Below are 60,948 nucleotides of genomic sequence, written 5' to 3'. Positions count from 1 at the left end.
CTGGGCCCACTCGAGCAAAAATTAAATAGATGAATAAATAAATCAGAAATGTCGGGGCTGGTGCGATAGCACAGCGGGTAGGGCGTTTGCCTTGCACGCGGCCGACCTGGGTTCGATTCCCAGCATCCCATAGGGTCCCCTGAGCCCCGCCAGGAGTGACTCCTGAGTGCATGAGTCAGGAATAACCCCGGTGCATCGCCGGGTGTGATGCAAAAAAAAAGAAAAATGTACCGTCCCCTGTCTTGTGCTTCTGCCAACCTGGCGGCGCACCGGGGGACCAACGCACAGTCAGCCCCGGGGGCGCGGACTTTCGGATTCCAGCGGCCGCCTTGGCTGGGAGCACCCGCTGCTGAGTCACCCCCAGTGCCAGAGCTCGGGGCCAACGTGCGCCCGCGCCTTCCCGGCCGGGCCCGCTTTCCCGACAGCGCAGAGAGGAGTCACCGGAGAAGGGGGTTGGGGACGGGGACGGGAGCGGGAGCCCTGGCGGGAATGAGGAAGGTTGAGCGTTGGGTGCGCGGGCGGGAAGGAAACCAGCCCGCTCCCCTTGGGGTGCATTCTTTGACGCAAACCTTGTGGGGACTCCAGCCTGGGGATGGGGAGGGGGTCCCCGCCAGGCTCGGGGCGCCCCTGAGCAGTGCGCATTGGAATTCATTCATTCCTGCGTGCGTGCATTCATTCATTCGGGAACGCGTCGTCTTTCCCCTTTCGGACCCAGATGCCCGTTTTTACAGACTCTGGGTCTTAAAGATCGGAGTTGGGGGGGGGGGGCTGGAGCGACAGCACGGCGGGTAGGGCGGTTCCCTGGCACGCGGTCGACCCGGGTTCGATTCCCAGCATCCCATAGGGTCCCCTGAGCACCGCCAGGAGTCATTCCTGAGTGCAGAGCCAGGAGGAACCCCTGAGCATCGCTGGGCATGACCCCGCTGCCCCCCCCAAAAAAAAAATCCGGAGGGAGAGAGAGAAGAGGAGGAGCCAGGGTGGGGAGAGTCCTCCCCTCCGTGGAGTTGGAGAGGGAAGAAGCAGAGATCTCAATGTAGGGGTGGGGGGAGCAGAGCCGGGCAGAGCTCAGGAAACATCGACCAGGACGAATGCCGGAGGGGGGGGGCTGGGAACCTGGGACCCCCGGGGACCCCAGACGCGTCTGGCAAGGGCTGTAGGAGAGAAAAAAAGAAAACAAAACACGAGCGCTTTGGAGACCAGCGCACGGGGTGTCTCCCTCCCTCGCCCCCCCGCTTGGGGACCTGGGGATGTGGGGGGCTGTCAGGAATGCTGACCGCTTGCCCGGTGGCCGCATTCGCCAGCACCCTTTACCCTACCGAGTGGGGGGGTGGGGTGGGGAGGCCAGACTTGGGGGCGCGGGGGGTCGGAATTCCGGCGCGCGCTCGGGAGGAAGGAAAGCGGGAGGAGACGGCGCGTCACGTCTCCAAGGTCCGCTCGGAAGGCACGTCTAGGGAGGGACCCTAGGGAGCCCCCCTCCAGCCCCAGAACTTCCCAGCCCGAGGCCCTCGGAGCCCCACCTCCGGGCCGCCGCTCGCCCCACCCCCGACCCTCCCCGCGCCCCGCCTCCGGGGCGCCCCAACTGACTTATAAAACGGGGCGTCGCGGAGGCGCGCGGGGCGCAGAGGCGGCGGCTCGTGGCGCGCACCCGGGAGCGGCTGGTCCTTGCGATTCCGGCGGCCCCGCGAGGCTCCCCCAGCGCGGACACCCTCTTTCTCTGCCCGGCGACCCCCGCCCGCCGGCAGCCCCCCACCCAGCCACCCACGCTCCTCGGCCCACTCCCGCCGCGAAGGATGCGGTGCGCCCCGACGGCGGGGGCCGCGCTGGTGCTGTGCGCCGCCACCGCGGGTCTGCTGAGCGCGCAGGGCCGCCCCGCGCCCCCCGAGCCGCCGCGCTTCGCGTCCTGGGACGAGGTCAACGTGCTGGCCCACGGGCTCCTGCAGCTCGGCCACGGGCTCCGCGAACACGTGGAGCGGACCCGGGGGCAGCTGGACGAGCTGGAGCGACGGCTGGGAGCGTGCGGCGGCCGCGCCGCCTGCGCGGAACCCGGGGACGCGGCCGCGTCCTCGGCGCGGCCACCCCAGACGGTGCCGGAGGCGGCCCCCGACGCCCTCCAGAGCTTGCAGGTGAGCGCGCACCCCCGGTTCCACCACCCACCCACCCCCCCATCCTGACTTTGCATCCTCGCCGGGAGACGGGGCTCCGCGGGCGCTCCTGAGCCCCGGGCCGGGTTTCCAGGCTGCAGAGTGGCACGGACTGACCTTTAGGGGGAGGAAAAATTGCGAGGTCACCCCAGCAGACCGCCGCTTCTCCCCGTAGACGCAGATCAGGGCCCAGAACAGCAGGATCGAGCAACTCTTCCAGAAGGTGTCCCAACAGCAGCGGCATCTGGAGAAGCAGCAGCTGAGAATCCAGAAACTTCAGAGTCAGGTAAACTCGAACCCAGTCCGGCTCAAGGAGGGAGGGCGCTGGTCTGGCAGCCTGATTCAGCCAGACCTGACATCCTCCCTCTCTGCTCATCCTCTCCCAGGTGGGCCTCCTGGCCCCCGTGCCCCTGAAACATGGGGTTGCCAAGCCCGCCAGGAAGAAGAGGCTCCCCAAGATGGACCAGTTGGGTGGTCCGGCCCACAACATCAGCCTCCTGCACCGTGAGTGCCGGATCCCTTCCTCTCCCGGGTTCTGCCCAAAGGGAAGGGCTGAGGGTGCTGCTGGCTGTGTGAGCCAGGGGGGTGCTCTGGATTCAAGGGACGGGCACCCTGACTCTTCTCTCAGCCTTGACTTTGTAAGCAGGCCACCTCTCGCTGGAGGGAAGAGAGGATCTGAAAAGAAATTGAGCTGTAAGGAGGTAGTGAAGTGGGGTGTGTGTGTGTGTGTGTGTGTGTGTACCCAAATCTCCCTAAAAGATTGAAGGTTTTTGTTTCTGGGTCACACCCAGCGATGCTCAGGGCTTACTCCTTACTCGGGAATGACTCCTCTTTGTGGTGCTCTGGGGGGGGGGGGGACCCTATGGGATGCCAGGGATCGAACCCAGGTCGGCTGTGTGCGAGGCAAACGCCCTCCCCGCTGTACTATCTCTCTGTCACAAGATTGAAAGTTTTGGGGGTCAGGAGTGCTAGTACAGCAGCTAAGGTGCTTTTGTTTTTTTTATATCCAGCCAAATTACCCCACCCCTACGTTCCTTGGCACAGGTAGGCTAATCACCTGAGCACCCGCAGGGCGTGGTCCCCAAACAAAAACGGGCAAGAATTGACAGTTTCAAATAAGAAAAGAGAAATAAGCAGGGAGTCCTGGCCAGACGGTGAAGAGAAAGAATCCCCCGAGGCGACCCTTTCCTCTTAAGTTTTAAGTATGGATCCGAGAAAGTGGGTGCAGCTGAGGCCCACCCCCATCTCAGGAGCAAGGGACATTCTTGCTTTTTTTTTCTTTTTTTTTTTTCTTTTTGGGTCACACCCGGCAATGCACAGGCGTTATTCCTGGCTCTGCGCTCAGGAACGACTCCTGGCGGTGCTTGGGGGACCCTATGGGATGCTGGGAATCGAACCCGGGTCGCCTGCGTGCAAGGCAAACACCCTACCCGCTGTGCTATCACTCCAGCCCCAATTCTTGCATTTCTTGAAAGTTCCGGGGGGGTTCTGACCCTCTCCCCTGAATCCTCCACCTCTGAGTTTGTTTGTTTTTTGCCCCCAAAGTCCCTGGTGACCCCCTCTCCCAACCCCTCCCTCTGCATCCTGATTTTGGGGTCCCTCTGGGGTCCATCCCGAATGCCCCAGCACAGCCGCCTCCTGCTTCAGCCCCTGGAGTTCAGGACAAGCCTGTTTCTTTCTCCCTGTGGTTCACGAACTCATCAGCTAAGTTCTGCGGCTCTGGTGGCGGCCAACTGGGTGAAAGTTTGGGTCGCCCCTCTGTACCCCGCCTTCACACCCCGGGGCAGCTGGGGCTGGTGGCTGCCATCCAGGCCCCCAAGTCTAGTCCCCCCTCGGTCATCCGGGTCCAATACCCCCCTTCCACCCTGACCTCCCCCGCATCACCCCCACCCCTGGCGCAGTGAGTCCTGCATCTGGCGCGCAGGTCCGACCTCCCAGAGGATGCAGGGGAAGGGGGGGGGGAGGGGGAGGGGAGGGGAGGGAAGGGGTTCCGACTTGGGGACTCCCAGCCTGCAGCCAGCCCAGTAGGGGAAAGTTCACGGCCTGAGCAGCAGACAGCTGGTGCTAATTGAAACTGCCCCCGGGCTGCTTGGCTTGGCCAACCGCCCGCTCCTATTGGCCAGGAGGAAAAGTAGGGGAAAGGGGAGCTGCCTGGGGGGCCGGAAAGTATTTCCAGCCTCTCTGGGCCCGCCCCCGCCCCAGCCCCCCTCCTCTTCTGCTCCCTTCTCTGGATTTCCCCTTCGGGCCCCCCCACGACCTTTTCCCCACTTTCCCGGCAGGGCGTGGGCGGGGCGTGGGCGGGGCCTCGGGAAGCCACGCCCACCCATTCCTCCCCATCCTTCCCCTCCCCCCACCTGGGGTGCCCAGGCCAGGCGTCCGCACCTCTCCAGTGCCAGTGCCTGGTCCCATGCAGCATCTTCCACTCACATAAAGCCCAGGCAGAGAGACCCCTCTCCTTTCACTTTTGTGTGAGTGTGTGTGCTTTTTATTTTTATTATTATTATTATTTTTTGCTTTTTGGGTCACACCCGGCAATGCGCAGGGGTTCCTCCTGGCTCTGCACTCAGGAGTCACTCCTGGCGGTGCTCAGGGGACCCTATGGGATGCTGGGAATCGAACCCGGGTCGGCCGCGTGCAAGGCAAATGCCCCACCCGCTGCGCTCTCCAGACCCGAGGTGGGGGTATTTTGAGCTCACCTCCTTGTGCCCTTCTCTCGTGCCAGTCTTTTTATTTTATTTTATTTTTTTTTGCTTTTTGGGTCACACCCGGCAATGCACAGGGGTTCCTCCTGGCTCTGCGCTCAGGAATTACCCCTGGTGGTGCTCAGGGGACCATATGGGATGCTGGGAATTGAACCCTTGGCCGCATGCAAGGCAAACGCCCTCCCCGCTGTGCTATTGTTCCAGCCCCCTCTCATTCCAGTCTTGCTTGTCTGCTACATCCCTGGGACTGATCTCCCGGCTCAGCCTGTCCCCTTCTTCCCCGCAGGGCTGCCCAGAGACTGCCAGGAGCTGTTTGAAAACGGGGAGCGGCAAAGTGGCCTCTTCCAGATCCAGCCCCAGGGGTCCCCTCCGTTCCTGGTAAACTGCAAGATGACCTCAGGTAGGGGCTGCTGGCCCACCGGGGAGCCCCACATCCCACTGTCTTTTGGGGAGATACAGGGAGCCTGGGATCCTGCAAGGCTTTACCACTAAGCCACAAACCTCCATCCTACTGACGTTCCGCCCAGTTTCCAGCCTCCTCCTCTGCCCATGCCCCTCACCTTGGCCTGGCCCCTTCTCAGACGTACCCCCCCCCAACCTCCAGAGCCCCCTCCTTTCACCAGGGTCCCTGACACCACCATTTTGGGCCTTTCCTGCGCCCCGTAGTCCTTTCTGTCATCATTCCCCTTTTTTTTCTTTTTTTTTTTTTTGCTTTTTTTGGGGTCACACCCAGCGGTGCACAGGGGTTACTCCTGGCTCTGCACTCAGAAATCACTTTTGGTGGTGCTCGGGGGACCATATGGGATGCTGGGAATCGAACCCGGGTCGGCCGCGTGCAAGGCAAACGCCCTACCCGCTGTGCTATCGCTCCAGCCCCATCATTTGCCTGGAGGCGACTTCCAGTGACCTTTCCTCTCTCCCTGGGCAGATGGAGGCTGGACGGTGATTCAGAGGCGCCAGGATGGCTCTGTGGATTTTAACCAGTCCTGGGAAGCCTACAAGAATGGCTTTGGTGATCCTAGAGGTACGTGGGCCTAATTGGTACCCATAGGAATAGGAGAGGGGCGGAGCAAAAGAAGAGTGGGTGGGGCCACGGGGAGGGGCGGGGCAAAGAAATGGGCGGGGCCTGCGATGAGGGGTGAAGCCAATAGCAATCAGGTAGGGGGTGGAGCGAAAGAAGAGTGGGTGGGGGCATAGGGAGAGGGGCGGGGTGAAAGACATGGGCGGGGCCTGCGATGAGGGGTGAAGCCAATAGCAATCAGGTAGGGGGTGGAGCAAAAGAAGAGTGGGTGGGGCCATGGGGAGAGGGGCGGGGCGAAAAACATGGGCGGGGCTTGTGATGAGGGGTGAGGCCAATAGCAATCAGGTAGGGGGTGGAGCAAAAGGAGAGTGGGTGGGGGCATAGGGAGAGGGGCGGGGCGAAAGACATGGGCGGGGCCTGTGATGAGGGGTGAAGCCAATAGCAATGAGGTAGGGGGTGGGGCAAAAGAGAAGTGGGAGGGGCTGTGGCGAGAGGCGGGGCAGTGGGAAAGGGGGAGGAGCAAAAGAAGTGGAAGGTGTCTGGTGGGGAGTGGGAGGGGCTTAGGTGAGGGGCGGGGTAAGTGGGCGGGGCTGTGAGGATAGGGGCGGAGCAAGTGAGCTCACAGCTTTGTGTCATCCTGCTTTAGGGGAGTTCTGGCTTGGCTTGGAGAAGATTCACCGAATCCTGGGGGACCAGGGCGGCAAGCTGGCCGTGCAGCTGCAGGACTGGGAGGGAAACACGGAGTCCCTGCAGTTCCCGGTGCACCTGGGGGGCGAGGACACAGCCTATAGCTTGCAGCTCCCAGCACCCCTGGCCAGTGAATTAGGCGCCACCAGCATTGATCACTCCCTGCCCTTCGCCACGTGGGATCAGGACCATGACCTCCTCGGGAACAAGAATTGTGCCAAGAGCCTTTCTGGTGAGCCTGCTCTGTCCTCCCGCCTTCCTGACTGTGTCACAACCCCTTCCTGCCTTTCACGGGCCCTCCCCACCTTGTCCATCTCTCCTCTCCTCTGTCCAATGGGGACAGCCCCGTGAGCAATCACAGAGGAGGAGCACGCATGCTCTGCATGTGGGCAGCCAGATTTGAGTCCCAGCACTGCATGCACCCAGGGCATCATTGCATAGTACCCCTGAGCACCACTGGGAGTTGCCCCTAGTGCCCTGGGAGGTGGCCCCAAAATTAAAAGGTAAAGGTAAAGGTAAAGGCCCTCCCGTTGATCATCGATTTGCTCGAGCGGGCCCAGTAACGTCTCCACTGGAGACTTTGTTGTTACTGTGTCTGGCACATCGAATACGTCACGGGGAGCTTGCCAGGCTCTGCCGTGCGGGCGAGATACTCTCGGTAGCTTGCCGGGCTCTCCGAGAGGGGCGGAGGAATCGAACTCGGGTCGGCCATGTTGGCTGCGTGCAAGGCAAACGCCCTACCGCTGTGCTATCGCTCCAGCCCCCAAAATTAATTCACAGTTTTTCAGGGGCGCAGGGACTGGTGCGATAGTATAGTGAATAGGGTGCCTGCCTAGTCAGGTGTAGCCCTAAAACCAAAAATAAAATAAAAGCCTTTGATTGGCTCTTTTTTTTGGCTTTTTTTTGGGGGGGGTCACACCCGGTGATGCTCAGGGGTTATTTCTGGCTCATGCACTCAGGAATTACTCCTTTTTTTTTTTTTTTTGAATTTTGGGTCACACTTGGTGATGCACAGGGCTTACTCCTGGCTCATGCACTCAGGAATTACTCCTGCCAGTGCTTAGGGGACCATATGGGATGCTGGGAATCGAACCCAGGTCGGCCGCGTGCAAGGCAAATGCCCTACCCGCTGTGCTATCGCTCCAGCCCCCTTTGATTGGCTTTGGAAGGTGCCCCACACAGAGATGGAGCTTGCTGTGGGTATTAATTTATCATTCAGGAGGCTGAGACCTGCCCCCACAGACCCTGAATATGGCCCAGGTTCTTTTTGCCAACCCCTGCGGGACCCTTTCCCTTCCCTGATGTTTGAGGTTTGGGCCAGGCTGGATGATCTCACGTCCCTTCTTTTCCCATTCCCCATCCCGGCAGGTGGCTGGTGGTTTGGCACCTGTGGTCATTCCAACCTCAACGGCCAGTACTTCCACACCATTCCCAGACAGCGGCCGCAGCGGAAGAAGGGAATCTTCTGGAAGACCTGGCGGGGCCGCTACTACCCGCTGCAGGCCACCACTATGTTGATCCAGCCCAGAGTGGCCGCTGCCTCCTAGCCTTGGGGCAGGGCGGGGCCTGGATGCAGGTTCCTAAGGAAAAAGTGACTTGAAGGGGCACTTTGCCCCGGTAGGGGCTCTGGGCAGCCCGCCATTGGAGAGGCATCCCCACCCAGTTCCAGAATGGGGGTGCTACCAGGTAGTGGTGCCCCCCCCCCCCCGCCAGCAGACAAGGACTGAGCTGGAAGATGGGGGGCAGGGCACAGGCCCTGGAGATACAGGACCAAGTGGGCACCAGGGCCCGGTTCTTGGCCACCAGAGGAATGGAGAGATGGCAGAGGGACCCCCGGGGTAGGGTGGGTGGGCTGAGCAGTCAGAGCGGTGTACCCTCCAGCGAATACCAGTCTGGATTCTTGGGTCACATTGACTAGCTGGGGCAAAAACAACCCCCCCCCTTTGCTGTTGGGTGTGGGTGCCCCCGGGCAATGACATGTTGGCGCTGGCATTTGGGTGGAGCTCACGAATTCTTGGAATAAAAGCGGATCTCAGAACATTGCGTGCTCTGTCCTCCGGGAGGTGGTGGTGGTGGTGGTTGTTTGCTAGTGGGCGGTTTGAAAGGCCTAGTCAAGCTGAGTGCCCAGGGACAAGGTCTCCCGGGGGTCACTCCCATGCTGACCGAGGTTGCCACAGACCACTGGCCACCGGAGATGGACTTCTAGTTGTTTATTCAGACTGGCAAAATCAGGGCAAGGGAGATAGTACAATGGGAAGGGCGCTAACTTCGCACATGGCCGAACCAAGTTTTTTCTTTTTTCTTTTTTTTTTGCTTTTTGGGTCACACCCAGCGATGCTCAGGGGTTACTCCTGGCTCATGCACTCAGGAAAATTGCTCCTGGCGGTGCTCGGGGGACCATATGGGATGCTGGGAACTGAACCTGGGTTGACCATGTTGGCTGCGTGCAAGGCAAACGCCCTACCCGCTATGCTATCACTCCAGCCCCTTTTTCTTTTTCTGCTTTATGGGTCTCACCCGGCAATGCACAGGGGTTACTCCTGGCTCTGCACTCTCAGGAATTACTCCTGGCGGTGCTCAGGGGGACCATATGGGATGCTGGGACTCGAACCCGGGCCGTCCACCTGCAAGGCAAGAGCCCTACCCCCTGTGTTACAGCTACAGCCCCTGACCTAGGTTCAATTCCCAATATCCTATAGGGTCCCCCGAGCCCTGCAAGGAATGATTCATGGGTACAGAACCAGGAGTAAGCCCTGAGTTTGCTGGGTATGGCTCCAGAGAAAAAATAAGAAAGACCCAAATAGTTAAATGAACCCTCCGATTATTCAATTGTTACACAACCAGATAACAGAAAACCAAAGTGTCCTTTTCTTTTTGGGTGACATACCTGGGGTGCTCAGAAATCGCGCCTGGCGGAGCTCATGAAGCCATACAGAGGATTTGAACCTGGGCCCCTGCGTGCATGGCAAGCTTTTTTTTTTTTCTTTTTGGGTCACACCTGGCAATGCACAGGGGTTACTCCTGGCTCTGCACTCAGGAATTATCCCTGGCGCTGCTCAGGGGACCATATGGGATGCTGGAAATTGAACTTGGGTCGGCTGCTTGCAAGGCAAATGCCCTACCCGCTGTGCTATCGCTCCAGCCCCCATGGCAAGCATTTTAACCTTTGAACTATCTCAGTGCCCATGAGAGCCTGGTTCCTGATCAGTCTTGGAAGTAACTAGAGTCAGGATGAGTGAACTTAGATGGGTCCCAACTGCAGAACGGGAGGATTTTTGTTTGTTTGGGGGTGTTGGTGCTCAGGGATCACTCCTGGCAGGGCTCCAAGGACCCTATGGGGTGCCAGGGATTGAACCCAGGTCTGTCACATGCAAGATAAACACCCTATTTGCTGTATTATCACTCCAGCCCTGAATTGGATTTTTTTTCCATGCACTTTTGATAGGACTTAGGTGTCCTGGTTTTGTGGTTTTTTGTTTTGTTTTGTTTTAGGACCTCATCCAGCTGTGCTCAGGGCTTTCTCCTGGCTCTGCCTCTCAGGGATCACTCCTGATGGGCCTTGGAGACCATATGGGGTGCTAGGGATGGAATCCAGTCAGCCACATGCAAGACAAGCGCCCTCCCCACTGGACTGACTCTCAAGCCCGGACTTTGGAGTTTGCATGGCTGCAGGGTGGAGCCCAGAACTTTCTACAAAGCCAGATAGTTGCTGTTGGTTGGCCTTGAAGCTTCTTGCCGGGCCCACAGAACTGGAGATCTGAGTCCAGACCTTTCTCCGGGGAAGTGATTTTCAAAACTCTCCAGGTTCAGTTTCTGCGTCTGCAAAATGCGGAACGTTTTTGTTACGCTTCTCATCACCCTCGGGACTGGATCTGAATACAGTCACTGCCCTTAAGAATTCCTTGGAACCAGACACCATGTGTGCACGGCGAAACATTAGCCGTCATCGCTGATACTATTATTGCTACTATGACCTATGCTGGGTGGGGGTGGTGGAGGTGGGTATAGCCCAGACAGTAGAAGAGGCTTAAAGGTGCAAACGGCTCTGGGGTCAGTTTTCAAGGAAGGGCGACAATTGTACAGTAGGAAGGATGGCATTCCAGCAGCACTGTGTCCTGGGCGAGTCAACCCTGGTGGCGGCGGCGGGAACTGCATTTCGGCACTGATAACCAGGTCGCTGTCCCACCTGGCCACCGCCCGGGACAGAAAAGGAGCCAGTTGCATGGGCTTGCGCGGGACAAGGTTTAGGTCAGAAAATGCAGTGGGGCGGGGAGAGTGATAGCACAGCGGTAGGGCGTTTGCCTTGCATGCAGCCAACGTGGCCCACACAGGTTCGATTCCCATGGTCCCCCGAGCACCGCCAGGTGTAATTCCTGAGTGCATGAGCCAGGGGTAACCCCTGAGCATCCGGGTGTGACGCAAAAAAGCAAAAAAAAAAAAAAAAAGAAAGAAAATGCATTGGGGATGGCGCTTATTTTGCATGCGGCTGACCCGGGTTCGATCACGGGGCATCAAAACGTCCCCCGAGCCCAGATCCAGGAGTCAAGCCCAGAGGACCGCCCGGCGTGGCCCGAAAAGCCATTTAAATAAAAGTTCCCATGAGGTGAGCTTCTTTCCCGATCTACAGAGGAAGAAACTGAGGCAGCATCCTTGAATCACCGGAGCAGGGCTAAGATTACAACGTAGGAAAAGAGGGAACATTTGAGACCACCGTGGAAAAGGAGCGGTCCTATTTTTTCTAAGAAGCGGGACGGCAACCGCGCATTGACCTATGACGTCATCAGGTCGGTGCCCCGCGTAACATCACCTGGACGTGCTCCGATTCTCCTTCCAGGACAAGCCCGCGGGCGGGGGAGGCGGGGATCGCGCCTCCGATTGGCTGGCTGCCCTGTCAATCTCTTCCCTCTCTCGGCTCTTCCGCCCCCTCCTCCCGGGCCCGCTTCTGATAGGCTGGCGCGCCCGTCACTTCAGAAAGGTCCGCATTCCTTCCGCCTTTCTCCAGGAGACCGAGGGCGAGGTGGGCGGACCCCAGGCGGCTCCCACCTCCGAGGCGCCGAGGTGCCCTCCGATTGGCTGCCCTGAGTGCCGGTCGCCACGCCGCCCGCCGCTGATTGGCTAGCTGGCCGCCGCTCGGCGCGGCGCCGGCTCCGCCCCCGTCGGGTGTTTGTGGTGGGGCTGCGGAGTCGCCGATCCCGCCGGAAGCGCCAGGACAATGGGGACCCGGGACGACGAGTACGACTACCTATTCAAAGGTGCGGACAGTGGGGCTCCGACGGGCGAGGGGGTGGTGGCCAGGCGGCCGGCCGGGGCTACGCTCCACGGACCCTGGGCCCAAGTCAGAGAGTGGGGCGCGGGGCGCGGAGGGTGAGGCAGCCGCCGGCAGGGATGGGACAGGCCGGGCTCCATCAATTTGGGCCCGTGTGCGCGGCTGTCCGGTGCTGGAAGCCCAGGGAGGCCCCAGGACCCTGGGTGGAGCCGGGGCCCGGAGGGGGCGGAGCCTGGGGCGGTGGGCGAGGCCTCGGGGGGCGGGGCTGTGAGCAGGGGGCGGGGCCTCCGCAGCCTTTGGCGGGTCGGGCCGGGTGGCCAGCGCCGTTAGCGTGGGGGCGGGGCCAGCGAGCGGTGGGCGTGTCCTCGGATGGGGCGGGGCTCGCTGGGCGGGGCTCCTGAGTCGGTGGGGGAGCCGGGTCCTGATTGGCTGAAGTGCGGCTGGGGGCGGAGCCCGCGGAAGGGCGGAGGGGACCAGGCGGCCGGTTGCAGAGGTTTGTGCTAGTTTTGGGGGGATCCCTCTGGACTCGGAGCGCGCTTCGGGGCGCCTCTAGGGGCGACTGAATCCTGGCCAGGTGGTGACCTATAGCAAGGATCAGCAAAGCTCTCCGTTGAGGGGCTGGAGCGATAGCACAGCGGGGAGGGCGTTTGCCTTGCACGCGGCTGACCCGGGTTCGATTCCCAGCCTCCCGTAGGGTCCCCCTGAGCACCGCCAGGAGCCCACTCCTGGCGGGACTTGGAGGACCCTACGGGATGCTGAAAATTGAATCTAGGTCAGCCTGGCAGACTTCCTACCTCTCTGTACTATTTCCCCACCCTTATCTGAAACTTTTTTTTTTTTTTTGCTTTTTTGGGTCACACCCGGCGATGCACAGGGGCTTCTCCTGGCTCTGCATTCAGGAATTACCCCTGGCGGTGCTCAGGGGACCCTATGGGATGCTGGGAATTGAACCTGGGACAGCGGCGTGCAAGGCAAATGCCCTACCCGCTGTGCTATCTCTCCAACCCCAAGAATTTATTTATTTTATTTATATATTTTTTGGCTTTTTGGGTCACACCCGGCGATGCACAGGGGCTACTCCTGGCTCTGCACTCAGGAGTTACTCCTGGCAGCGCTCAGGGGACCCTATGGGATGCTGGGAATCGAACCCGGGTCGGCCGCGTGCAAGGCAAACACCCTACCCGCTGTACTATCCAGCCCGGATACGCAACATCTTGAGACTGGCAGGGGGAGGCACCCTGGGGTTCCTGGAGATGTGGCCTGAGGGTGGCAAGGCGCTTCCAACCTGGAGTATCCACGTGGCCTCAAGCTTCCCCGCAGAGGGCGAGGCCAGGTGGTCTCTCAGCATCTGCCCTGAGGTCTTGTTGTTGGGGCTGGAGCCCATAGGGGAGGGCGTTTGCCTTGCATGCGCCGACCCGGGTTCGATCCCCAGCATCCCACAGGGCCCCCCCCAGAGCCTACTAGGGAATGATTCCTGGGCACAGAGCCAGGAGTCAGCCCCAAGCAGTGCTGCGCTGTGGCCCCCCCAAACAAGCACAAAGGCGGTGCTCCTGTTGTTGGGCGGCGGTGTGGGTAGTGGGGGTGGGTGGGTGGTCCGGTCTCACCATAAAGGTGGGGGAGCTTTGGGAAGTCACTGGGATCAGGTGGACCCCAGCCTTGGGTTGTGCTGGTCGCCTGGGCCTGCCTGCAGAGACGTGTCCTCCGGGTCCTTCCAGGGCAGCGTGTGTGTGTGTGTGTGTGTGTGTGTGTGTGTGTGTGTGTATGTGTCTGGCCTCCTCCCCTCCCCCTGCTTTTGTGGTCATCCCCACTGGATGTCCTCGAACGTGGCCTGTTATAAATAACCCCGCACCTCCCGGGCGTTCGTACATCTTGCTGCCCTTTGGGCTATTTCCTTGAAGTCTGTTCCCAGAGCTCCGGTTAGTGGGTCAGGGGCAACGGAGCAGCTGCACGCAGGTCCCCAGGCCGCGGGCTGCAAAATACCCCGCGTCCACCCTGCGTGACGCGGGCACATGCGTGAGGGGCGCGCGTGCACAGGAGGGGCTCCCGCCTGCCCCACTGGCCTCCCGCGGGCAGGCTAGTAAGTCCACCTGGGGCAGTCACCGGTGCCCAAAAACCGTCATCCGGGATTTTATCCCTGATGCTTGCTGGACCTGATGGAATTGTTACAGGCTCCCCCTGTACCTCTCTGTGATGATGATAGACCTTTTTTTTTTTTTAATTTTTTTTTTTTGGCTTTTTTGGGTCACACCCGGCGATGCACAGGGGTTCCTCCTGGCTCTGCACTCAGGAATTACCCCTGGTGGTGCTCGGGGGACCATATGGGATGCTGGGAATCGAACCCGGGTCAGCCGTGTGCAAAGCAAACGCCCTACCCGCCGTGCTATCTCTCCAGCCCCTATGATAGGGTTTTATTTTGTTTTTTTGCTTTTCTTTGGGTCACACCCAGCGATGCACAGGGGTTCCTCCTGGCTCTGCACTCAGGAATTACCCCTGGCGGTGCTCGGGGGACCATATGGGATGCTGGGAATCGAACCTGGGTCGGCCGCGTGCAAGGCCAACGCCCTACCCGCTGTGCTATCGCTCCAGCCCCTATGATAGGGTTTTTATGTTTGTTTTTTTGTTGTTTGTTTGCATGGGGGCCACACCCTGCAGTGCTCAGGGGTTAGTCCTGGCTCTGCGCTCAGGAATCACTCCTCCTGTCGGGTGCTCGGGGCACCCTATAGGATGCTGGGGACTCAAACCTGGGTTTGCCTCGTGCAAGGCCAGCACCCTCCCTGCTGTCCTCTCCTTTCTCCCCCCCCCGCTCCCCACTCCCCATTTTTGAACTTCAGTTTCCTCCGTTTCACTCTCTGAAACAGGAACATCCGTGTGGACTTTGGCAAAACTTAAGAGTCCGGCAGCAGGCGGGCATTTGCCGCCAGCAGGGTGGGCAGAACTGTGGGGTGGATTCGGGGGGCTCCCCGAGACCTGTGACCCCCCCATCGCCTACAGAATGAGGTCAGGCTGAGGTACTAGCAGGTGTCCAAGAGCCCACCCTGCTGGAAGATTCCAGAGGATTCACTTTCCCCTCCCCGTTGGGGGAGGGGGTGCCCGGAGGGGTTGCTGGTTCTCTCTCTCTCTCTCTCTTTTTTTTTTTGGGTCACACCCGGCGATGCTCAGGGGTCACTCCTGGCTCTGCGCTCAGGAATTACCCCTGGCGGTGCTCAGGGGACCCTATGGGATGCTGGGAATCGAACCCGGGTCGGCCGCGTGCAGGGCAAACGCCCTACCCGCTGTGCTATCGCTCCAGCCTCTCTCTCTCTCTCTCTCTCTCTCCCCCCTCTCTTTCTCTTTCTGATTTTGGTACCACAGGCAGTGCTCAGGGCTGACCTCTGTCCTATGCTCAGGGGTCCTGGCGGGGCTTGGGGGACCCTGCGGGGTTACAGGAGTGTCAGTCCGTCCTCAGCCAGGTGCCGTTTCACACCCCCGTCCACCATCCTAGCCGGGCTCCCCCCAGGCCTGGTCACCTTCCCGGCCCTGCCCTTGACCCAGAGGCCTCCGCCTCCCCCCCAGCACTGCCCCCGCCCCCAAGCCTGTCCCTCCCGCCCCTGCCAATGCTTTCTTCCTGGTGGCCACGCTGGCCCCTGGCTCCCTGCTGACCCCAGGTCCCCTGGGTTCCTCCCGCCTTTCCCCAGGAGGACCCGGGCGTGTTTATTGGGGCCTAATTATAGCAGCTCACATTTCTCCTGTGGACTCTGCCTGCTGCCCGATCGGGTTGGGGGGGGGCACCCCTGCCTTCTCTGAGGTGACCAGGCCCCCGGCCCCCCGGGGACCTGGCTGGAGGGCGGACGTGGGGCGCGTGCAGGGCCGCTGTCCCGGGAGAGGCCCTTCTCGGAAACGGGGTGCGGCTGGCTGGCTCCTGAGGAACTGACCTGCCCCCCCGCCCCCGGGGTGGGGGCTAGCCCCTTTCTGCCTTGCAAGTAACTCCCCAGCCCTCTCAGGGGTCCAGGGGTCCCCGCCCTGCCCCTCCCCCAGTGCCCACTGCTCCAGACCTGTCGGCTCCCCTTTCCAAGCAGTTTTTTTTTTTTTTTTTTTTTGCTTTTTTGGGTCACACCCAGCAATGCTCAGGGGTTACTCCTGGCTCTTCACTCAGGAATTACTCCTGGCCGTGCTTGGGGGACCATATGGGATGCTGGGAATCGAACCCAGGTCGGCTGCATTCAAGGCAAATGCCCTACCCGCTGTGCTATTGGTCTAGCCCCCTTAAGGGTTTTTTTTTGTTTCTGTTTTTGTTTAGCTTTTTGGGTCACACCCGGCAAGGCACAGGGGTTACTCCTGGCTCTGCACTCGGGAATTTCTCCTGGCAATGCTCAGGGGACGATAATGGATGCTGGGAATCGAACCCAGGTCGGCCGTGTGCAAGGCAAACGCCCTCCCAGCTGTGCTATCGCTCCAGCCCCCTTAAGGTTTTTTTTTTGAGATGTCCCCACACTGTTTTCCAAAAGGGCTGGACCCAGCATTGCCCAGGGCTGACTTCTGGCTCTGTGCTCAGGGATCACGCCTGGTGGCATTTTATCACTGTGGGGTGTTGGGGATCAAATCCAGTTCAGCCACGTGCAAGGCCAGTGTTGAAACCCCCTGCACCGTCTCTCCAGCTCTGCCTCAGGGCCTTTGCACTGACTGTTCCCTGTGATCCAGCGGTTCTCCATGATATTCTCACTCTGGAGGATGGCGGATTCCTGGTTGGGACAGTGGCGTGGCCCTTTGCTCTGTAGAAGGGGGGACCAGAACATAACTTGGGGCCACGAGACAACATTGTGGGTGCTGCCTCTTTCCCTTTTTTTAGCAGTAAGTCGGGGGAGGAGGGTCTTGAGGGGGCAGTGGGGAGCACCACTGGGAAGGGGCCCACCAGACCCAGGAGCTGGGAGGAGTCAGGGACGCATGTAGTCGAGGTTTATTTTTCAGTTTTTTTTTTTTCTTTTTGGGTCACACCCGGCAATGCACAAGGCAAACGCCCTCCCCGCTGTGCTATCGCTCCGGCCCCATCCAAGCAGCTTTGTACCTGTGTCCCAGCTTTGGCCTCCTTTCTCCTTGGCCCTCTGATTTTTTTCTGGGGGATCCCACTCAGGCCCGATCCAGCCCCTGCCCCCGCCACCCCCCCCCTCCCCATACCCTCACCCTAGCCGATCAGATCATGGAGGGCGTCCTGGAGGAGGCAGCAGGCCTGGACAACTGCCCTCCCACCCCACCCCCTGCAGGGATGCTCCAGCCCTGTGGGTCCTCCCTCTCCCAGAGGGGGCCCCGAGCTATTTGGTGTTGCCAGTCTGGCGTGCTTGGCTCGGGCAGTGCTGGCCGGGAGGGGTTATGTGGTTGCAGGCACTTCCAAGCGGTGCCGCCAACTTTTGTGCAGTGCCAGGGGCCTGTCCTCAGGGGCCCTTTCGGGCTCCCAGACCGCAGCGGGCCAGTGTCGCTTCTCCTGTGGCCACCTTTGCCCCTGGCCTCGGCACGTGCCTGTGAGCCATAAACCAAGGAATCTGGGCCCCGCTGGAGGGGCCGAGGACGTCGGTAGGGGTGGGGGTGGCTGAGGTGTGTGTCCCCTCCCCATGGGGCTGGAGCCGTCATCCAGAGGGTTGCACTGTAGACAGCTGAACCCTACTTCCATCCCGGGCACCCCAGAGGGTCTCCCGAACCCCACCACGAGTGCTCCCTGAGCACCGAGCCAGGAGCTACCTCTGAGCACAGTCCGATGTGGCTCAAAAAAAAAAAAAAAAAAAGTAAAACCAGGGGCTGGAGCGATAGCACAGCGGGGAGGGCGTTTGCCTTGCACGTGGTCGACCCGGGTTCGATTCCCAGCATCCCATGGGTCCCCCGAGCACCGCCAGGAGTCATTCCTGAGTGCATGAACCAGGAGTAACTCCTGTGCATTGCTGGGTGTGACCCCCCCTCAAAACAAACACAGTATCTTAGGCTGCTCTGTCTGACCAAGGTGGAGAGGGGGGACAGTTAGTGACTTCAGGGGACCCTCCTTTCCCCCCACGGGCAGCTTCTGGGGGGAAGCAGGTAAGGGGTGGGGTGGGCCCCCCCTCCCCAATCTTCAGTCTTGCCCACCTGGCTGGCCTCAGTCTCCCCCTGCCTATCTTCTCAGCTGCTCCCTCTTTGGCAGATTCGGTGACCTGGTGTTGCTTGAGGTTGTGGCTGCATCCCGGGCCTCATGGGCCAGCCCAGGCGTGTGGTTCTGGGAAGAGGCAGGTCTCACCCCCTGGGGTTTTGTTTTTGTTCCTTTTTTTCTTTTTCCTTTTTGGGTCACACCCAGCCGATGCTCAGGGCTTCCTCCTGGCTCTGCACTCAGGAATGACTCCTGGCGGTGCCCCGGGGACCCTATGGGATGCTGGGAATTGAACCCGGGTCGGCTGCGTGCAAGGCAAATGCCCTCCCCGCTGTGCGGTCGCTCCAGCCCCTCGTTTTTTTCTTTTTTAATTATTATTATTACTTTTTTTTGTTTCGGCGGAGCGATAGCACAGCAGGTAGGGCGTTTGCCTTGCACACGGCCAACCCGGGTTCGATTCCTTCGATTCTTCCATCCCTCTCCCTCTCGGAGAGCCCGGCAAGCTACCGAAAGGATCCCGCCCACACGGCAGAGCCTGGCAAGCTCCCCGTGGCATATTCAATATGCCAAAAATGGTAACAACAATGGAGAAGTTACTGGTGCCCGCTCGAGCAAATCGATGAATAATGGGAGGACAGTACTACAGTGCTACTTTTTTGTTTTGTTTTGTTTTGTTTTTTTGCTTTTTGGGTCACACCTGGCGATGCTCAAGGGTTACTCCTGGTTTTTCACTCAGGAATCACTCCTGGCGGTGCTCGGAGGACCCTATGGGATGCTGGGAATCGAACCCGGGTCGGCCGCGTGCAAGGCAAACGCCCTCCCCGCTGTGCTATTGCTCCAGCCCTTACAGTGCTACTTTTTTGTTTTGTTCTGTTTTTGCTTTTTGGGTCACACCCGGTGATGCTCAGGGCTGACTCCTGGCTCTGCACTCAGGAATCACTCCCAGAAGTACTTGAGGGACCCTATGGGATGCTGGGGACCAAACCCGGGGTAGGCTGTATGCAAGCCCTACCCGCTGTGCTATCGTTCCGGCCCCTATTATTATTATTATTACTTTTTAATTAATTAATTTATTTATCGGCTCACTCTGGGAAAAGTTACAAAGCTTTCAGGTTTAAGTCTCGGCCATGCGATCATCAAACACCTTTCCCTTTACCAATACTTATTTTTCACCACGAAGAACCCCAATAAACCCTCCCCCCCAGCCCTCCCAATGCCTGTGAGGGAGATGAATTCTAGTTAACACTCTATCTACTTTGATTAGATTCATTGTTTCGACAAAAGATGCACCATTATTATTTAGAGTTTACACCCCCAAATCAGACCTGCTGAAAAGGCATTGTGAGATAATTTGTTTTTCTACAGCTGGTCACAAGAATTAAATGATGTCGGATTTCTGGTATTTTACTTATTAAGCCCGGAAGTATTTCTGCTAAGAGTCAGATAATTATGAGATTGGTTTCTGTGCGTCTGGTGTTATGGCCGTGCTGGAGAGCCGCTCGTGGGGGGCAACTCATGATCTTAGAAGGGTGTGAAGGACGAGCCAGGAACGTCCCCCTTCCCACGAGTCAGCCCCTATTATTATTATTATTATTATTTTGCCAGTTGTAGTTTGAACCACGCTCAGCAATGCTCAGGGCTTCCTCCTGGCTCTCCTGGTGGTGCTTGGAGGACCCCAAGGGATGCAGAGGATCGAAAACCAGTCGGCCGTGTGCAAGACAAACGCCCTCACCCACCAGATGTTCCATCGCTCCGGCCCCCTGGAGTTTTGGTTTTTTGAAATCTTATTTTTTTCTCTTTTTGGGTCACACCCGGCGATGCACAGGGACTGCTCCTGGCTCTGCACTCAGGAATCAGCCCTGACGGTGTTCAGGGAACCACATGGGATGCTGGGAATCGAACCCGGGTCGGCCGCGTGCAAGGCAAACGCCCTACCCGCTGTGCTATCGCTCCAGCCCCTCGAAATCATTTTCTTTCAGGGGCCGGATCCTGAGCGCAGGGCCAGAAGGAAACCCCGAGCACCACTGGGTGTAGCCCAGGAACAAAGATTAAATAAGAAATTAAAAAAGAATAAATTATTTTCTGACACTGGTACATACACCCCAAGGCCTCACCCCCTGCAAAGACAGATGCTCTCCAGCCAAGCCCTAGCCCCGGCCGTGGGTTTTGAAGGCTGCGTACGAGTTTGACAGCCCTCCTTGGGGTCAGCATGTCCTCCTGGCTAGTGGGACAGAAGGAGCCAAAGCCAGAGCCCCGATCTCAGCCCTGGACCCAGGAAATACTGGTTCCAGTCCCGCCAAGGCCATCTTCCTGTGTGAGGACCCTGGGCCTGGTGGGCGGGCCCCTACACCTGCTCAGACGTTGGCCTTGTCCCTGTCTGTGTCTGGGGCAAGGCTCAGAGCTGACTCCTGGTTCTGCACTCAGGAATCACTCTTGGCGGGGCTCAGGGGACCCTCTGGGGTCCCGGGGATCGAACCTGGGTCAGCCGTGTTCAAGGCCTTCCCTGCTGTCCGGCGGTGCCAGCTATGGGCCTTAGTTCTGGCCGAGGGAGGTGGCACAGGGGCGCTTTCTCCATGCAGACCCGGAAGCGGCGGTTCTTCTTCTGGATTTGAGAGCGTCTACCTCATGAGGATGAAGGGGGGCCAGGATGGGGGGGAGTGGAGCTCTGGACCCCAAAGCTGGTTTGTGCAGTGAGATATGTGCGTGTTCTTTTTTGTTTTGTTTTGTTTTTCTTTTTGGATCACACCCAGCAACGCTCAGGGGTTCCTCCTGGCTCTGCACTCAGGAATGACTCCTGACGGTGCTCGGGGGACCCAATGGGATGCTGGGAATCGAACCCGGGTCGGCCGCGTGCAAGGCAAACGCCCTCCCCGCTGTGCTATCGCTCCAGCCCCTACGTGCGTGCTCTGGAACTGGATGGGGCCCTTCCTGTGTGCCCCAGGGAACCAACAGGCTGTGTCCCCAGTCTGACAAGGACATCAGCCCTGCGTTGCAGATGGGCGTGGATGCGGAGAGTGGGCGTGGGCGTGAGAGGGGTGCTGGGGAGCCCCCTCCTTTCCTCCATCGGGGTGCCCCCCAGGAAGGATGGGGGGGGCTGGAGCCCCGTGGGTGCCTGGGGAAGGCCAAGGACTGGGTGGACACAGCAGCGCCGGTTCCTAGGAAGGAGGCTGGGGCGGGGGGCGGGAGAAGGGCAGGTAGGTAGGTGGGGGGGGTGCGGATGGACACCGAGGATGCCCGTGTGCATGTGTGCGTATATGTCCACATGTGTATATGCATGTCTGCGTGCCGGCATATATGCGAGTGTATGCGTATGAGTTCATGTCTGTGCATGTGTGCACGCGTGTCTTCGTGTATGCATATCTGTGTGTGCGTGCATGGCCCTGGGTCCCTGCTGGATTCCGGATCGCGCACGCCCCCTGGTGACCACGCCGAGAATCACCTTTCCTTGGGCATAAGTGAGTGGTACCCGGATAGGGAAGGCCGGCAGACACTCTGGGACTGGTGCGGCTGGTCTGGGGTCTCAGGCACTTGCTTGTTATGAGTCTGACCTGGGCTCGGTCCCTGACACCGACTAAGGATGCTGAAGCAAGCACTCAGAGTCACCCCAGACCACAGAACCAGGAGTAGTAGTCCCTGAGCACTGCCAGGCGTGGCACTAAACCCAACCCACTCCCCTGCAAGTAAACAAAACAAAACACACACATACACACACACACACACACACACACACACACAAAGAGAGAGAGAGAATATGAATGAATGAATCTGGACACACGATCACGATCACGACCATCCTGTTGTTCGTCGATTGCCTCAAGCAGGCCCCAGTAACGTCTCCTTCGTCCTAGCCCTGAGATTTTTTTAAAAAGTGCCATATTCAAGGCTCTTTCAGGGTTAGGAGAATGAACCCCATCATTGTTACTGGTATTTGGCATATTGGGGACGCCACGAGGAGTTTGCCAGACTCTGCCGTGTGGGCAGGTGACATTCGGTAGCCTGCCAGGTTGTCCAAAGTAGGAATGAGATGATAAGATGTTGCTTCCGGGAGCTGGGTTTTATAGTCTCTGGGTCTTGGCTGTTGATGGGATTACACGGCGGCGCCAGGGGGCCAGTTGGTGGGTGTGACCCTCGCCTACTGGAAGTTGGAGGATCTGGGTGGAGGATGCTCGGCCCAAATCCGAGTAGGCTTGGAGATCTCGGCCCCGGGACCCGCATGCCTTTGTTCCTCTGCCAGTACCTTCATGCGTGTGGAGAGTGGTCCCAGCATGGTGGTGGCTGGTCCTGGAGGTCTTTGGCTGCCTGAGCCCTGGTCGGGGCGGGGAGGGAAACTCAACCCGCTCCCCTCCAAAGGGCCCCAGCGAGGACAGCCAGGCGTGGGGACACAGTGATGGGAAAATCTTCATAGCAGGGGGTCTGGGCAGCAGACAGACCATCCCTCCTGGATGTCAGGCACCGCCACCTACCACGCCCCCGTCCCCTGGACTCCCTGTGGTGTCTGTCTGCACAGTACAGAGGCCCAGGGTGGCGCTCATCCATTCAGGGACTCCGGAAGGCCGCCAGCCTGGGGAGAGCCTGGGGTGTCTGCGACCTTGGAGGCGCCAGCTGGGGAGAAAGGGAGGGACCCTGCTGGGCAGCTCTGTCCCAGAGGGTTCCCGTCCCCACGGCCCCGGGACAGTGCAGGATGGGGATGTCGAACTCCACACACCGGAAGCGGGGCTGGGGAGACCTTCAGAGGGCCGGAGTGGTGGCAGACGGAGACAGGACAGCGGGGAGGGCACTCGCCTGGCACGCAGCTGACACAGGTTTGATTCCCAGCATCGCAGAAGGCACCCCGGCTCCCACCAAAAGTGATCCCCGAGCACAGAGCCAGGAGTCTGCCCTGAGCACCGCGAGATGTAGCCCCACCTTATAAAACCAAAAATCCAAGGGTTTGAGTGCTTGCATGGCCTGCCGAAGGCCCTGGGTCTGATCCCGGGCACCATGTGGTGCCCCTAACAGTGTCAGGGCTGTACAGCCCGGCCGAGCTTCACTGCCAGTGGCCCCTGGGTCCTCCCCTAGCACTGCTCCTGGGTCAGGGTGTGGACCCAGATCAGGGGTGGTGGAGATCTGAAGATAGCAGTGATGGTAGTGGTCAGGCAGCCTGGTTGCTCCCCGAGGCTCCTCCCGGACACAGTTCCCGGGGCCCAGAGAGGGCAAGCGATCTGCCCAAGGTCTCTCAGCTCCCTCCTGGCTGCCGGGCTGCTGCTGCTGCTGCTGCTGCAGTGGAGGGTGGCGGGGCTCTCACCCTCGTCTCTGCCTGCACCCTCCTCCCCGCCCCCTCCTCCCCTGCAGTGGTGCTCATCGGGGACTCGGGCGTGGGGAAGAGCAACCTGCTGTCTCGCTTCACCCGCAATGAGTTCAACCTGGAGAGCAAGAGCACCATCGGCGTGGAGTTCGCCACCCGTAGCATCCAGGTGGACAGCAAGACCATCAAGGCGCAGATCTGGGACACGGCCGGCCAGGAGCGCTACCGCGCCATCACTTCCGCGTGAGTCCCGGGAGGAGGACGAGGTGGGGAAGGGGGGATCCCCTCACCCTCCCCGAAGCGGCCTGGCTGCCCCTGGGCCAGTCCCCGGGGACTCTCTGCCCCGGCGCCCCCCTCCTGTCGAGGGACTATGGGGGCTGGGATCTGAACGCTTCCTTTTATTTCCGGGTCGGGGGACACACCTGGAGATGCTTAAGACTGACTCCCGGCTCAGCACTCAGGGCTTACTCCTGGCTGGGCTCGGGAGACCCTAGGGGGTGCTGGGGACCAAACCTGGGTCAGTCACGTGCAAGGCGGGTGCCCTCACCCCACTGCACTAAGGACTCCTTCTTCTCCTCATTCCTTTTTTTTTTTTTTTTTTGCTTTTTGGCTCACAGGGGTCACTCCTGGCCCATGCACTCAGGAATGACTCCTGGCAGAGCTCAGGGGACCCTATGGGATGCTGGGAATCGAACCCGGGTCGGTCGCGTGCAGGGCAAACGCCCTACCCGCTGTGCTATGCTCCAGCCCCTGCTTTTGCTATTTTTGTTTTGCTTTTTTGGGTCAAACCCAGCGATGCACAGGGGTTCCTTCTGGCTCATGCACTCAGGAATTATCCTGGCGGTGCTCGGGGGACCCTATGGGATGCTGGGAATCGAACCCGGGTTGGCCGCCCCGCTCTGCTATGGCTCCAGCCCCTCCTCATTCCTTTTTTCGATTGGTTTGTTTTTGTTTGGGGGCCGCTGCTGGCGGTGCTCGGGGCTGACTCCTGGCCCTGTGCTCAGGGAGCACTCCTGGCTGGGTTTGGGGGGGGGACCCTATGGGATGCTGGGGTTTTAATCTGGGTCGGTCGCGTGCCAGCCTCCCCGCTGTCCTTTTTCTCTGGCTCCCAGAGTCTGAGCGTTGGGGGCGGCCCAGAGGCCTAACACCCCATGTCCGTAGCTCTTGGACCTCTCCGAACCAGTCCTCCCTGTCCCCTGTCACCAGCTGTCCTCTGAGGCTCCTTAATGCCTAGGGTGGGGGGATGGGTTGTCCTTCTGCGACCCTGAGGGGCTAATCTTAGCAGGCATCTGCTTTTTTATTTAATTTATTTATTTATTTTTGCTTTTTTGGGTCACATCCAGCGATGCACAGGGGTTACTCCTGGCTCTGCACTCCTACACTCAGGAATGACTCCTGGCGGTGCTCGGGGGACCATATGGGTTGCCGGGAATCGAACCTGGGTCGGCCGCGTGCAAGGCAACCGCCCTACCCACTGTGTTACCGCTCCAGCCCTGGGCATCTGCTTTTTTTTTTTGGCTTTTTGGGTCACACCCAGCAATGCTCAGGGGTTAGTCCTGGCTTTGCATTCAGGAATTACTCCTGGAGGTGCTGGGGGGCGGGGGGGAACCCTATGGGACGCCGGGGTTCGAACCCGGGTCGGCCGCGTGCAAGGCAAAGCCCTGGCCCCCTGGGCATCTGCTTTTGCCCAGCTGCAAGCCCTTCCCTCAGGCGGCTGCTCCACCTGGTTCCTCAGCGAGTGTCCGACCTCTGGCCCCAGAGCCGCCCCCTCCCAAGCCGCCCCCCTGCCCCGGGGCTTTCCCAGGGGGTGGGGCGGTGGCGGCTCACGCCCGCCTCCTGCCGGCCGGCGCAGGTACTACCGCGGGGCGGTGGGCGCGCTGCTGGTGTACGACATCGCCAAGCACCTGACCTACGAGAACGTGGAGCGCTGGTTGAAGGAGCTGCGGGACCACGCCGACAGCAACATCGTCATCATGCTGGTGGGCAACAAGAGCGACCTGCGCCACCTGCGGGCTGTGCCCACCGACGAAGCCCGCGCCTTTGCCGGTGAGAGGGGCCGGGCCGCCCACCCCGGCCCCTGTCACACACCCTGTTCCAGGAGCCCCACGGTCAGGAGGCCTCAGAGCAGCATCCGGGAGGCGGGGTGCTCGGGGGTACCAGGAAGCCAGGCCCTCCACCCCACCTCCGCATTGCATTGCATTTTATTTTATTTTATTTTTGCTTTTTGGGTCACACCCGGCCATGCACAGGGGTGACTCCTGGCTCATGCACTCAGGAGTTACTCCTGGCGGTGCTCGGGGGACCATATGGGATGCTGGGAATCGAACCCGGGTCGGCCGCGTGCAAGGCCAACGCCCTCCCCGCTGTGCTATCGCTCCAGCCCCCTCACCCTCACATCCAGTAGTGTTCAGGGGTGCTCTGTGCCCAGGAATGACCCCTGGTCATACTCGGGAGTGGTGGGGGGACCATATGTGATGCCAGGGATAAAACCAGGCTCATGGCCGCCAAAGCTATGTACAAGTGAGACCAGCCCCTCACCCAGTTCACTTTTTTTTGGGGGGGGTCACACCTGGCGATGCACAGGGGTTACTCATGGCTCTGCACTCAGGAGTTACTCCTGGCGGTGCTCAGGGGACCCTATGGGATGCTGGGAATCGAACCCGGGTCAGCCGCGTTGCAAGGCAAACGCCCTACCCGCTGTGCTGTCGCTCCAGCCCCACCCCCCAATATTCTTTGCATCTTCTGGGGGGCTCACTTGGTGGCGCTCAGGACTGACTCCCGGCTCTGCACTCTGGCATCACTCCTGGTGGGGCTTGGGGGATCGCACCCGGGTCAGCTGTGTGCAGAGCAAATGCCCTTTCTGTTAGCCTCCCTCTTGGGGGGGGCGGGGCCCACATTCTCCGCTGTCCTACTTCCTGTGTGGCCAGTGTCCCAGTGACGGGACGCAGATGTGCGCCGAGGTGCCCGCCACATTTTTTTCAGTTCTGTTTCGGCCTGGGGGGGGCACCTTGGTGCCGTTGGCAGAGGTGGGGGGTGGGAGGGTCCCTGACTCTCTTCGTCGAAGCCTGTAGGTTGGAGTGCTGGCCGGTGTTGAGGGTGGGTGCCTGTGTGTGTCTGGTGTGTGTGTGTCTGTGTGATGTGTGTGTGTGTGTCTGGTGTGTGTGTGTCTGGTGTGTGTGTGTGTGTGTCTGGTGTGTGTGTGTCTGTGGTGTGTGTGTGTGTCTGTGTGATGTGTGTGTGTGTCTGGTGTGTGTGTGTCTGGTGTGTGTGTGTGTCTGGTGTGTGTGTGTCTGTGGTGTGTGTGTGTGTGTGGTATGTGTGTCTGTGGTGTGTGTGTGTCTGTGGTGTGTGTGTGTGTCTGGTGTGTGTGTGTCTGTGGTGTGTGTTTGTCTGGTGTGTGTGTCTGTGGTGTATGTGTGTGTGTCTGGTGTGTGTGTGTCTGTGGTGTGTGTGTGTGTGATGTGTGTGTGTGTCTGGTGTGTGTGTGTCTGTGGTGTGTGTGTGTGTCTGGCGTGTGTGTGTCTGTGGTGTGTGTGTGTGTCTGTGTGGTGTGTGTGTCTGGTGTGTGTGTCTGTGTGTGTGTGTCTGGTGTGTGTGTGTCTGTGGTGTGTGTGTGTGTCTGGCGTGTGTGTGTCTGTGGTGTGTGTGTGTGTCTGTGTGGTGTGTGTGTGTCTGGTGCGTGTGTGTCTGTGTGTGTGTGTCTGGCGTGTGTGTGTCTGTGGTGTGTGTGTGTGTCTGTGGTGTGTGTGTGTCTGTGTGATGTGTGTGTGTCTGTGTGATGTGTGTGTGTGTCTGGTGTGTGTGTGTCTGTGGTGTGTGTGTGTCTGGCGTGTGTGTGTCTGTGGTGTGTGTGTGTGTCTGTGGTGTGTGTGTGTGTCTGTGTGATGTGTGTGTGTCTGTGTGATGTGTGTGTGTCTGGTGTGTGTGTGTCTGTGATGTGTGTGTGTGTCTGGTGTGTGTGTGTCTGTGGTGTGTGTGTGTCTGGTGTGTGTGTCTGTGGTGTATGTGTGTGTGTCTGTGGTGTGTGTGTGTGTCTGGTGTGTGTGTCTGTGGTGTGTGTGTGTCTGGTGTGTGTGTGTCTGTGGTGTGTGTGTGTGTCTGGTGTGTGTGTCTGTGGTGTGTGTGTCTGTGTGTCTGTGTGATGTGTGTGTGTGTGTGCGTGTGCGCGTGTGAGCGAGCTGGCGCCAGTGCCCTTGAGCAGATGCCCGGATCTTTCAGAAAAGAACAATTTGTCCTTCATCGAGACCTCGGCCTTGGACTCCACCAACGTGGAGGAGGCGTTTAAGAACATCCTAACAGGTACTTGCAGTGGGACCCCTCTCCCCGCGCCCCCTGGTGCGTCGCCTGACTGACCCCAGACACTGTGCTGGAGTTCGGTGCCAGCCTGATGCCAGGTGGAGGGGGTCTGCCCTGGACGTCGTGGGGGGGGGGGTCCCAGCCTTGAGCCCCGGGGCCGGAGCTGCAGTGCAGCAGGGAGGGGGCGCTGACCTTAGACGCATCTGACCCGGGGTTCGGTCCCCGGGTACCCCATTGGGCCCCCCGGGGCACCACCAGGAGTGACTCCCTGAGTGCAGAGCCAGGGGTCAGCCCTGAGCACCGCCAGGTGGGGCCCAAACACCAACAACAAAAAAGTAAAGCCCTCCGGGGCGGGGGTCTCCCTGTGCGTTGTGGGTCCCGTGGCTCACGCCTCCCTCCCCCCCCCAGAGATCTACCGCATCGTGTCCCAGAAGCAGATCGCCGACCGTGCAGCACACGACGAATCACCGGGCAACAACGTGGTGGACATCAGCGTCCCGCCCACCACGGACGGCCAGAAGCCCAGCCGGCTGCAGTGTTGTCAGAACCTGTGACCACCCTCGGCCACCCCCCCACCCCCGCCCCGGCCCCGCCCCTCCTCTGTGGCCCCCAATCCCCACCCAGCCCCGTCCTCCCTCCCTCCCTCCCAGCAAGCTCCAGACGGCCCGGCCTGGCCTGGGTGGTGGTGGTGGTGGTGGAGGGGGGTCACCCGGGAAGAACAGAAGGCGAGCGGGAAGCTGGGAGCCCCCCTGACCCCCACCCATCGCCCCTGTGCTTCCCAGGGGGCCTCTTGGCGGGAGGGCGGAGTGGGCCCCCCACCTGCAGATTCCACACCTCCACCCCTGCCCTGCCCTGCCCTGCCCTGCCCTGCCCAGCTGGCCTCTGCACCCCGAACCCCGCTGCAGGTGGAGGGCACAGCACCCTCTCCTCCTCCGGGGAGCACCCAGGCCGGCGGGGCGCTCGCTCGCTCGCTGGGGGCTCCCCCCACCCCAGCAGACCCGCCAGCCAGCCACCACCGCACCTGCCTGCGGGAGAAGCCGCCTCCTCTTCCCGCACGCTGAGCGCGTGCTCTCCCGCACCAAACCCCCCCCCACCCAATATGCCCCCTCTGTCTCGTCTCCCCCACCCCCCCACCCCGACCCCGCACCCCACCCCTGTCTGGTCAGGAGTCTGGGCGATGAAGCAATATCTCCTTGTTTTGTACATAACGCTCTTGTAGACTTGGGTTTCGTTTTTCTGTTTGGTTTTCGGTTGATTGTAGAGAAACATACTTTATACACTTTGTAAGATGACGCCAAACCCCAGCTCTCGGGTCTCTTATTCTCCCCGCCCTCCCCCCCCACCCCTCTTCCCTCCCCTCTCTCCCCCCCCCCCAACCTGCCGCTGTCGCCCTCCCGGCCTCATCTCTGCCCTTAGCAAACCCCCCCCAACTCCCCTCGCCCCTCGCCAGTGCCCTTACTGAAATGTATAATCCGACTTCCTGTCCACGCGCCTCTGTTTTCTTTCTCTCGGCCAGGCAGTGCCCAGCACAGTCCCCCGCTGAGCTGATCCCAGGACACCCCCTTCCATGCCCCCCTGACGCCCCCCCCCCCGATTTCCTGGTCCCCACTGCAGGGAGGAGGGAACTTGCCCCACCCCCTCAGGTGAACTTGGCCCCTTATATCTGCCAGGATCACCCACTGCGCCGAGGGTCCCCTACCCCCAACCCCCCAAGCTGGCCAGTCATGTCTGGGGGCTGAACCACACCAGCTCCCCCCAGCCCCCCGCCATGGCAGCTGACCCTGTCTATCCCAAGGACCCTGGAGAGGGTGTCCAGGAAGGCGCGTAGTTGCCCAGGATCCACTGGGGAGGACACTGGCCACCCCCTTAGCCCAGGACTCACCCCTGCAACGTCCCCCCCCCCCCGTGACCCACCCAGTGTTTCCTCCCTGCTGGGGGCGGGCAGAAGTTCCAGCTTTGGCCCCAAGACTTCTACCCTCACCCCCAGAGGGATGGGCAAAGCCAGGCAGAACCTTCTAGAAGAGCATCCACCACGTGTGGTCCCCAGGACTCTGCTGGGTGTGTGACACCCCCACACACACACACATAGCCAGAGAGTTAATAGAAGCACTATCATTTATTTATGTCATAGCTGATGGAGTATTCGGAACCACCCCTGGAAAATGGGGTTCACTGATGACCCCCGATTCACCATGGGATGATGGGGAGATGTCTCCCCGCGAGGTTGTTAAGGAATCAGTGGCCCCCAGGGATGCGGCTGAGCAGGGGAGCATCTGCCCTGCGGGTATGAGGGAGGCTCTGGGGGGTCAGAGATGATACAGAGCTTAAGAGACTTACCTGGGGGCTGGAGCGATAGCACAGCGGGTAGGGCGTTCGCCTTGCACGTGGCCAACCCGGGTTCGAGTCCCAGCATCCCATATGGTCCCCCGAGCACCGCCAAGAATAATTCCTGAGTGCATGAACTAGGTGTAACCCCTGTGCATCGCCCGGTATGACCCAAAAAGCAAAAAAAAAAAAAAGACTAATCTGGATGGGGCCCAAGAGATGGTCCAGCCGCACTCGCCATGCACATGGGCTGCAGACGTGGCTTTGATCCCCTGCACCCCATACGGTCCCACGAGCCCCTGCAGGAGTGGTTCCTGCGAGCAGAGACGGAAGTAACCCCTGAGCTCAGCTGCTTGTGGCCCCAAAACAAACCGAAAAAGTACACGCGTGAGGTGAACATCAGAGTCCCCAAGCACCACCAGGGGAAGGGGGAACAGACGCAAGTTTGATTTTTTTTTGTTTGTTTGTTTTGCTTTTTTGGGTCACACCCAGCAATGCTCAGGGGTTCCTCCTGGCTCTGCACTCAGGAATTACCCCTGGCGGTGCTCGGGGAACCATATGGGATGCCGGGAACCATATGGGATTGATTTTATTAGTAGTATTTTACTTTTGAGGTCATACCTGGCGATGCTCAGGGTAGTTACTCCTGGCTCTGCACTCAGGAATTACTCCTGGCAGTGCTTGGGTGGACCATATGGGGGATTCCAGGGATCGAACCCAGGTCGGCTGCGTGCAAGGCAAACGCCCTACCCGCTGTGCTATCGCTCCGGCCCCACACACGCAAGTTTGAAATACAGCAATACCCCCTGTATAGCTGGTTCTGCTGCTGGGATGGTGAGCACTGTGGACGGAGCGAGGGGCACCGCATCAAAATGACCACAGTGAAAAAGGGCAAAAACCGAGTGCCGAAATAAAACAAGCTGGTGGCCTCTTCAAACATGTGCTGAATTCCTAGAATAAGCCAGAACGTCATAGCAGATAAATGTCACCTGGAGTAGGAAGGCACTTGCTTTACACGCGGCTGACCTGGTTATAATTCCCAGAACCCCATATGGTCTCACAAGCCCTGCCAGGAGAGATCCCTGAGCACCGAGCCAGGAGTCAAGCCCTGAGCATTGCTCTGCCTGCCCCCATAAAATAAGAATCACTTCCTCCCCTAAATTTGGGGTGGGGGGCTTGAGTGATAGCACAGCGGGTAGGGCGTTTGCCTTGCACGCAGCCAACGTGGCCGACCCAGGTTCGATTCCCAGTGTCCCATATGGTCCCCTGATCACCGCCAGGAGTAACCCCCGAGCATCGCCGGGTGTGACCCAAAAAGAAAAAAAAATAATAAATTTGGGGTGGGCTACATCTTATTGGCGTTCAGAAGTGACCCCAGGGGGCTGGAGCGATAGCACAGTGGGTAGGGCGTTTGCCTTGCACGCGGCCGACCCGGGTTCGATTCCCAGCATCCCATATGGTCCCCTGAGCTCCGCCAGGAGTAATTCCTGAGTGCATGAGGCGGGAGTAACCCCTGTGCATGGCTGGGTGTGACCCAAAAAGCAAAAAAAAATAAAAATAAACGCGGAAAGAAGAGTTGTAGCACTATAGCACCGTCCTCCCGTCCTCCTGTTGTTCATCGATTTGCTTGAGCGGGCACCAGTAACGTCTCCATTTTGAGACTTGTTACTGTGTTTGGCATATCGAATATGCCACGGGGAGCTTGCCAGGCTCAGCCGTGCGGGCGGATACTCTCGGTAGCTTGCCGGGCTCTCCGAGAGGGACAGAGGAATCGAACCGGGTCAGCCACGTGCAAGGCAAATTCCCTACCTGCTGTGCTATGAAGAGTTAAAAAAAAAAGGGGGGTTGGAGTGATAGCACAGCGGGCCGACCTGGGTTCGATTCCCAGCATCCCATATGGTCCCCTGAGCACCGCCAGGAGTAATTCCTGAGTGCAGAGCCAGGAGGAACCCCTGTGCATCGCCAGGTGTGACCCCCCAAAAAAAAAAGTTAAAAAAAAACCACAAACCCCCATCCCATCACCCACGTGTGTGATTTTTGGATCGTGCTTGCTGAGTCAGTGCATTTCTTTCCTTTGAGGCGAGGTCCCCCACTTTGTCTGTGTCGTGGGTGGAACCTAGAACCCCACACATATAAAGTATACACTCTCGCCACATTTCCAGCCCACCTCACCCACTTCCGGTGAACCAATCCGTCTCTCGTTTGCAAATCCCAGCCATAATCCAGCTATAAAGATTTCCCTACATATCTCTAAAAGAGAGGGGTGCGGCAGGGTGATACCATTTCACCGAAACTCTTCAGTGCCACCCTCGAGAACATCATGCGACGACTGGAATGGGAAGGAATGGGAGTGAAGATAGATGGTCGGCAACTACACCACCTCCGCTTTGCTGATTACATTGTTTTAATAACACCAAACATCAGCCAAGCGGCACAAATGCTGGCCGACTTTGACCGTGAGTGTGGAAAGGTCGGACTACAGCTGAATCTTACGAAGACAATGTTTATGAGAAACAGCCTCGTTCCTGATGCCCCATTGGCTCTCAATGGAACGACCATCTCCGAATGCAACAGCTATGTGTACCTAGGTCGAGAGGTCAACATGACAAATGACCTGGCACCCGAGCTGCGCAGGAGGAAGAGAGTGGCTTGGAACGCCTTCAAGAACGTCGAAGAAATAGCTAAGAGGACAAAGAACCTCCGGCTCCGGGCACATCTCTTTGATTCCACTGTTCTTCCTGCATTAACATATGCCTCAGAGACCTGGGCCCTACGAAAGCAGGATGAGAACGCTATTCGGGTCTCCCAAAGAGGAATAGAAAGAGCTATGCTTGGAATATCACGTTTCACTCAAATGAGAGAAAGAATCCGGAGTTCCGACAACCGTCGATGATCAAGAATCAGGGACGCTGTCTCATTTGCCAAGACATCAAAAATCAGATGGGCTGGACACGTAATGAGGTTTACAGACAACCACTGGCCTAGACCCATTACTGACTGGATTCCACGGGAGGTCAAAAGATCACGTGGATGCCCACCTACAAGATGGTCAGACTTCTTCGTCAAGACCCTGAATGATCAGTTTGAGGCTCTGCATGTTCCTAGAACGAACAGATGCCACTGGGCTACGCTAGCACGCAACCGGGATGAATGGAGACGTTACTGGCACCCGCTCGAGTAAATCGATGAATACTGGGGGACCAAGTGATCAAGTGATCTCTAAAATAGCCAGGTTTCGGTAATAGAATTTACAACATCCTGAAAATTGTCAAAGTAACATCTCTATGATTATCTTTTTTTTGGGGGGGGGGAGGGACTGGTTGGGTTTTAGGCCACTCCTAGAAGTAGTCAGGTTTCATTCCTGGCACTTTGGCATATTATATATGGAGCGTTGGGGGTGGAAGCCTGGTCTGACGTGTGCTAGGCAAGTATCCTGCCTGCTGTATTCTCTCCAGTTTCATTCCTGAACATCTTATAATTTTTTTTTGTTTTCATTTTTGGACTACACCCAGTGGTGCTCAGGGCTTACTCCTGGCTATGCACCCAGGAATTTCTCCTTGGAGGACCATATGGGATGCTGAGGATCGAACCCAGGCCAGTTGCATGCTAGGCAAACGCCCTCCCTTCAGTGCTGTCTCTCCCGTCCCTCAGGTCCGTTCCTGACACGGCTTGGAGGACCCTGTGGGGTGTTGGGGATCGAACCTATGGAGTTTTGGGGATTGAACCTGGGTAGGCCACATGCAAGGAAATCACCTTACCTGCCGTGCTATCTCTCTGGACCTTAATCACATCACTTAATCACTTAATCCCCGTTATTCATCAATTTACTCGAGCTGGTGCCAGTAACGTCTCCATTCATCCCGGTTGCGTGCTAGCGTAGCCCAATGGTATCTGTTCGTTCTAGGAACATGCAGAGCCTCAAACCGATCATTCAGGGTCTTGACGAAGAAGTCTGACCATCTTGTAGGTGGGCGTCCACTTGATCTTTTGATGTCCCGTGGAATCCAGTCAGTAATGGCTCTAGTCCGGCGGTTGTCTGTAAACCTCATTACGTGTCCAGCCCATCTGGACCTTATCGTTTTAAAATACTTTGTTTAAATCAGTACCCAAATAGGCTTTAAATGATTGTCCCCGGGACTGGAGCAGTAGCACAGCGGGGAGGGCGTTTGCCTTGCACACAGCTGACCCGGGTTCAATTCCCAGCGTCCCATATTGTCCCCTGAGCACTGCCAGGGGTAATTCCTGAGTGCAGAGCCAGGAGTAGCCCCTGTGCATCGCCGGGTGTGACCCAAAAAGCAAAAAAAAAAAAAAAAAAAGATTGTCCCCTTGGGGCTGGAGAGATAGCACAGCAGGTAGGGCGGTTTGCCTTGCACGCGGCCAACCCGGGTTTGATTCCCAGCATCCCATAGGGTCCCCTGAGCACCGCCAGGAGTAACTCCTGAGTGCAGAGCCAGGAGGAACCCCTGAGCATCGCCGGGTGTGACCCAAAAAGCAAAATAAATAAATAAATAATTGTCCCCTTCCCTTAGTTTGTTTTGGGGTCACATCCTGTGGTACTCAGGTCTTACTCCTGGCTTTACCCTCAGGGCTCACTCCCTGGAGGGGTTGGGGGAGGGGCCCTATGGGTGCAGGCATAGAACTAAGTCAGTCATCTCCAAGGTCTTCTGAGCTGTGCTGTCTCTCCAGGTCAACATCATTTGTTTAACTTGTATCTATAATGGGCTGGAGCAATGACACAGTGGGTAGGGTGTTTGCCTTGCACGAGGCTAACCCAGCTGACCTGGGTTCAATTCCTTCTGTCCCTCTCAGAGAACCCAGCAAGCTACTGAGAGTATCCCGCCGGGGTGGCAGAGCCTGGCAAGCTCCCAGTGGCGTGTTCAATATGCCAAAAACAGTAACAATTGTAACAATAATGTCACAATGTAGACATTACTGGTGCCTGCTTCAGCAAGTCTATGAACAACAGGACAGTGCTACAGTATCTATAATTGTTTGTTTTTTTTTTTCTTTTTGGTCACACTGGAAGGCAAATGCCCTCCCGGGTGTATTCTCATTCCGGCCCCTATAATAATTTATCTTCCTGATTTTCTCCCCTTCCTAACTGCTCACGTCGCCCCTGGCGATGCTCAGGGGGCCATGCGGAGTCCAACACAGAACTTGACCCTCCTGCAGGCAAAGCGAATGCTCAGTGTTCCGAACTCTCCGTCTTTTCTTTTCCTCCTGATGTCTTTCTTTGGTTGCAGACTGCCGAGGGAACCCTCTGGGATTCAGCAGATAGAATCCGGGTCGGCCGCGTGCAAGGCAAGCCAAGCCGCCTCCCCGCGATTCCTATCGCTCCGCTCCGCTTCTGCCTGTCCTGATGATAGTGAATGAACCCATTGAATGAATGAATGAATGAATGAAAGATAATGTTGACTTGAGGCACTTCCATAACCCCTTCGCCTCTCTTGGAATCTGTTCCTTACCTACAAAAGGCTACCACCATACGATTTCTTCTTTTTCCCTCGGGATTGATGAGCAATCCCCATTCTGTTTTCCTGCAAACCCTGAGTTTGTGACCTGTCACGTGGCTCGCTTTCCCAGAGTTTCACTTATTAACACTCCTCGTCGGCAGGGGGCGCTGCTAAGCGCTGCCCGTACCCAGTGCCAGGGCGGGCGGGGCGGGGCCAGAGCCGGGGGCGGGGCCAGAAAAGGGGCGTGCCCATTCAGCGACGTGGGCGGAGTCCTGTCGCGGCGGGGGGCGGGGCCAGCCGCTGCTGCGCCGCGGGGCCTGTGCGGCCCAGGACGTCCCCGTCGCCTCTAGCCCCGCCTCCCGGGGCGGGACGAGCGCGGTGATTGGCTGATGCGAGCAGGACGCGCTTGCTATTGGTCCGTGACCCTGTCGGCTCTGCGGGCGGTGTCCGGACGCAGGTGCGGGACGGAGCCGGGCTAGCGGAGCTGACCGGACCGGCCGGGCCGGGACCAGGGCCCGGGTGCGCAGTAGGGCCTGTGCGGCCGCCCGGCCCGGCCGCGGATCAGGTAGGGACGGGTCGATCGGGGAGGGGGGGGCGGTGCTGGGGCGACCCGGGGTGGGGGGGGGCCGGTGCTGAGGTTGGGCCTGAGCCGGACCTCCTGGCCGGGACTCTGGGCCTCAGCCTTGGGCGGAGCGGAAGAAGAGATCGCGGGCGGCGGGAGGACCCGGAGCCCGGGGCCTGGAGCACAGCAACTGGCACCTACCCGTGTGAGCCTCAGTTTCCCCGTTTGTGAAACCAGGTCACCGCTAGGCCGGCGGAAGGAGGCCGTGGGGAGGGGGCCAGAGCCCCGATGTCAGGTGCAAGGGAGGGGTTCGTGCCCTTCCCAGCTGGGTCTCGCGGGGACCCTGCCTGCACCTTAATGATCCTCATTATTCACTCTGCTACCAAGGCTCCCTTGGTAGCAGAGTACCTGGATGCTTCAAACAGGGCAGCAGGAGTTGGTAGCCTTAGCTCCTCGAGGCCTCCAGGAAGCAGAAGAAGAGGTGGACTTACCCCCAGTGCTCCCCATGGCGGTAAACAGGAGGTGAGAGCCAGGCTCAGAGAGGTCGAGTGTTTCGCCCAAGGCCACACAGCAAACTTCAATCGTCGACCTGGGACTTGAATGCAGAGCCAAGGAAGGACTCAGGGACCAACAGAAGCCTGTCTGGTGAGTGAAGAGCAATGACAGCAACTCACAGGTTCCACATTTTGCCCAGCAAACGATGGCGGACATTTATTAAGCACTTACGGTGTGCAGGGCACCAGCCCTATACTTTGGCTCACCAAACTTACGCAGCCTCAACTGCTCCATAATCTGATGGGGCTGATTCTCATAATAAAAGTTGGGGGCCAGAGTGATAGCACAGTGGGGAAGGCATTTGTCTTCCATGCGGCGGTCGACCTAGGTTCGATCCTCCGCACCCCCTAAGGTCCCCTGAGCACCACCAGGGATGATTTTTTTTTTTTTTTTTTTTGCTTTTTGGGTCACACCCAGCGATGATCAGCGACTACTCCTGGCTCTGCACTCAGGAATGACTCCTGGCGGTGCTCGGGGGACCCTATGGGATGCTGGGAATCGAACCCGTGTTGGCCGCGTGCAGGGCAAACGCCCTCCCCGCTGTGCTCTCCCTCCAGCCCCTCAAGTGCCTGTTTTATGTGTGGGAATCCCGCGTTGAACCTCGAACACTTTTGTTTGTTTGTTTTTGGGCCACGCCTGGTGATGCTCAGGGGTTAGTCCTGGCTCTGTGCTCAGGAATTACTCCTGGCAGTGGTCAGGGGACCACATGAATTCCGGGGATCCTGGGTCGGTCATAGGCAAGGCCAGCCAGTATCATCCGCTTAGCTGCCACTCCGGCCCCATGCCCCCCCCAATACTTTATGGTCCCCCAATACTGTGCTGGTGGGCGTCCCTGAACGCCGCTGCATGTGACTGAAAAGTTTCAAAAAGTGAAAAAGAAAACTAGGCAGGTGTGGGAAAAACTGGGGTCCCCCAAATCCCTCCCCAAGCAGGTCTAGCTACAGTTGAACTTTACAGGTCAAATTGAGTCTGGGGAATTCTCTCCTGGAAGACCCTCAGCAGACATGCTCCACCAGCTCGGTCAAGTTATTGGACAGAGAGGGAGAATGAGGCCCAGAGAGGTCAACTTACTTTTCTTAGGACACACAGCAGTAGCAAGAGTCCTGAGTTACGAGTCCCAGATCCACTTGCTGAACCGAGTTCAATTCCTTGCTCTGGAGGTCTGAGAGGTGGTGTAAGGAGGAAGGTGCTGACCTCGCATGAGTCTCACTCTGATTTGATCGCTGGCACTTGTATCTTTCCAAGGACTGCCAGGAGTGATCCCTCCCTTCAGGACAGAGCCAGAAATAGCTCCTGAACACTGCTGTGGGATGCTGGGTATTGAACATGGAGTGGGGTGGACTGGGATTGGAGGCGTAGTACATTGGATAAGGTGCTTGCCTTGCATGTAGCTGACCCGGGTTTGGTCTTCAGCACCCCCCACGGGGCCCCCTGTCTCTGCCAGGAGCCATTTTTTGTTTTTTTTTTTGCTTTTTGGGTCACACCCGGCGATGCACAGGGGTTATTCCTGGCTCTGAACTCAGGAATCACTCCTGGCGGTGCTCGGGGGACCATATGGGATGCTGGGGACCGAACCCGGGTCGGCCGCGTGCAAAGCAAATGCCCTACCCGCTGTGCTATCACTCCAGCCCCCAGGAGCCATTTCTGAGCACAGAGCCAGGAGTAAGCCCTGAGCACTGCTGCTATGTGTGGCCCAGAGACCAGAAAATAAGGGGGGGAGGGCAAAATCAGTGAGAGATAAATATCAAGAATCATCCTTGGAGGGGCTGGAGCATCAGGGAGCGCATTTGGCTTTCATGCGGACGACCCGGGTTCGAGTCCCAGTATCCCATACGGTCCCCCAAGCAGTGCCAGGAGTAATTTCTGAGCTCAGCACCAGGAGTAACCCCTGAGCAAGATAGTACAGCGGCCAGAGCGATAGCAGATAGCATAGCGGGGAGGGTGTTTGCCTTGCAAGTAGCCAACGCAGATTTGATCTCTGGGATCCCAGATGATTCCCCCAAGCACCGCCAGGAGTGATTTCTGCGTGCAGAGACGAGACGGGAGTAACCCCTGAATACTACCGGGTGTGGCCCCAGGAAGGGAAAAAAAAAAAAATATATATATATATATGAGCTCCAAAGCACCAAAGGGAAGCTGAAATGAGCTTTGGACTGACTTTTGGCCCAGAGCAGTCTTGCAGACGAACGGCCTTGGAACATCTATGCTGGCCGCCTGACCAGCTGGACACGTATTTCCCAACCAACCTCCAGATAAGCCAGTATCAGCACTGGCCTGGAGCAGTCCTGAGGAAGGCTGCAGGCCCAAGATAACATCCGGGGACCGGGGTGGGGGTGGGGGGGCTGAGCAGGCTCTCCAGCCTCCCACCCCACCCCCACCCCCCCCATCTCCAGTTCCCAGGACTGTGGCTCCGGGAAGCCTGGGGGACCCCTACCTCCACGCCCCTCAGGAAAATGCAACACACAGCACAAGGAAATCCCTCCTTCCTGCCTTTCCAAGAATGACTTTTTTTCTTTCTTATTTTTTTGGGGGGGGGGGGGGGGCGGGGCATGCTCAGGGCTTATTCCTGGCTCTGCACTCAGGAATTAACTCCTGGTAGTGCTGAGGGGACCCTGTTGGGATGCCCAGGGATTGAACTGGGGCAGCTGCTGTGTGCAGGACAAACACCCTCCTTTTTTTTTATTTTTATTTTTTTTGCTTTTTGGGTCACACCCGGCGATGCACAGGGGTTATTCCTGGCTCATGCACTCAGGAATTACTCCTGGCGGTGCTCAGGAGACCCTATGGGATGCTGGGAATCGAACCCGGGTCGGCCGCGTGCAAGGCCAACGCCCTACCCGCTGTGCTATCGCTCCAGCCCTAAACACCCTCCTTGCTGTCCTATTGCTCCAGCCTCGCTCATCATCTTTTTCCCCCTCCCCCCTTGTTCTTCTATTTATTTATTTTTTATTTTTATTTTTTAGCTTTGGGGCCCTACATTCAGGGAATCATTCCTGGCAGTGCTCAGGGGCCCCTCTGGGATGTTCCTGGCTGGTCCAATCTTTCTGGCCACCTCTTGTGCTCTTTTTTTTTTTTTTTTGCTTTTATGGGTCACACACCCGGCAATGCATAGGGGTTACTTCTAGTTCATGTGCTCAGGAATGACTCCTGGCGGTGCTCGGGGGACCCTGTGGGATGCTGGGAATCGAACCCGGGTTGGCCGCATGCAAGGCAAACGCCCTACCGGCTGTGCTATCACTCCAGCCCCCAAAGGAATTTTTTGTTTTGTTTTTGCTTTTTGGGTCACACACCGGCAATGCATAGGGGTGACTCCTGGCTCTGAACTCAGGAATTACCCCTGGCGGTGCTCAGGGGACCATATGGGATGCTGGGAATCGAACCCAGGTTGACTGTGTGCAAGGCAAACGCCCTACCCGCTGTGCGAATGCTCCAGCCCCCCCCCCCACCTTGTGCTTTTCCAGCTTTGCTGAGCTGGGGGTCGAACTCAGGAACCTCGTGCACACAGGTGGCCCTGCAGCAGCTGAGCAACTTGATAGACCAGTCCTAGCCATCACCCCCAAGCCCCATGGGACTGATGGGGCCAGGTGGGGGGTGAGGGGACCAGCCACTGCTCAAACAGCTGGTGCTGGAGCCCCTCCGGGGGTGGGGGGGTTGAGGCTTGCTAACCCAACCCTGTCTGCCTCTCCCAGGCTCCTGAGACCATGGGTCTGGGGCCCTAGGAAGCAGGGTCCCCCCACCCACCCCCACCCCAGGCCATGACGACGGGTGACTGCTGCCACCTCCCGGGGTCCCTGTGTGACTGCTCCGGCAGCCCCGCCTTCTCCAAGGTCCTGGAGGCCCCAGGGCTCGGCCCCCCCCAGTACGTGACGCAGGTGACCTCGCTGGACGGCCGGCTCCTCTCCACTGTCATCAGGGCCCTGGACACGCCCAGGTGAGTGGAATCTGGTTCCACCCCCGCCCCGTGTGAGAGTCCCCTGATCGCCGCTAGGGGTCACTCGTGAGCAAGGGCCCCCGGTGTCAGCCCTGGGCTTGGGGCCCCAAAGGAAGGCAGGAAACCCTGAGATGCCAGCAGGTACCCAGCTGGCTGGAGACCCAGACCTGGTGTGGATGGACCCTACCCCGCTGAACTTGGGGCCTCCTTGAGCTCTGCTGGTGGTTTCTCCTTTATACCCCTCACCCTCTGCCCTTTTATTATTATTATTATTATTTTTTTTGCTTTCTTGGGTCACACCCAGCGATGCAGAGGAGTTACTCCTGGTTCATGTACTCAGGAATCTCTCCTGGCGGTGCTCGGGGGACCCTATGGGATGCTGGGATTCGAACCTGGGTCCGCTGCGTGCAAGGCAAATGCCCTACCCGCTGTGCTATGGCTCCAGCCCCTATTATTATTATTTTTATTATTATTTATTATTACTATTATTATTATTGGGCTGGAGCGATAGCACAATGGGTAGGGCGTTTGCCTTGCATGCAGCCAACACGGCCGACCCGAGTTCGATTCCTCCGCCCCTCTCGGAGAGCCCGGCAAGCTACCGAGAGTATTCGATATGCCAGACACAGTAACAACAAAGTCTCCAATGGAGACGTTACTGGGCCCGCTCGAGCAAATCGATGAACAACGGGAGGACAGTGACAGATTATTATTATTATCATTATTATTATTTTCCACGCCTGGCTGAACTCAGGGCTTACTCCTCGCTCTGAGTTTAGGAATCACTCCTGGAAGGGCTTGGGGGACTCTGTGGGGTGTCAGGGATCAAACTTGAATTGGCCTCCCGCACGGCAAGCAGGCACGCTACCCTCTGTGCTATCTCTCCAACTCCTCCCTTTTATTTATTTGTTTTTTTGTTTTGTTTTTTTTTTGGATCACACCTGGCGATGCACAGAGGTTACTCCTGGCTCTGCACTCAGGAGTTACTCCTGGCGGTGCTCAGGGGACCCTATGGGATGCTGGGAATTGAACCCGGGTCGGCCACGCACAAGGCAAGCGTCCTACCCGCTGTGCTCTCGCTCCAGCCCCAACTCCTCCCTTTTATTAAAAAAAGAAACCCCACATCTGGCTGTGCTCAGGGCTCACTTCAGAGTCTGTGCTCAGGGGTTACTTCTGGCAGCCTCCGGGAACCCTATGGAGTGCTGGGAATCGAACCTAGGTTTGCCTCATGTAAGGCAAAAGCCCTACACACTGTCCTGTCTCTCCAGTCCTGGGTTTGTTTGCTTTTGGTTTTGGGGCTATATCCTGTGGAACTCAGGGCTCACTCCTGGTAGGCTTAGGGACTATTATGGGGTGCTAGGAGTCAAGCCCTGGTCCGCTGCATGCTAGGCAATAGGGCTGAGGTTTGAGCCCAGGGACTCAGCTATGCCCAGCACACACTGTATTGTGGAATTGTGGAGCCGCCCTCCAGCCTCTGGAGCTCAGGAACCCCCCTCCTCCCGGTCAGCTATGGGCCAGCCTCCCCGTGATCTGGGATTATCGCCTCCACCCCTGCTCTTCCCGTCCTATTTCCTTCCTTCCCCTCTCTCTTTTTCCTCTCTCTGTACACACACACACACACACACACACACACTACACACACACACACACACACACACACATTGTTGTTTTTATTTTCTACCTAAAGTTTTATTTTGTTTTGTTTTTTTTACTTTTTGGGTCACACCCGGCAATGCACAGGGGTTACTCCTGGCTCTGCACTCAGGAGTTACTCTTGGCTGTGCTCGGGGGACCATATGGGATGCTGGGAATCGAACCCAGGTCGGCCATGCGCAAGGCAAACGCCCTCCCCGCTGTGCTATCGTTCCAGCCCCTTCCACCTAAAATTTTAATGCCAGAAGCCCCATTATCACAGCAGCTGTGCAAGGCCGGTAATTTAGGAGCTCCAGCCTGGTATTTTTTGTTTGTCTCTTTTTTTTTGGGGGGGGGTGGGCATACATGGCTGTGTTCAGGGCTTTACTCCTGACTCAGTGCTCAGGGATCACTCCTGGCAGGACTCAGGGGATCAGATGGGTGCTGGGATCGGAAGGATGCAAAGGCAGCTCCTTAACTGCTGTTCCATCGCTCCGGCCCTATTTTTTTTTGTTTTTGTTCTTGGGGGAGGGACTCCTTTCTGAAACTGTTGGGTTCAGCCCCCACCATTGCCATGTAACTGCTGTGTAGGCTTGTGTAAACAGGTCTCCCCTTGCCTGCCTCAGTTTCCTCATGTGTAAACATCAGCATGTACAGAACCACCTCCTCCTCCTCCTCCTCCGCCTCCTCCCCCTTCTCCTCCTCCTCCTCCTCCTCCTCCTCCTCCGCTTCCTTCTCCCAGGGTTCTCATGCAAAGGAGACCACAGCTGGGGCTTGGTGGGGTTGGAGTATTAGTGCAGAGGGGAGGGCATTTGCCTTAAACACAGCCCGTCCGGGTTCGATCTCCAGCACCCCACGTGGTTCTCCGTGTCTGTCAGGAGTGATTCTTGAGTGCAGAGGCAGTAGTCAGCTCTGAGTACCATGGGTGTAGCTCAGAAAACCAAAACCAGATTTGACAAACTGAAGGTCACTGCTGCCTCTAGTCCCAGAGTGTCCTGGTCCATAAACGAGGGCTCCGGAAATCAGTCAGGAAATCACTTTCCCCAAATAGGGAGCCCCATGACAAACCCCAATGCCATGTGGCTCCAAAGTGGGGAATACATGGCTTTATAGGACCCCCGTAGCTGCTGTGTGTCCTGGAGCCGGGGAATCTGGAGAAAACCCATGCATGGGGGCGAGGGCGAATTGGGAGAGGGGCGGGCTTGCCAGAAAAAGTCAGACCCCGCTCATAAACAGCCAGGCCCCTCCCATAAACAGCCAGGCCCCATCCAGAAACAGGCCCCACCCAGAAACAGCCAGACCCCGCCCATAAGCAACAGGCCCCGCCCAGAAACAGGCAGACCCCGCCCATAAACAACAGGCCCCTCCCATAAACAGCCAGGCCCCATCCAGAAACAACAGGCCCCGCCCATAAACAGCCAGACCCCGCCCATAAACATCCAGACCCACCCAGAAACAGGCCCCGCCCAGAACCAGGCAGACCCCGCCCAGAAACAACAGGCCCCACCCATAAACAGCCAGGCCCCGCCCAGAAACAACAGGCCCCACCCAGAAACAACAGGCCCCGTCCAGAAACAGCCAGACCCCGCCCAGAAACAGCCAGACCCCGCCCAGAAACAACACGCCCCGCCCAGAAACATCCAGGCCCGCCCATAAACAACAGGCCCCGCCCAGAAACAGCCAGACTCCGCCCAGAAACAACAGGCCCCACCCAGAAACAGCCAGACCCCGCCCAGAAACAACAGGCCCCGCCCAGAAACAGCCAGGCCCCGCCCAGAAACAACAGGCCCCGCCCAGAAACAGCCAGGCCCCGCCCAGAAACAGTCCCGTTCACATACAGCCAGTACAGCCAACCCCCACCCAGAAACCTCCAAGCCCTGTAAGATAAAATCAGACCCCGCCTATTAAAGGTTAGGCCCCGCCCACAATTGGTCTCAGGCCCCGCCCCAGAAACCAAGCCCCGCCTACAAATAGCCAGGTCCCGCCCCCGGAAACGACCAGGCTGCCTGCAAGGTGGAGAACCCAAGAGCTGGCTAAACTTTTAGGCTGTCAATCTGGGAGGCAGCTCTCGTGGGCAGCCTGCGTGGTTCCTGCGTGGTGTGTTCCCGCAGCGAGCTCTCAGGGCAGAAACATCTGGAGAACAATGACTCGTGTGCTGGGTACCCTTGGAGGGACCTTCTTCCCCGCGAGAGGCCCCAGGAAGACTCAGCATCCCCAGTGACCCAGCTGGGCAGACACTTCCCCTCGCGCTCCTGCTGATGTCTTTTTGTGTCCATGTTCCCCAGCCCAATCAGGGCCACGTCGCGGTGCTGGCCTGTCGGGACACACAGGGTTCCCTGCCAATGCGAGAGCCTGGCCTTCAGGTGCCCCTTGACTCAGCGTCTCCGACGATGTCCTAAAGACTGTGCTGGGCAGGTGGGGTGGCTCAGAGGGGCTGGAGCTGATGGCTCTGCAGGCGGGCACTGGCCATCAAACTGCAGTATCACTGGGGCCCGCAGGAAGCGTCAGGGACAGCCTCCAAACCAAAGCTAAAGGGAAAAAAAGGGGAGATTGGAGAGAGAATTAAGGGGGTTAAGGCACGTGACTTGCATGCTAACCTCCTTTGGATTCCCCAGAACTGCATATGGTCTGGCAAGCACCAGTGCAAGGGGTCACCTTAGAGATCAGGGCCAGGTTTAGTCCCTGAGCCCTGCTGGGTGAGGCTCCCTCCCCCACCCCCAGGAAACAGAGAGAGAGAGAGAGAGAGAGGTTTTGAATTAGGGAAAGGACTCGAGGGTGGAAGTGCCTTGTTTCACCTGCATGGGTGGGGGAAGGCTTCCTGGAAGCAAGGGCATTTGGAGATGGGCATTGAAGGATGAGTAGGAGTTTGCCCCACGGCTGCAGCAGGTACCGCCGCGTGGAGCCGATGATGCGGATGATCCAATGGTGTGCTCCCCTGTCCTGTCTCTGTCCAGCGATGGCCCCTTCTGCCGCATCTGCCATGAGGGAGCAAACGGGGAGAGCCTGCTGTCCCCTTGTGGCTGCACGGGAACCCTCGGTGCAGTGCACAAGAGCTGCCTGGAGCGGTGGCTCTCGTCGTCCAACACCAGCTACTGTGAGCTGTGCCACACGGAGTTTGCAGTGGAGAAGCGGCCACAGCCCCTCACAGAGGTACACAGGCCCCCCAAGTTTAGAGCGGGTGGGGATGAGGGAGAAACTTGGAAACTCGTGGTCAGTGGGTGGGTGAATTGGTTTCTTTTTTTTTTTTTTTTTTGCTTTTGGGGTCACACCCAGCAATACTCAGGGGTTCCTCCTGGCTCATGCACTCAGGAATGAGTCCTGGCGGTGCTCGGGGGACCTTATGGGATGCTGGGAATCGAACCCGGGTCGGCCGCGTGCAAGGCGAACGCCCTACCCGCTGTGCTATCGCTCCAGCCCCTTCTTCTTCTTCTTCTTTTTTTTTCCCCCTTTTTGGGTTCCTCCTGGCTCTGCACTCAGGAATCACCCCTTGCGGTGTTCAGGGGGAACATATGGGATGCTGGGAATCGAACCCGGGTCGGCCGCGTGCAAGGCAGATGCCCTATCCACTGTGCTATCACTCCAGCCCTTTTTTTTTTTTTTTTTTTTTTGCGTCATACCCGGTGATGCTCAGGGGTCACTCCTGGCTCATGCACTCAGGAATCACTCCTGGCGGTGCTCGGGGGACCTTATGGGATGCTGGGAATCGAACCCGGGTCGGCCGCGTGCAAGGCAGATGCCCTATCCACTGTGCTATCGCTCCAGCCCTTTTTTTTTTTTTTTTTTGCGTCATACCCGGTGATGCTCAGGGGTCACTCCTGGCTCATGCACTCAGGAATCTCTCCTGGCAGTGCTCGGGGGACCCTATGGGATGCTGGGAATCGAACCTGGGTCGGCTGCATGCAAGGCAGATGTCCTACCCGCTGTGCTGCTATCGCTCCAGCCCCCTGTTTTGTTTGTGTTTTTGAGCAGACCTGGAGATGCTCGGGGGTTACTCCTGGTTCTTTGCTCAGAAACTATTCCTGGCGGTGCTCAGGGAACCAGATAGGATACCGGGGAATAAAACCTGCTTTGGCCGCATGCAAGGCAAACGACCTCTCCGCTGTACTATCGCTCTGGCCCCAATTGCCTTTTTTTTTTTTTTTTGGGAGGGGGCACACCCAGCAGTGCTCAGGAATCACTCCTGATAGCGCTCAAGGGACCCTACAGGGGAGCAGGGGATCGAACCTGGGTCGGCCTCACGCAAGGCAGGCAACCTCCCCACCATCCTATTGCGTGGGCCCCAATTGGCATCTTCCCTGGGGCAGTGCCCTCATGCCCAAGATTTTCCTGTTCCATTTATTTTTTGTTCTTTTTTTTTTTTTTGGCTTTTTGGGTCACACCCGGCGATGTACAGGGGTTACTCCTGGCTTTGTACTCAGGAGTTACTCCTGGCGGTGTTCGGGGGGCCATGTGGGATGCTGGGACTCGAACACAGGTCGTTGCGTGCAAGGCAAACGCCCTCCCCACTGTGCTATTGCTCCAGCCCCTATTTTTGGTCCTTGGAGGCTGGAGCGATAGGACAGCCGGGGGGGCATTTGCCTTGCACACAACCAACCTGGGTTTTCATCCTCTGGGTCCCCTGAGCCCTGCTAGCAGTGATTTCCTAAGCACAGAGCCAGGAACAACCACTGAGGACTGCCAGGTGTGCCCCCCAAACAAATAAATAACAATTTTTGGTGTTTTGGGTCACACACGGCAGTGCTCAGGGTTTACTCCTGGCTCTGCACTCAGGAATCACTCGTGGCAGGCTCGGGGGACCCTATGGGATGCCGGAGATCGAACTCCCGAAGTGGGCCGCATTGAAGGCCAGCGCCCTCCCCCGCTGTCCTGTCTCTCCGGCCCGACTGTCCCTTTTGTGTGTCGTCCCTCTCCCTGCAGTGGCTGAAGGACCCGGGGCCCCGCACGGAGAAACGGACACTGTGCTGTGACATGGTCTGCTTCCTGTTCATCACGCCGCTCGCTGCCATCTCGGGCTGGCTGTGCCTGCGGGGGGCCCAGGACCACCTTCGTCTGCACAGCCGGCTGGAGGCCGTGGGGCTCATCGCCCTCACCATCGCCCTCTTCACCATCTATGTCCTCTGGACGCTGGTGAGTGGCTCCCGGGCCCGGAGCTGGCCATGTGCGGCCTTTGCAGGCGGGTGGACAGCTTGGCTGGCTTGGTGAGTGGCGCTGGGGAGGTGGGTGCCCTGCCTCCGTGGGTGCAGGGGGGCATTCCCAGCCCCATCTAGTTTAGGGAGACCCTGGTCCAGGTGCAAACCTTGGGGATGGGACCCCTGGGGGTGGAGAGGGACCATAAACTTTCTTCTTTTTTTTTTTTTGTTTTCTTGTTGTTTTTTTTTTTTTTTTGCCACACCCAGTGGTACTCAGGGCTGACTCCTGGCTCTACGCTCAGGGATCACTCCTGATGGGCTCAGGGGACCGAAAGGAGTGGCAGGGATCAAACCCAGGTCAGCCACATGCAAGGCAAAAGCCCAACCCACTGTATAGCACTACAGGACACAGTGGGGGGCCAGGTGTGATTCCCTGAGCACAGAGCCAGGAGTATAAGTAAGCCCTGAACATTGTTCATTGTGACCTCAAAACCAAAACTTAAAAAAGGTCAGTGCCAGAGAGCTCAGGACTGGGGCTGGAGCGATAGCACAGCGGGTAGGGCGTTTGCCTTGCATGTGGTCGACCCGGGTTCGATTCCCAGCATCCCATTTGGTCCCCCGGGCACCGCCAGGAGTGATTCCTAAGTGCAGAGCCAGGAGTAACCCCTGTGCATTGCCAGGTGTGATCCCTTCCCTCCCCAAAAAGGCAAAAAAACTCCAACAAAAAATAGAGAGTTCAGGGTGCATGGCTGACGCAGGTTTGATCTTTGATCTCCGGCACCCCCTCAAGTTGCCAGGAGTGATTCATCCCTGAGTGTCAAGCCAGGAATAAGCCCTGAGCACCATTGGATGTGGTCCCAGCACCAAAAAAGAAAGAGATGAAACTTTTGCTTTTTGGGTCACACCTGGCGATGCACAGGGGTTGTTCCTGGCTCATGCACTCAGGAATTACTCCTGGCGGTGCTTGGGGGACCATATGGGATACTGGGAATCGAACCCGGGTCGGCCGCGTGCAAGGCAAACGCCCTACCCAATGTACTATCGCTCTGGCCCCAAGAGATCAGAGTGATCATACAGCCGGTTCCATTCCGGAAGTTCAGAGCCGGGAGTAAGTCCTGAACACTGCTGGGTGTGCTCATGAACCCCTGCAAAAAAGGGAAATTTTTATTTTATTTTTTTTGCTTTTTGGGTCACACCCGGCGATGCACAGGAGTTATTCCTCGCTCATGCACTCAGGAATTACTCCTGGCAGTGCTCGGGGGACCCTATGGGCTGCTGGGAATCGAACCCCGGTTGGCTGTGTGCAAGGCAAACGCCCTACCCGCTGTGCTATTGCTCCACCCTCGGGAAAAAATTTTTTTAAGACCTGGAACCATAGCTTCCTGCTATCTCCCTTTGGTGTGTGTGTGTGTGTGTGTGTGGGAGGGGGGGTGCCCTGAATCCCGGGGGCGGGGGCCTCATGGACATCGAATTGGAAAGTGTACACACTTGGTTTGGACGCACAGCTGGGTCCAAGGCCCGTTGTGACTAGCTGGTGCCAGAGGGGTGCACTGCAGTGGGGGGCGTCTTGAGGGGGGGTCCCCTCTTCTCGCCTTCCCTCTGACCCTCGCGTCGTGGTCCTCTACCCCCAGGTGTCCTTCCGCTACCATTGCCAGCTGTACTCCGAGTGGAGAAGAACCCACCAGAAGGTGCGCCTCAAAGTCCGGGACGCGGCGGGCGCCGAGGGCACCCCGCTCTCCCCGCTGGCCGCAGGACTCCTGAAGAAGGTGGCCGAGGAGACGCCAGTGTGAGGGGGCCACAGCACGGCATCGGGGGTCCCCCCCGCCCCCCGATCTTCCCAGGCAGTTGCACTTGGTCCTGGAGGCGCCCCACAGCCCACAGAGGCCTCTGCAACCGGGGATGCAAGGACTTGTCCACGAGGACCAACGGGCGGATGGGGTCGTGAGCTCAGCACAGATCTGGGCACCACAGCCACCCAATCTCCAGCTCCCTCCCGGTCTTCCCCCTTCCCTCTGGGCTGGCCGGGGAGGGGGGGGCTCTCCCCAGGAGGCTGAGCCTCAAGGATCCAGTCCCCCCACCCCAGGACCTGCAACCCGGGCAGGGCCCGGTGTTGGCTGCAAGCTGCTCGCTCGCTTCCACTGCACCCGGCAGGCCCGCTTGTCTTGGCACCATCCACTTTATCCACTTGCACTGCGTCTTACAGACCCAGGCCCCAGGCCCGGCAGGAAGTGGAGACTCTAAGGCAGACCTCGTGGGGGTCCCTCCCAGGCGGCGGGGGAACTCAGGACCCGAGTGGTGGAGTCAGGGACTCCACACACACACACACACACACACGGGCACCAGATTTCCACGACCTGTGATGCACCCGAGGGCAGAAGCAGCATCTGGGATTCCCAGTGAAGGGGCAGGGTGCATAATAAACCGTTTTTTTCTTTTTTAAAAAAAAAAAAATCCCAAAGAACCGTTTTCACTGACTTTATATTTTTCCTTTGGCCACACCCAGCAGTGATCAACGCTCTGTGCTCGGGAATCACTCCTGGAGGTGCTGGGGGCACCCTCATTGCTGAATTCTCTGTAGCTCCGTTTCTGCTTTGCCCCGACGGTGCGGCAGATGCCGGGCTCAGCCCTTTGCAAGAGCCATTTTGATGAACCCCCCTCTTTTTTATGGGGGTGGGGGTTGGATCACACCTGGCCGTGATCAGGGCTTAAGCATGGCTCTGTGCTGCAGGGAACGACCTGGGGCGAGGCTCAGGGAGATACGATGGGGTGCCGGGGCTCGAACCTGGGAACCTGGGTCGGCGGCGTGCAAGGCGAGCGCTCTTGACCACTGTCCGGTCTCTCCAAACCCCCATGAGCCGTATACACACACACACACACACACACTCACACACAGAGTGAAGACTACTTCACAGGAGAGGTGGCACTTGGCACAGTCGAACCTCACCCTGGGGCGAATTCTTCTTTTTCTGTTCAACCTTTCAGGGGCCCCTAAGTCCAAACTGTCTTTTGGCCCCAACTCTGATTACAGGATAACTTGATCCTCTGGGTGGGTGGAGTGGGTGTGGGAGGAGGAGGAGGAGGAGGAGGAGGACTTAGACCCGGATCAGCCCTCTGGCTGATCCTCCAGCTCTTGCCTCACGCCTCACGCGGCAAGAATGAATGAGGAGGGAACAGCTGCGGGGAAAAGGAAGAAACGCGCCTGCGCACCGCGGCGGCGGGCCAGGGGGGGCGTGGCCCGGGCGCGGGGGGCGTGCCTAGAGCTGGAGTGGGCGTGTCCCCGAGCGGGAGGGGGCGTGTCCCCGAGCGGGAGGGGGCGGGTCAAGGCGGGAGCCGGTGCGGCGGCGCGCGCAGGCGTTACTGGTCGTGCCCGGGCGGGCGGGCGGGCGGGGCGGGGCCGGGCGGGGGTCACGTGGGCGCGCCGGCGCGCAGGCGCAGTGCCGCGCAGCCCGCTGGCTCACACAAAGCCCAGACGCGGAGAAAATGGCGGCAGGGGTCGAAGCGGCGGCCGAGGTGGCGGCGGCGACGGAGCCCAAAATGGAGGAGGAGAGCGGCGCGCCCGGCGTGCCGAGCGGCAACGGGGCCCCGGGCCCCAAGGGGTGAGTCCCGAGACCCCCGTTTCCCGAGACCCGGGGGCCCGGGTCCGTTAGGTCTGTTGATGGCCGCGGCGTCGCGTCGCGTCGCGTCGCTCCCCTCCCCCACCCCCACCTCGTCGCCTCAGCGCGGGGCCGGGGGCGGCCCGGGGGCTCGGGGGTCGCCTCGGGGCTGGTCGTCCCCGCCTCCCGGGCCCCCCCGGGACCCAACTTCCCGGGGTCTTTTTCCCCCCACCCCCCCCGCACCCCCACGTCGCCCCCGGGCGGGCCTCGCGGGGGCTGAGCGGGGGGGGCGGCCGCCGCGGCCCCGGGGTCGGGTGCTGGTGACCTTGGGCGCGCGCGTCGCCACTTCCTCTCGGGTCGGGCCTGCCGTCCTCGCCGCCGCGGGGTCGGGGGCGAGCCTCAGTTTCCCCCGCGGGCCGGGGCGCGCGCGCTGCTGCTGCTGCTGCTGCTGCTCGACGCTCCGGGTTCAACGGGCGGCGGGGGCGGGGTGGGGGGCGGCGGGGCCCGGCTCGGGGGCGCCTCCCCCCACCCCCACCCCCCCTGGACACCCCCCCCACCAGGCTCGCACCCCGGGGTCCCTGCGCCGCCGCCGCCGCCGCCACGCGCTCGGGACCCGCCGCCCGCCTTCGGGACCCGCCGCCCGCCTTCGGGACCCCTCGGCGCCCTCCCCCCCGCCCCCCGGGTGCGCAGGAGCTTGTTTTCTTGTTTCTTTTTTTTTTATTGGGGGGGGTGGTCGTCACACTTGACTGTGCGCAGCAGCGCAGACCCTTGCGGGGGGTTTTCCTGGGCGCCCCCCCCACCCCCCACCCCGGGGTGCCGGCCACGGGCCCCGGGGTCGGCGGCGCGGCGGGAGCAAGAGCTCTCGGCCCCGCGGAGCCTTGTTTTTTTTTTTTTTTAATTTATTATTTTATTTATTTTATTTTATTTATTTATTTATTTTTTTTTTGCGCTGCGAGCACAAACCATCTGCGTTCGCTCCGGGAGAAAACAAAAGAGTGGAGAGAAGTGTGTGTGTGTGTGTTGTGTGTGTGTGTGTGTGTGTGTGTGTGTTGGGGGAGGCGGAGAGAACCGTCTTGTGTGTTCCAGGGGATTTAAAATTCAAAAAAAAATTTATTTTTTTTAAATTTTCTTCCCGATCTTAAAAATCGGCGGCGACCCGGCGCGCGGGAAGCTCAGGAACTTGCGAAAAAAAAAATTAAATAAATAAAAACTTGAGCACGATTTCTAATCCTGCCTCGGGCCTTCGGTTTTTTTCGTTCTTTTTGCTGTTTTGGGTCGCGCCCTCGGGTGCCCCCCTCCTTCCCCCCCCCGGATTTTCTCCTGGCTCTGCCTGCACTCAAGGGATCGCCCCTCCTGGCGGGGTCCCTGGGGGCGCGGGGAGCCCGGTGGGATGCTGGGGCGAGCTCGAACCCGCTCGGCCACGTTGCACGGCGAACGCCCTTGTCACCGGCCTGGCGCTCTGGTTCCAGGGTCTTGGGAGTTTTTAAAGTTTCCTGAAATTTTTGTTTGGTTTTTTTTTGGGGGTCTGGGGCTGGGCGGCTGGGACAGGGTAGGCCGGGGAATGGGGGGGTCCCGGTTCCGTTCGGTCCCTGCCGGTTCTGATCGCCCACATCTGGAGGATGAGCCCCGGAGGGTTTGTTTGCAAAAGTGCCCGGATCTGCAAGGCGTGGGCTGGTGATGGAAGCCGGAGAGTGGGAAGGGAGGCTGGGCATCTGTTTGAAAGTCCCACAGATTTAAAAAAAAAAAAAAAAAAGAAAGAAAAGAGAAAAGTCTTTGGCAACATAGTCGCAATGTAAAGTTCACGGCTGGAAGCAAGGAAGCGCCTGGGTCGGCAGGGACTTTCCCACCCACCTTAAACAGGCCCCGGCTCCCCAGAAGTAAAGGAGCACTCGCTGCACACCCAGTTCTGTGGTTCAACTTTTTTTGCTTCTGTGTGTGGGGTCGTGTTTGGCCAGATCTGGTTGTGTTCAGTGATCCCAGAAGGTGGGTGACCCCAAAGAGGGAGACCCTATACTGTGCCTGGGCTCGAACTGGGTTCCAAAGTGGGTGGATCGTATGCAAGGCAGAGATGCCTTCTCTCCCTGTGCTCTTTATATCCCCTTGGCCTTTTTTTTTTTTTTAAATTTTCTTTTTGGGTCACACCCGGCCATGCACAGGGGTTTACACTCAGGAGTTACTCCTGGCGGTGCTCAGGGGTCCATAATGGGATGCTGGGAATCGAACCCTGGTCAGCCGCGTGCAAGGCAGACGCCCTGCCCTCTGTGCTATCTCTCCAGTCCCAGCCTTTTTTTTTTTTTTCTCCCCCTCTTTTTGGGTCACACCGTGCCATGCACAGGGGCTCCTCCTGGCTCTGCACTCGGGAATTACTTCTGGCGGTGCTGGGGGACCATGTGGGATGCTGGGAATCGAACTTGGTTCAAGGTGGTGTGCAAGGCAAATGCTCTACCCACTGTGCAATTGGCTCCAGCCCCTCCCCTAAACTTTTTATCCTTGGGTGGAGAAGCGCTATGCCCCCCCAGCACTAGAAAGGTATATTAAGAGCCTTAAACCCACCCATCCTCTCTGAAAGGTGTTTTCCATCCTCTCAGCTGTTCAGGATTTCTGCGGCGTTAATTCCTGTCTGCATTTCCTTAAGCAGCTATGGTGGGCTAGGGAACTGCTGCCAGAACTCTGTGAGGATGGGAAGTCACAGATAAGTGTCTGGGGTGCACTTTCCAACTGCACCATTTCACGTTGTGTTCTGTGACTGGTTTGATCGCCGGAACACCTGAACCATTCATCACAGGGCCCAGGGGAGCTAACAGTACTTGGGATGTACAGGTGGAAAACTTGGTTTTTTATTTCTCTTGCATAGCTCTTAAGTTAAAGCTCTTTAGCATTAAATTGGTGCACAGGGAGACAGTAGGGGGGTTAGCAACCCAGGTGTGATCCCCAGCTGGCTTCAGTCCTGGGCACTGCGTGGCCCTTAAGGAGGCACCCCAATCCCCCAACATTGCTGGGTGAACCCTGGTGTCGCCACACTGTAGGTGCTGAGCATGCAGTAACCTCTGACTCTAGCCCTACAGGTCTCCGGCACTTGCCCCCAGCCTCCTGAGCTTGGCTTTGGAGTCCTATGGGAAAGAAATATTTGTTGTAAGGTGATTAATCTGTATTAGAGTAGGGTTCACTTTGGCAGTTCAAAAATGCTGTTTCTATATGCGTTTTGTAAGCTGAAATGGTGTACAAGGAAGCACCAGTCGTAAATCTTTGCCAGTGTTTCCGGGGTACACCCGGCTGTGCTGGGGCTACTTCGGGCAGAGACGTCACTTCAGGGCTGGGCAGCCTTACTGGGTTCAAACTAGACTTGACTGCCGGCAAGGCAAGCACCTTAACTCTGGACTGCTGCCCTGGCCTGGACAAGACTCTGGGCATTTATCAAACTCACACCCCGACCCCTCCTCCCAGTCTGCATAGCAAATAATGAATGAAACCTAAAACCTCAGTAATGGAGATGAAACGCAGGAATGATGTGACAGTTGGCCCCTTGAAAGTGGTGCTGGGGCTTGAAGGGGCTCAGTGATGGCCCTCAGTCACTCTGCCCCAGGGCTGAATGCAGAGCACACATCAGTGCTACCTTCAACCTTTCATTGCGGTAGGAAATCTTCCTTGGGGTTCTTTGGGAGCTGAAACATCTCCAAACACAGATCTGCTGTGAAAGCCACCTTGCCTAGTTCGCTTGAACTTTGCAAACGTGGCCTCTCTCACCCACAAAGGAGCCCGGGGTCCTCCACCTCACCCCCAACCTGACCTGCTGTTCCTTCAGGTCCCCCAGAGACGAAGTGGGGAGAGGCCGGGAGAAGCGGCCACGCCCAGCAGGGGCTTGGGTGTGTGCTTTGAACTGCCCTTTACTTAAAAGTAGTCCTTAAGGCGGGATCTCCTGCCAGCTGGTGGGCTGTAAATTCCAGGTTAAGGACTTGGATTTTATTCTGAAGACCTCTGAGGGAATGGAAATGAGCGAAACCGGAGTCTGCAAGGGGGGGGGGGGGGGGATCACACGTGGCAGTGGGCCAAACACTCGATTGGACCTGGGCAAAGTTGGCTATCTCTGTTCCCTTCTCAATTTAGGCAGGGATTGAACCCTGTGTGAGTGAGGCTTGCACTCTGAATTCAGCCATGTTCCCAGCTGGGCTGGTTATGGAAAGTCCCATCTTGCACAGAGTCTCGGGAAGATAATGCTAAATTTTCTTTGGTTGTCTGGGCCACACCCTCTGGGGGCTGTTTATTCCTGCCTCCGCTTGGAAGTGACCCCTGACAGTGCACAGGGGACCGACCATATGTGATGCAGAGGTTGGAACCAGGGACCAGTCTATCACGGTTGCATGCAAGCCGAGTGCCTAGCTCCCGGGTGATGGTAAACATTGACCCTACCTGACAACCAAGATAAAGTGTTTTTGGTCCACTTGACTCCAAAGGCTCTTGCTGTTTCCTCATTACTAATCTGGAGACCGCTCAGGAAACAGCCGTTATTGAGTTTTTTATTTTTGGCGGTGGTGGAGCAGACCCCCCTCAACGTATATTTCATTTTTCATTTCTTTTCATCATCCTGTTATTCGTCGACTGCCTCGAGCAGGCCCCAGTAACGTCTCTTTCATCCTAGCCCTGAGATTATATTCAAGGCTCTTTAGGAGAATGAGACCCATCATTGTTACTGGTATTTGGCATATTGGATACGCCACGGGGAGTTTGCCAGACTCTGCCCTGTGGGCAGGCTACATTCGATAGCCTGCAAGTTTGTCCAAAGTAGGAATGAGATAATAAGATGTCATAAAAAGATGTCCTGATAAGACGTTGCCGTGGCCGCAAAAGCAGCCACACGGTTCCGGGAGCTGGATTTTACAGTCTCTGAGTCTTGGCCGTTGATGGGATTACACGGCGCCAGGGGGCCAGGTGGTGGGTGTGACCCCCCCCCCCCCCCCCGTATATTTGATAAAAATAATCTTTGAAGCCGAATATGTGCTCAGGATTACAATGATTGGGCTGATGATAGCAATGGCCCAATGGTTTTTGAATGCACTGCACAATTCTTTAAAACCTTGTTCTTTTGCGCTTTATTTAGTTTTTGGGTCACACTGGCAATGCTCAGGGGTTACTCGGGGCTCTGCACTCAGGAATTACTCCTGGCAGTGCTCTGGGACCGTATGGGATGCCAGGGATGGAACCGGTGTCAGGCATGTTCAAAGCAAGCGCCTTCCCACCGCACTATTTCTCCTGCCCCTCTCTAAATTTTTTTAAAAAAACTAAACAGATACTAACCTGTAAAGTTCAAGTTTCCTGTTCTTTTTGATCTGCTCGGACTAGCATCCCATTATATTTCACAGTGATAGGGTCAAAGCTGAGTTGTTCGTCTGTGACAAGGGTGGTGCCCAGGTGGCTCTCTTCATCCAAGCTTCATCAGTGCTTGCAAAAGTTTCAGACGACAAACTTGGAGCAAATCAGTTTCTCTTTCTACCCTACTCAGAGTGGGAATAAGGGCCCCGGGAGGTCGCACAAAGGGCTGGAACGCATGTTTTGCATGTGGGTGCAATCCCTGGCAGAGAGTATTTCCCTGCTCTAGGGGAATGCTGGCCCCGCCCTCCCAGGACAATAAATCATTGCAGTAGTTACTATGTGCCAAGACTTGAAATGTTCAAGGCAGATAGATACTGTTCTTGCTGTAGTAGCAAAGAAACAGTGACATTGGGATTCTAGAAGCGTGACCCTGCTTGTCACCTCGATTAACATTTACTGAACTGTGATTTTGTTAGCCTGTGAGTCTCTTAGCAGCCTTGGTCCTGCCATGATACAGGTTATGCTGGTTTTGCTGGTGAAGAACTTGAGTCATGATGATAGTTCAGACTATTCCGGTTCCATTCCACCGGAGCTGGGATAGTCTGTGGTTTCAGGCACCTCAGAACTGAAAGATTTCTGGACCTGAGTAACAGTACAGTGGGGAGGGCCTTACCTGGCGTGTAGCTGACCTGGATGCCATCCCCAGCTCTCCCAATGGTCTCCTGCCAGGAGTCATCCCTGAGCACAGCCAGGTGTGGGGCGCCCCCCCCCCCAAAAAAAAACACCGGAAAGGATCTCTGTACTCACTTTATAGGAGTGATGGTCCTCTAAAGGGATTTGGGGGGATGTCCATATTTCCCCCAGGAGATGTGGTCAGAATTTTAGGATATTAGGTTGCCATTTCAGATTACATTTTTCAAAAAATCCCTTGCGCTAAGGCACTTTCCCTACTGTACCGTTTCTCATGGAAATACTCTGGAAGGAACAGTTTTGGGGGCGCCTCGAAGGCCAGGGGCTGTGGGGTGGGATGGCTTCCATCACAGTATAGCCCAATATATCTACCTTGGCTGCGGTAGGCACTGTTCCCTTTTCCTGGTAGGATCTTTATGTATGGTGGCGGCACGAACAGTGATTTATTCGTTCTCGGCCTGTTATTATCCGTTCCTCCCTGTCGCTGCCAGTGGTTATCACTCAGTGTAAGAAATTCTCACTGGATCAGGCGCAGAAACGAAATTCATCGCCCTTTTCTCTTCTGGGTCTTTGCTCTTTCCTCCTCCTCCTCCTCCTCATAGCATCCTGCTTTCCATCTGCTTGCATCAGCGGTTCTCAATGGGGAAATTTTGCTTTTCCCCTCAGGGGACATTTTCCATCTTCGCCAAAAGACTTAAGAAGGAGGATTGCCCGGGTCAGGGCAGCTGCTATAAACATTGGGGCCCTCTGCCGCCTCCTCTGCACAACAAAGGATTAGCTTTGCACATTCAGTTATTCATAGACTGTTTCTTGAGGGCTTTATTTATTTATTTATTTATTTGCTTTTTGGGTCACACCCGGTGATGCACAGGGATCACTCCTGGCTCTGCACTCAGGAATTATCCCTGGCGGTGCTCAGGGGACCATGTGGGATGCTGGGAATCGAACCTGGGTCGGCCACGTGCAAGGCGAACGCCCTGCCTGCTGTGCTATCCCTCCAGCCCCTTGAGGGCTTTTTTAAAAAGTTACGGTTCACGTCCTGTCTGAGATGTTCACTCATGGCCATGTTCACTCCTGGCTGCTCTCAGGGGTTACTCCTGGCTGACTCGGGGGATCCTATTGGGTTCTGGGGCTTAAGCCTGGGCTAGGTGCATGCAAGGCAAGTGTCATACCTGCTAAACTCTTACTCCAGCCCTGATAATTATTTTAATATATAAATCGCCCTTTCAATGACTTTCTTGGTAAGATGGAAAGCTCTCTGTTAAACCCAAACCAGATCCCCTACAGCAGTGAGCAGATGATTGGTTATCTGGAAAAATCTCAGCTTTTTTTTTTTTTTTAATTTCCCCATTGAAGCTCTAGCTTGTATGTTTTTTTGTTTGCATGTTTTTGGTTTTTGCACCACGCTCTGCAGTGCTCAGGCCTTAGTCCTGGTTCTGAGCTCAGGGATCACTGCCGGCAGGACCCTGTGAGGTGCAGGGATCAAACTTGGGTCAGCCATGTCTGCTCTAGATACCCATCTCTTTGGCACCTGGGGATGTGTATTTACCTATACTGATACCAGGTTTGAATCTGGACACTGCCCTGCCCACAGTGTAGCCCCGGATACAGCAGGGCCTGAGCACATGCCGCTCTCCAGCTCTGTCTTGCCCTGCTGAGGGAAGTCACCTCCCAGTTCCCTGAGGGCCACCCCCCCCATTCCAAGCTGTATAGTTATGGTCAGATGGGACCTGTTCTGATCGTAATTGTTTGTGTACTTTGTGATTTCAAGGTGAGCGGAAACGGGGTAATTACTGTATGTGATCCCTGTGACCATGGGGCTGTGGTGCAGTGGGGAGGGCGCTTGCCTTGCACTCAGACCCTTATGGTTCCCTGAGCCCCACATGATGATCCCTGAGTGCAGAGCCAGGAGTAAGCCCTGAACAACGCTGAGTGTGGCCCAACTCCCTCCTCAAAAAAAAAAAAAATTGGATGTCCAAAAGAAAAAAGGTTGGGGACTGGAGAGATGGTGCAGTGGGTGGTTGGGCTCTTACCTTGCGCTTCCTTGACTAGGGATTGATCCCAGCACTACCAGGTGTGATCCCTGAGCACAGAGCCAGGAGTGAGTCCTGAGAACCTTGAGGTTCAGGAAATGTCGATTGATTTTTACATTGTGTGTGTGTGTTTCTTGGGTAGGAGGGGAACTTTGACACCTGGGAGGAGGATTGTAAAAAAAGTTTGGTAGCTACCGTTGCTAATTCCAAAGTTTTTCAGGGAGATTACAGGTTCACTGTCCAGACTCTAAATAGCTTCCTTACCCCCAAGACATTCTAGTATATAAAATGAATTATTCAGATTGATATTTTTACTAATTATTACTAATAAATAATGATCTTGGCCTTTTGTTTTCCCACCTTTTTTGTTTGGGGGCCACAGATCACTGGTTCTGTTCTCAGGGTTCACTCCTGGTGGTACTTTGGGACCCAACGGGGTGCTGGGAATCAAACCCAGGTTGCTCTCGGGCCCCGTTTTTGTTCCTTTTTTTGGGGGGGGTTTCCCTTCTCTTTCTGTTGAGTACAGTCTTCACCAGAACCCATTGAATTCTCACTGGTTGAAAGCCTGGGGCCTGGGAAGCAAAGTGCCTGGGCTGGCGAGTGGGCAGCTCGGGCGCGTGCGGCGCCTGCCCCTCTGATGAGGCCACTTCCGCATCCGGTCCTTAGTGGGATTTGTATCTGGAACTTAAGCACATGGACACACCTCATACACTGTCACTGCCCTTCCGTTCATCGATTTGCTCGAGCGGGCCCAGTACCGTCTCCATTGTGACAATTGTTACTGTGTTTTGGCATATCGAATACCTCACGGGGAGCTTGCCAGGCTTTGCCGTGCGGGCGAGTTACTCTCGGAAGCACCCGAAAGGGGAGAAGGACTCGAACTCAGGTTGGCCGTGTTGGCTGCTTGCAAGGCAGACGCCCTACCTGCTGTGCTATCGCTCCAGCCCCACCTAATGCACAAAGGCCTTATTCATTGCGCAGAACAGTCTGGCAGGAGACGCACCCACCCTTCTTTACTCAGGGTGGGATCCTCCACTTTTACCTCCCAGGGCTGCTCAGACCTGGGTCTGCTTGCTCTCTCTCCCCTCTGACCTCTCCTTTCTCTGGCTCCCTTCCTTCCTCCTTCACACCACACCCAGTGGTGCTTCATGGGGAGGGCCGTGACAGTGAGGTGCCCAGTTTGGAATCTGGGTCTGCTGTTTTTCCGCATGTTCTCAGCCCCTTGGGCTATGCCTCTGGCCTAGGTTTTCAGTTTTTTTTTTTTTTTTTGCTTTTTGGGTCACACCCGGCGATGCTCAGGTGTTACTCCTGGCTCATGCACTCAGGAATTACTCCTGGCGGTGCTCGGGGGACCATATGGGATGCTGGGAATAGAACCTGGGTCGGCCACGTTGGCTGTGTGCAAGGCAAACGCCCTACCCACTGTGCTATCGCTCCAGCCCTAGGTTTTCAGTTTTACAACCCCAAAAATAGGGTTGGGGGGCCAGAGTACAGTGGGTAGAGCATTTGCCTTGCACACGACTGACCCGGGTCCAATCTCTGGCATCCCACATGGCCTCCCAAGCATCGCCAGGAGCAACCCCTGAGCATCACTGAGTGTGACCCAAAAAGGGGGGGATAAAAAAGGATTGGGGAGAGAACCAGCAGCCTGTTGTAATGTTGTAATGGTTGTACCGTTTTCCCACTTAGTATTTTTCCGGAGACCGGAGCAGTAGTACAGTTGCCTTCCGTGTGGCTGCCCTGCATTCCAGCCCAGCACCTCCAAGAGTGATCCCTGAGTGCGGATCCAGGAGTAACCCCTGAGCATCGCTGAGGGTGGTCAAAACAACAGAAACAAAATCCCCCCCCACCAGAAGATACTTTTGTGAAGCTACAATTATTTGGGCCTATGTTTCCCATGGTGTTTTGTCTCGGAATGAAACCCAGCGCGGGGCGTTGGCTCCTGAGCGCCAACTTCCTGGGAACTGGTTTCTCAATTAGCTGGGGTTCAGCAGTCCACTGCCAAGACTGGCTCGGTGGGACACTTCTGAGTGTCTCTGACCATTTTCAAATCAAAATCAATATTAGTCTGGTCAGTTCCCCGAAACGTCGTGTGGAATTGTAAACGTAGCAGAGCAAATACTGTCTTTTACATTGTTCTAATGGACATGCTTTTTTCTTTTGAATTCAGTGAAGGAGAACGACCGACTCCGAATGAAAAGAGGAAGGAAAAAAACATAAAGAGAGGAGGAAATCGCTTTGAGCCCTATGCCAATC

At 57.6% G+C, this 60,948-nt stretch overlaps 4 protein-coding genes across 6 annotated transcripts in view; all 4 read left to right on the top strand.

Moving 5' to 3' along the window:
* The first annotated feature begins 1,764 nt into the window (after positions 1-1,764).
* On the top strand, positions 1,765-8,377 carry ANGPTL4 (angiopoietin like 4). The gene is made up of 7 exons (XM_056113186.1): positions 1,765-2,123; positions 2,317-2,427; positions 2,528-2,645; positions 5,130-5,243; positions 5,772-5,867; positions 6,511-6,783; positions 7,920-8,377. The coding sequence occupies exons 1-7, from the start codon at positions 1,791-1,793 to the stop codon at positions 8,096-8,098; spliced, it is 1,224 nt and encodes a 407-aa protein (XP_055969161.1). The 5' UTR covers positions 1,765-1,790; the 3' UTR covers positions 8,099-8,377.
* A 3,278-nt stretch (positions 8,378-11,655) lies between these two features.
* RAB11B (RAB11B, member RAS oncogene family) lies at positions 11,656-28,785 on the top strand. Its single transcript, XM_056113202.1, has 5 exons — positions 11,656-11,803; positions 23,234-23,429; positions 25,039-25,232; positions 27,405-27,485; positions 27,891-28,785. Exons 1-5 carry the CDS (start codon positions 11,764-11,766, stop codon positions 28,034-28,036), a joined length of 657 nt encoding a protein of 218 aa, XP_055969177.1. The 5' UTR covers positions 11,656-11,763; the 3' UTR covers positions 28,037-28,785.
* Positions 28,786-35,675: 6,890 nt separating this feature from the next.
* Positions 35,676-49,485, top strand: MARCHF2 (membrane associated ring-CH-type finger 2). 2 transcript variants are annotated; one of them, XM_056113200.1, is made up of 6 exons: positions 35,676-35,825; positions 36,342-36,467; positions 40,067-40,308; positions 44,895-45,090; positions 46,858-47,067; positions 48,701-49,485. In XM_056113200.1, the coding sequence occupies exons 3-6, from the start codon at positions 40,133-40,135 to the stop codon at positions 48,857-48,859; spliced, it is 741 nt and encodes a 246-aa protein (XP_055969175.1). In that variant the 5' UTR covers positions 35,676-35,825; positions 36,342-36,467; positions 40,067-40,132; the 3' UTR covers positions 48,860-49,485. The 2 variants fall into 2 exon arrangements, with proteins under 2 accessions (XP_055969175.1, XP_055969174.1); XM_056113199.1 differs by having other exon boundaries at positions 35,688-35,835; positions 36,223-36,467.
* Positions 49,486-50,496: 1,011 nt separating this feature from the next.
* Positions 50,497-60,948, top strand: part of HNRNPM (heterogeneous nuclear ribonucleoprotein M) — a 38,446-nt gene continuing 27,994 nt past the window's right edge. The window contains exons 1-2 of one of the 2 annotated variants that reach the window (XM_056113179.1): positions 50,497-50,665; positions 60,863-60,948. The exon at positions 60,863-60,948 is cut by the window's right edge and continues 84 nt beyond it. In XM_056113179.1, the coding sequence (XP_055969154.1) occupies positions 50,550-50,665; positions 60,863-60,948 (202 nt within the window). In that variant the 5' untranslated portion in view covers positions 50,497-50,549. The remainder of the gene's footprint in view (positions 50,666-60,862) is intronic. The other variant, XM_056113178.1, reaches the window with a different exon arrangement.

This window comes from Sorex fumeus, unplaced genomic scaffold (genome assembly GCF_029834395.1).
Source record: "Sorex fumeus unplaced genomic scaffold, SorFum_2.1 ptg000019l, whole genome shotgun sequence".
NCBI lineage: Eukaryota > Metazoa > Chordata > Mammalia > Eulipotyphla > Soricidae > Sorex > Sorex fumeus.
The sequence above is the reverse complement of the archived record's forward strand: the minus strand, read 5'-3'. Positions and strand labels throughout refer to the sequence as shown.

Bases quoted from the DNA above. Each gene is read 5' to 3' on its own strand.
- ANGPTL4 (XM_056113186.1), top strand. From the start codon at position 1,791: ATGCGGTGCGCCCCGACGGCGGGGGCCGCGCTGGTGCTGTGCGCCGCC. The intron at 5,244-5,771 runs GTAGGGGCTGCT...CTCCCTGGGCAG, and splicing joins AAACTGCAAGATGACCTCAG to ATGGAGGCTGGACGGTGATT. The intron at 5,868-6,510 runs GTACGTGGGCCT...ATCCTGCTTTAG, and splicing joins TGGCTTTGGTGATCCTAGAG to GGGAGTTCTGGCTTGGCTTG.
- RAB11B (XM_056113202.1), top strand. From the start codon at position 11,764: ATGGGGACCCGGGACGACGAGTACGACTACCTATTCAAAG. The intron at 11,804-23,233 runs GTGCGGACAGTG...CCTCCCCTGCAG, and splicing joins GTACGACTACCTATTCAAAG to TGGTGCTCATCGGGGACTCG. The intron at 25,233-27,404 runs GTGAGAGGGGCC...CGGATCTTTCAG, and splicing joins CGAAGCCCGCGCCTTTGCCG to AAAAGAACAATTTGTCCTTC.
- MARCHF2 (XM_056113200.1), top strand. From the start codon at position 40,133: ATGACGACGGGTGACTGCTGCCACCTCCCGGGGTCCCTGTGTGACTGC. The intron at 40,309-44,894 runs GTGAGTGGAATC...GTCTCTGTCCAG, and splicing joins AGGGCCCTGGACACGCCCAG to CGATGGCCCCTTCTGCCGCA. The intron at 47,068-48,700 runs GTGAGTGGCTCC...CTCTACCCCCAG, and splicing joins TCTATGTCCTCTGGACGCTG to GTGTCCTTCCGCTACCATTG.